The sequence below is a fragment of the Salvelinus fontinalis genome, chromosome 27 (genome assembly GCF_029448725.1).
Source record: "Salvelinus fontinalis isolate EN_2023a chromosome 27, ASM2944872v1, whole genome shotgun sequence".
In the NCBI taxonomy this organism is placed as follows: Eukaryota; Metazoa; Chordata; class Actinopteri; order Salmoniformes; family Salmonidae; genus Salvelinus; species Salvelinus fontinalis.
Window position 1 is genome coordinate 22,752,628 of NC_074691.1, and position 72,089 is coordinate 22,824,716.

Sequence of the window (72,089 nt, forward strand, 5' to 3'; positions counted from 1 at the left end):
ACAGTATCAAAAATACATTTTTGATTGTTCTTATTTTCCTCAATTAAGTTGGAAAAGTAGGATGATCGAGCAGCAGTGAGGGCTCTTTGATACTGCACAGTACTGTCTTTCCAAGCTAGTCGGAAGACTTCCAGTTTGGTGTGGCGCGATTTCCGTTCCAATTTTCTGGAAGCTTGCTTCAGAGCTCGGGTATTTTCTGTATACCAGGGAGCTAGTTTCTTATGACAAATGTTTTTCGTTTTTAGGGGTGCAACTGCATCTAGGGTATTGCGCAAGGTTAAATTGAGTTCCTCAGTTAGGTGGTTAACTGATTTTTGTCCTCTGACGTCCTTGGGTAGGCAGAAGGAGTCTGGAAGGGCATCAAGGAATTTTTGTGTTGTCTGAGAATTTATAGCACGACTTTTGATGCTTCTTGGTTGGGGTCTGAGCAGATTATTTGTTGCGATTGCAAACATAATAAAATGGTGGTCCGATAGTCCAGGATTATGAGGAAAAACATTAAGATCTACAACATTTATTCCATGGGACAAAACTAGGTCCAGAGTATGACTGTGGCAGTGAGTAGGTCCAGAGACATGTTGGACAAAACCCACTGAGTCGATGATGGCGCCGAAAGCCTTTTGGAGTGGGTCTGTGGACTTCTCCATATGAATATTAAAATCACCAAAAATTAGAATATGATCTGCTATGACTACAAGGTCCGATAGGAATTCAGGGAACTCAGAGAGGAACGCTGTATATGGCCCAGGAGGCCTGTAAACAGTAGCTATAAAAAGTGATTGAGTAGGCTCCATAGATTTCATGACTAGAAGCTCAAAAGACGAAATCGTCATTTTATTTTTTGTAAATTGAAATTTGCTATCGTAAATGTTAGCAACACCTCCGCCTTTGCGGGATGCACGGGGGATGTGGTCACTAGTGTAACCAGGAGGAGAGGCCTCATTTAACACAGTAAATTCATCAGGCTTAAGCCATGTTTCAGTCAGGCCAATCACATCAAGATTATGATCAGTGATTAGTTCATTGACTATAACTGCATTTGAAGTGAGGGATCTAACATTAAGTAACCCTATTTTGAGATGTGAGGTATCACGATCTCTTTCAATAATGGCAGGAATGGAGGAGGTCTTTATCCTAATGAGATTGCTAAGGCGAACACCGAACACCGGTGTTCGCCCAGTGCAGTCAAAAACATGATTTTTCTCTCTTTTATATATACAGTATTTCCACACTATGAGGTTGGAATAATACTGTGAAATTATGACAATGCCATTTTAGTGTAATTGCTGTTTGAAAAGACCGTCTGAAATTTAATCTTCTTTTGGTGGGAGTTTCAAGAAAGACCAATAAGAAAGAAAGTTCCAAACCTCTTTGCCAATAACATATAATTTTCAGTTTTTCCCTCCCCACTCAAAACCACTCCCTGACAGTCCAATAAAAAGTATTGCTTGAGAAATTGCTCTGCTAAGAAGCTATTTTGGTTTATTTTTGAACATTTTAATTGAGAAATAAAAATCACAGTAAGGTACTTAATTGTTACCCAAAAGTTATTTAATATTGAGATAAAAATGGCTGCATTAGACCTTTAAATGGAGGCCGAAAGGCCTAATATACAGTATGTGCATTGAAAGTAGCCCATGCATATGTAACGGATGTGAAATGGATAGCTAATTAGCGGTGGTGCGCGCTAATAGCATTTCAATCGGTTACGTCACTCGCTTTGAGACCTTGAAGTAGTGGTTCCCCTTGCTCTGCAAGAGCCGCGGCTTTTGTGGAGCGATGGGTAACGACGCTTCGTGGGTGTCAGCTGTTGATGTGTGCAGAAGGTCCCTGGTTCGCGCCCGGGTCGGGGCGAGGCGAGGGGACGGACTAGAGTTAAACTGTTACACATATGATGACTCAGTAAGATCATATCCTGAGGCCATTATTAATGTTAATGCACCTCTCCTCCTCTTCACAGACCTTATACCACATTCACCCTCCTCCTCTACTCAGACACATCCTTTCTTCTACTTGTCCTTCAACCAACCTTCTCTCTCCCTCTTTGCACTGACTCTCCCTCACCTCCATCAAAAGTCATTTTCCCCTCTCTCCATCTTATATCTATCCCTACTGCGAAACATTATCATTGCTGAGTCTCTCTCCCTCTCTGTTCCAGGTGGATGTTCTGAAGGCAGACATGGAGAGTGCGGAGTGGAAGATTCTAGAGAACCTGGTTCTAGAAGGGGTTCTGAGCTCTGTGGGTCAGCTACTACTAGAAATCCACCTCCACTGGGCGGGCTTCGAGGTGGGCGGGGACGACCCATCCGTGGTGCGCTATTGGTTCAGCCTACTGAAGGAGCTGGAGCGTGCTCACTTCCGCCTCTTCCATTACCACAGCGACCCAGCAAAGCCCCGCCTCTTCCTGCACCGGAACGTTTTGAACGCCACCAGTGCCTATACACTGGGCTGGGTCAATACCCAGTGGAGGCCCTGAGAGCTGACTGACTGATGGACAGGGCTCTGGTCAATGAGAAGGGGAGATCTGGGAAATATAGTTCAGCTACGATGGGAAAGTCAATCCCATGGGATGTTTCACTTTGGATATTTATTCCTGACCAATACCAGATTCATCACGCTAACCAAAGTACTGTATGCCAGAAAAGGATTGTCTCAATCTATGGAGGTTAATGTAACATTTTGTGAGCTATACTGTACTCCTAACAAGCTCCTATCATTTCAAATTTTGAATCACTACTCCCCTACCCTTCCCTGATATGACCTTAGACATGGTGAGGTAATTGCCTCGAGGGTCCAAAGTCCATCTGTCGGTCAGAGCTGCTTTAAAGTGGCTGTGTTGGCTGGAGGTCAGCCGGCAAGCATTGCGGCAGCCATCTCTGTCATCATGGCCTCATTTGGGCTTGGCCCTGAGCCAGCCACCCCTAACAGATACATCCACCCCCTCCTGGAGAATTATCCTCAGAGGCATGGGTAATGAATAGTGAGGTAAGACCACAGCCCAAACTAATAGCCTCAATTTGTCCTCAGGATCTTCTGCATTAAAAAGAGTACATAGGGCTGGGAGAGTAGCTGTCAGACTGAGGCTGAGCACGCATCATTTAGCCCAGGGATGAGTTTCTGTGGAGATAGTTAAGGTAAAGGCTCAAACGTTTGCCTGGGAGGACAGACAATATGCCTCCTGAAGAGAGACAAAGACATGACCGTCTACCCAGAGAATGACCCTACCTGGGTTTCAACGGACACACCTACTCATTCAAGGGTTTATCTTTATTTTTTACTATTTTATACATTGTAGAATAATAGTGAAGACATCAAAACTATGAAATAACATGAAATCATGTAGTAACCAAAAAAGTGTTAAACAAATCAAATGTATTTTATATTTTTCAAAGTAGCCACCCGTTTGCCTTGATGACAGCTTTGCACACTCTCGGCATTCTCTCAACCAGCTTCAGTAAATCAAATCAAATCAAATCGTATTTGTCACATACACATGGTTAGCAGATGTTAATGCGAGTGTAGCGAAACGCTTGTGCTTCTAGTTCCGACAATGCAGTAATAACCAACAAGTAATCTACCCTAACAATTCCACAACTACTACCTTATACACACAAGTGTAAAGGGATAAAGAATATGTACATAAAGATATATGAATGAGTGATGGTACAGAACGGCATAGGCAAGATGCAGTAGATGGTATAGAGTACAGTATATACATATGAGATGAGTAATGTAGGGTATGTAAACATAAAGTGGCATAGTTTAAAGTGGCTAGTGATACATGTATTACATAAAGATGGCAAGATGCAGTAGATGATATAGAGTACAGTATATACATATACATATGAGATGAGTAATGTAGGGTATGTAAACATTATATTAAGTGGCATTGTTTAAAGTGGCTAGTGGTACATTTTTACATAATTTCCATCAATTCCCATTATTAAAGTGGCTGGAGTTGAGTCAGTATGTTGGCAGCGGCCGCTAAATGTTAGTGGTGGCTGTTTAACAGTCTGATGGCCTTGAGATAGAAGCTGTTTTTCAGTCTCTCGGTCCCTGCTTTGATGCACCTGTACTGACCTCGCCTTCTGGATGATAGCGGGGTGAACAGGCAGTGGCTCGGGTGGTTGTTGTCCTTGATGATCTTTATGGCCTTCCTGTGACATCGGGTGGTGTAGGTGTCCTGGAGGGCAGGTAGTTTGCCCCCGATGATGCGTTGTGCAGACCTCACTACCCTCTGGAGAGCCTTACGGTTGTGGGCGGAGCAGTTGCCGTACCAGGCGGTGATACAGCCCGACAGGATGCTCTCGATTGTGCATCTGTAGAAGTTTGTGAGTGCTTTTGGTGACAAGCCGAATTTCTTCAGCCTCCTGAGGTTGAAGAGGCGCTGCTGCGCCTTCTTCACAACGCTGTCTGTGTGGGTGGACCAATTCAGTTTGTCCGTGATGTGTACACCGAGGAACTTAAATCTTTCCACCTTCTTCACTACTGACCCGTCGATGTGGATAGGGGGGTGCTCCCGCTGCTGTTTCCTGAAGTCCACAATCATCTCCATTGTTTTGTTGACGTTGAGTGTTAGGTTATTTTCCTGACACCACACTCCGAGGGCCCTCACCTCCTCCCTGTAGGCCGTCTCGTCGTTGTTGGTAATCAAGCCTACCACTGTAGTGTCATCCGCAAACTTGATAATTGAGTTGGCGGCGTGCATGGCCACGCAGTCGTGGGTGAACAGGGAGTACAGGAGAGGGCTCAGAACGCACCCTTGTGGGGCCCCAGTGTTGAGGATCAGCGGGGTGGAGATGTTGTTACCTACCCTCACCACCTGGGGGTGGCCCGTCAGGAAGTCCAGGACCCAGCTGCACAGGGCGGGGTCGAGACCCAGTGTCTCGAGCTTGATGACGAGTTTGGAGGGTACTATGGTGTTAAATGCTGAGCTGTAGTCGATGAACAGCATTCTCACATAGGTATTCCTCTTGTCCAGATGGGTTAGGGCAGTGTGCAGTGTGGTTGCGATTGCGTCGTCTGTGGACCTATTGGGTCGGTAAGCAAATTGGAGTGGGTCTAGGGTGTCCGGTAGGGTAGAGGTGATATGACTAGTCTCTCAAAGCACTTCATGATGACGGAAGTGAGTGCTACGGGGCGATAGTCGTTTAGCTCAGTTACCTTAGTTTTCTTGGGAACAGGAACAATGCATGTGGGAACAGCAGACTGGGATAAGGGTTGATTGAATATGTCCGTAAACACACCAGCCAGCTGGTCTGCGCATGCTCTGAGGACGCGGCTGGGAATGCCGTCTGGGCCTGCAGCCTTGCAAGGGTTAACACGTTTAAATGTTTTACTCACCTCGGCTGCAGTGAAGGAGAGCCCGCAGGTTTTGGTAGCGGGCCGTGTCAGTGGCACTGTATTGTCCTCAAAGCGAGCAAAAAAGTTATTAAGCCTGTCTGGGAGCAAGACATCCTGGTCCGCGACGGGGCTGGTTTTCTTTTTGTAATCCGTGATTGACTGTAGACCCTGCCACATACCTCTTGTGTCTGAGCTGTTGAATTGCGACTCTATTTTGTCTCTGTACTGGGACTTAGCTTGTTTGATTGCCTTGCGGAGAGAATAGCTACACTGTTTGTATTCGGTCATGTTTCCGGTCACCTTGCCCTGGGTAAAGCAGTGGTTCGCGCTTTCAGTTTCACGCGAATGCTGCCGTCAATCCACGGTTTCTGGTTTGGGAATGTTTTAATCGTTGCTGTGGGTACGACATCGTCAATGCACTTTCTAATGAACTCGCTCACCGAATCAGCATATTCGTCAATGTTGTTGTTTGACGCAATGAGGAACATATCCAATCCACGTGATCGAAGCAGTCTTGAAGCGTGGAATCAGATTGGTCGGACCAGCGTTGAACAGACCTGAGCGAGGGAGCTTGTTGTTTTAGTTTCTGTTTGTAGGCTGGAAGCAACAAAATGGAGTCGTGGTCAGCTTTTCCGAAAAGAGGGCGGGGGAGGGCCTTATATGCGTCGCGGAAGTTAGTATAACAATGATCCAAGGTTTTACCAGCCCTGGTAGCACAATCGATATGCTGATAGAATTTAGGGAGTTTTGTTTTCAGATTAGCCTTGTTAAAATCCCCAGCTACGATGAATGCAGCCTCAGGGTGTGTGGTTTCCAGTTTACAAAGAGTCAGATAAAGTTCGTTCAGGGCCATCGATGTGTCTGCTTGGGGGGGAATATATACGGCTGTGATTATAATCGAAGAGAATTCCCTTGGTAGATAATGCTGTCGACATTTGATTGTGAGGAGTTCTAGATCAGGTGAACAGAATGACTTGAGTTCCTGTATGTTGTTATGATCACACCACGTCTCGTTAATCATAAGGTATACACCCCCGCCCCTCTTCTTACCAGAAAGATGTATGTTTCTGTCGGCGCGATGCGTGAAGAAACCAGCTGGCTGCACCGACTCCGTTAGCATCTCTTGAGTTAGCCATGTTTCCGTGAAGCAGAGAACGTTACAATCTCTGATGTCTCTCTGGAATGTTACCCTTGCTCGGATTTCATCAACCTTATTGTCAAGAGACTGGACATTGGCGAGTAGTATGCTAGGGAGTGGAGCGCGATGTGCCCGTCCCCGAAGCCTGACCAGGAGACCGCTACGTTTGCCCCTTTTACGGCGTCGCATAGGGTCGCCGGCTGGGATCAGATCCATTGTATTGGGTGGAAGGCAAAACACTGGATCCGTTTCGGGAAAGTCATATTCCTGGTTGGAACGATGGTGAGTTGACGTTGCTCTTATATTCAGTAGTTCCTCCCGACTGTATGTAATGAAACCTAAGATTACCTGGGGTACCAATGTAAGGAATAACACATAAAAAAACAAAATACTGCATATTTTCCAAGGAACGCGAAGCGAGGCAGCCATCTCGGTCAGCGCCGGAAGTGTATTTTCAGTACTCAACTGAAAAGCGTTTCCGTCTTGAAGGAGCTCCCACATATGCTGAGCACTTGTTGGTTGCTTTTCCTTCACTCCGCGGTCCAATTCATCCCTAACCATCTCAATTGGGTTGAGGTTGGGTGATTGTGGAGGCCAGGTCATCTGATGCAGCACTCCATCCATCACGCTCCTTCTTGGTCAAATAGCCCTTACACAGCCTGGAGGTGTGTTGTCGTGTTGAAAAACTAATGATCGTGCTACTAGGCGCAAACCAGATGGGATGGCGTATCGCTGCAGAATGCTTTGGTAGCCATGCTGGTTAAGTGTGCCTTGAATTCTAAATAAATCACTGACAGTGTCACCAGCAAAGCACCCCCAAACCATCACACTTCCTTCTCCATGCTTCAGTGGGAACCACACATACACGATCATCCGTTCACCTACTCTGCGTCTCACAAAGACAGTGATTGGAACCAATAATCTCACATTTGGACTCATCAGACTGCCTGAAATTTTCCGGATTGACTGATCATGTCTTAAAGTAATGGACAGTCGTTTCTCTTTGCTTATTTGAGCTGCTCTTGCCATAATATGGACTTGGTCTTTTAACAAATAGGACTATCTTCTGTATACCAACCCTACCTCGTCACAACACAACTGCTTGGCTCAAAACTCCTCAAATTACATTTTAAAAGGCACACCTTAATTTTAATGCATTCCAGGTGAAGCTCATGAACCTCATGAATCTGGTTGAATGCCAAGAGTGTGCAAAGCTGTGAAGGTAAAAGGTGGCTAATTTAAAGAATCTCAAATCTATTTTGATGAAACACTTTTTGGGTTACTACATGATTCCATGTGTTATTTCATAGTTTTGATGTCTTCACTAATAATTTTACAATGCAGAAAAGTTTTTTTTTTATAGGTGTGTCCAAACTTTTGACTAGTACTGTAGGAAAAACAACTATCAAGGACGTGAAGAACCGCCTCACTCAGTCTTGTCTATGGTCAATACACATTTAACATGTATGACATTTCACATTAAACTGGGACTTTGAAAATACTTAAGAAAACAATGTACGCCAAGTTGTAAGGAGATCGAGTTTTCCTGAGCAAATGTTGAATCAGGATGAGTAGGATAGCGAATACCAAAGATGGTGAAATTTGTGTTAGTGTGTAACCTTATCTGCAGCTATAATGAGCAGATTCCGAGAGAATAGTATGGTCTCTCCCTCTTCACAATTTGAATAATAGAAAATGTCAATCCAGCCGCCACAACTTCTGCTGTTTGTTTTCCCACTTTCTCAAACCCTTTTCCCTTTTCCATTTATTCTCTTTAGTAACGGTTCCCTTCTCACCATTAAATCCACACCAACCCCCTCTGAAAAGAGTAGTGTTGCCAAGTCGCTATTACCCTAAGTGCCTTCATAGCAGCATCAAAAGATCAGGGGTATTAATTTTTAATTGAAAGTTTTCAGAATGTATTAATCCTTAAAATGTAAGCCTGAACCGAGCTTAGAATTGTGTAATAAATTTGGTGACAAAGTAGTTGGAGAACTGCAGAGAGAAGGGAGACAGAACGATTGAGTCAGAAAGATTGAGATTGACTCAATCTCTGTCTCCCTTTACTTCTCGCCGTCTCCCTTTACTTCTCGCCGTCTCCCTTTACTTCTCGCCGTCTCCCTTTACTTCTCGCCGTCTCCCTTTACTTCTCGCCGTCTCCCTTTACTTCTCGCCGTCTCCCTTTACTTCTCGCCGTCTCCCTTTACTTCTCGCCGTCTCCCTTTACTTCTCGCCGTCTCCCTTTACTTCTCGCCGTCTCCCTTTACTTCTCGCCGTCTCCCTTTACTTCTCGCCGTCTCCCTTTACTTCTCGCCGTCTCCCTTTACTTCTCGCCGTCTCCCTTTACTTCTCGCCGTCTTTCTCGCCGTCTCCCTTTACTTCTCGCCGTCTCCCTTTACTTCTCGCCGTCTCCCTTTACTTCTCGCCGTCTCCCTTTACTTCTCGCCGTCTCCCTTTACTTCTCGCCGTCTCCCTTTACTTCTCGCCGTCTCCCTTTACTTCTCGCCGTCTCCCTTTACTTCTCGCCGTCTCCCTTTACTTCTCGCCGTCTCCCTTTACTTCTCGCCGTCTCCCTTTACTTCTCGCCGTCTCCCTTTACTTCTCGCCGTCTCCCTTTACTTCTCGCCGTCTCCCTTTACTTCTCGCCGTCTCCCTTTACTTCTCGCCGTCTCCCTTTACTTCTCGCCGTCTCCCTTTACTTCTCGCCGTCTCCCTTTACTTCTCGCCGTCTCCCTTTACTTCTCGCCGTCTCCCTTTACTTCTCGCCGTCTCCCTTTACTTCTCGCCGTCTCCCTTTACTTCTCGCCGTCTCCCTTTACTTCTCGCCGTCTCCCTTTACTTCTCGCCGTCTCCCTTTACTTCTCGCCGTCTCCCTTTACTTCTCGCCGTCTCCCTTTACTTCTCGCCGTCTCCCTTTACTTCTCGCCGTCTTTCTCGCCGTCTCCCTTTACTTCTCGCCGTCTCCCTTTACTTCTCGCCGTCTCCCTTTACTTCTCGCCGTCTCCCTTTACTTCTCGCCGTCTCCCTTTACTTCTCGCCGTCTCCCTTTACTTCTCGCCGTCTCCCTTTACTTCTCGCCGTCTCCCTTTACTTCTCGCCGTCTCCCTTTACTTCTCGCCGTCTCCCTTTACTTCTCGCCGTCTCCCTTTACTTCTCGCCGTCTCCCTTTACTTCTCGCCGTCTCCCTTTACTTCTCGCCGTCTCCCTTTACTTCTCGCCGTCTCCCTTTACTTCTCGCCGTCTCCCTTTACTTCTCGCCGTCTCCCTTTACTTCTCGCCGTCTCCCTTTACTTCTCGCCGTCTCCCTTTACTTCTCGCCGTCTCCCTTTACTTCTCGCCGTCTCCCTTTACTTCTCGCCGTCTCCCTTTACTTCTCGCCGTCTCCCTTTACTTCTCGCCGTCTCCCTTTACTTCTCGCTGCAGCTCTCCAACTACTTTGTCACCAAATTTATTACACAATTCTAGACTCAGTTCAGGCTTACATTTTAAGGATTAATACGTTCTGAAAACTCTTGAAATTAAAAATGTATGCCCCTGATCTTTTGATAAGTCTATAAAGACACTAAGGGAAGTAGCAACTTGGCTACACTTCTCTCTTCAGAGGGGTTTGTGTGGATTTAATGGTGAGAAGGGAACTGTTACTAAAAAGAAGAAATCCTAATAAACTTAACGAAATATCTGACCAACGGCAAAAGATGGAAGTATAAGACAACTTGACCAAAGGAAAGCAATTTCTTGACAGGCAAAATGTATAAAATGTTTAATTTCACAAAGGGACATACATTGGAAAACAGAATATTTTCCAGGATAAAAAAATCTTGTGTGAATGATCCGGACATCACTGATTAAAACAGAAACCAGAAAACATGAAATTAAGAGAGAGCATGTGAGGGCTGAGAAACCCTCTAAACACAACTAACAAATGGAGAAATGTTTTATCTTTATGTATACATCGCTGTCCTCTCTTCAGATGGGGTAGAAATATACACGGTTACAAAAGGACTAGATACCAGCCCAATGGCTTTTAGCCTGCCACTAAATTAGGGAAAGTACATGACAGAAAGACCACCTCTCCCCCTAAAAAGAGGGAGTCCCTTTGCAGCCCCCACCCCCATGTCTCTAGTCCCAGAGTTTGATCAGTCCGTCCCAGCCACAGGTGATGACCTTGGAGGTCTCGTGGGGGTGCCACAAGGCACTGATGCACACCTTATCGTGGGCCTTGATCCGGTGGTACAGCTTGGTGGTCTTCCAGTCCCAGATATTCAGCTTCCCATCCGCATCGCCAGACACCACATAGCTACAGGAGAGAGAGAGGGATGGAGAGATGGGAGGAGAGAGAGAGGTTAAGCTCCCTGCTAAAAATGACTCATGTTCCATTTCACATGAGGTGGTGTGAATTTGGGTCTCTGCTCAAAGGAGGGGTTACTTGCTGTTGCCATGGTTACTAAGAGAGGAGAGAAGTGAAGGCACCTGCTGATAGGGGTGAGTGGGTTCTTAATTGGGGTATGCGCTAAAATTAGTGCCCGTAAATGGCCTGGTTAGCGCTCTAGTGTCTTCAGAAACACTAACTGACTGAAGGACTGGTTTCAGAAGGAAGTAGAGATGAGTTAGTTTGTAGATATACACAATATTGCCTGCTAGGGGGATGCTACTTCTCGCTCCCCCTGAAGTTTCCAAAATGTCTTCCTCAAAACACTTTGCTAACATAAACCCCTGGGTTGAATCCAGTAGGTACATTTTAAATTGCAAAACTAAAGAAAGGGTGCATCTTCTGTTTGAAAGGCTTGTACCATTACTGTATCATACATCCTATTCAGACAAATACCAGGTGAACCCCTAGGGGGTCATGTCCCTGAGAAACCGATCCCTGAAGCCCTAGGTCGTATTCACTAGAAACCAAATAGAAGAAAACGGGGAGGGACTACCTGTATTTGTCCAATAAGAACATCTTGTTTGCTTTTCTATTCAAAACCTTGGAAGCATTCAACTTTCCAGCTGAAATAATACATCTCATAAAAATATTATATAAATATCCTAAAGCAAAAATATACACAAATAATATATCTGATGAAATTGCATTAGAAATGGGCACAAGACAGGGACATCTTCCCTCCCCCCTCCAGTTTGCTCTGGCAATTGAACCTACTGCAGAAAGAATTAGACAGGACCAAAACTTATCAGGTATCAGTATTGGTAAACATGAATATTAAAAAACGTATTTGCCGACGATCTCCTGATCGTTCCTTCAGAAAGTATTCACACCCCAGAACATTTTCCACATTTTGTTGTGTTACAAGGTGGTATTAAAATTGATTTGTCGTTTTTTCGTCAACGATCTACATAAAATACTGTGAAAAGGCAAAGTGGAAGAAAAATTTGAACATTTTTATATATATTCATATATATTCATATATATATATATATACACACACACACATACAAGGTGGGATATATATATATATACATGAAAAACTAAACACTAAAATATCTTGATTACATAAGTAGACAGGCATTTTCTTGCCATAGATTTTCAAGCCCATTTAAGTCAAAACTAACTGGGACACTCAGGAACATTCGGTCATTTTGGTAAGCAACTCCAGTGTATATTTGGCCTTGTGATTTAGGTTATTGTTCTGCTGAAAGGTGAATTTGTCTCTGTTGGAAAGCAGACTGAACCAGGTTTTCCTCTAGGATTTTGCCTGTGCTTCGCTTTATGCCGTTTCTTTTTATCCTAAAAAACTCCCTAGTCCTTGAAGATGACAAGCATACCCATAACTTGATGTTACCACCTCCATGCTTAAAAATATGAAGAGTGGTACACAGTGATGTGTTAGATTTGCCCCAAACATGATGCTTTGTACTCAGGACAAAGTTAATTTCTTTGCCACATGTTTTGCAATTTTACTTTAGTGCCTTATTGCACAACAGGATGCATATTTTGGAATATTTGTATTATTTTCACTCTGTCATTTAGGTTAGTATTGTGGATTAATTACAATGTTGTTGATCCACCCTCAGTTTTCTCCCATCACAGCCATTAAACTCAAACCGCCTGCTGGAGGTCATTTTGCAGGGCGCTGGCAGTGCACCTCCTTGCACAAAGTCGGAGGTAGCGGTCCTGCTGCTGGGTTGTTGCCCTCCTACGGCCTCCTCCACGTCTCCTGATGTACTGGCCTGTCTCCTGGTAGCGCCTCCATGCTCTGGACACTACGCTGACAGACACAGCAAACCTTTTTGCCACAGCTCGCATTGATGTGCCATCCTGGATGAACTGCACTACCTGAGCCACTTGTGTGGGTTGTAGACTCCGTCTCATGCTACCACTAGAGTGAGAGCACCGCCAGCATTCAAAAGTGACCAAAACATCAGCCAGGAAGCATAGGAACTGAGAAGTGGTCTGTGGTCACCACCTGCAGAATCACTCCTTTTTTGGGGGTGGCTTGCTAATTGCCTATAATTTCCACCTTATGTCTATTCCATTTGCACAACAGCATGTGAAATTTATTGTCAATCAGTGTTGCTTCCTAAGTGGACAGTTTGATTTCACAGAAGTGTGATTGACTTGGAGTTACATTGTGTTGTTTAAGTGTTTTTTGAGCAGTGTACTTTTTCACACAGGGGCATTGGGTGTTGCATAACTTTCTTTATGAAATAAGTATGTAATTGTTGTGTTATTTGTTCACTCGGGTTCCCTTTATCTAATATTAGGTTTTGATTAAAGATCTGATAACATTCAGTATCAAAAATATTCAAAAGTCTAGAAAATTTGAATGTGGGCAAATATTTTTTCGCAGCACTGAATAAACCTCTTCAGAATGGCAGGCCTCATAAGTTTTTACATGTATTCTCGGTAACACCAATTACCCCACCTAAGTCATTCTAAAAAAAAATATACTCATAAATGACTTTGTATGGGCAAATAAAACTCATCTCTAAGTCTGAGGGTGGTTTTAACCTTCCATACTTGGAATTGTATCAACTTGCCACCCAAGGCTTTTACTTGAGACATATTGTTAAATGCACTAAAGAGGAACAATGGGTTCATATTGAAGATGCGCATGCTCACCCCGAAAATCTTTTCACGTGTCTATATTCTAAGGATAAATCTAAGAACATTAACAACTTCTTAGTTAAGAACACTATAACAATATGGAAGAAAATCTAAGGGATTCTACAAGAACAAATATCACTCCCCAAAAACACATCCCTATGGAACAATCCATGGGTAGCTTTTCCGAATTCACCAATAAATTGGTCCACATGGGAAACTAAAGTAATAAAAAAACGGAATTGACTTGGTAATAGAAAATATAATTTCCATGACAGAATTAAAAAGCGATTTACCAATTTAGATATTTTCAAATACATGCAACTTAAGTTTCATATCATGAAATGTATATTTGAAATCTTCTTTGACATCAGAGCAATGTTGAGGGAAGTTGGCTGTCAGAAGTTTTACAATTTAAGATGACTTTTAATCCATCTATTTGCATATTTCAAGACATGGCATATGAGGGTACAGATACCCAATGGGTTGGACCATACTTTTCTCATCAATCAGTTTTTAAAACTTCTACTTAAATACTGGAAATCAAATGATCCTCTATCGTTAAGACAGTGGATGAATCAAAGGCATTATTATCTAAATATTGAACAAATTTGGGCTACAGAGAGAAATAGAATAGCACAATTTGAGGCCATATGACAAAGTGTTACATGCACTGGAAACGCCCAAGGTATGAAGAATGAGAGGAAATGTTGGAGTGAGAAACGCAACAGGTATGGATGTGGTGGGAACGTGAGTTTGAGCAGGTGTGATGTCATTGATGTTTGTTGGAATTTGTGTGCGTCTATCTATTGCATTCTGTCTATGTATGGTTTCTGTGGTAATTAAAAAAAAATGAATAATAAAAAACACCTTGTTTCCGTTGCAAACCATTTTGCTACCGTTTGTACTAATGTATAGGATGGATTTGTCTTACCTCATGTCTGGGGAGAAGTCCACCTGGCAGGCGTAGCCAGCCACCATGTGGCCCTTGAAGATCTTCTTCTTGTTCAGACGGAAACGGTTCTGGGCTCCAAATATCAGGATCTGATTGTCCATGGACTGGCAGGCCAGCCACTTACCTACAGTGGGAGAAAATACAATATATATATTTTTTTTAAAGTAATTTATTTTTGTTATTTTGAGTTCTGAGTTTTAGTTAGAGCATGCTGATGTTAGGGGTTGACCCCCCAGGTCAGGACTTCTCCAGTGAGCAGTGTGCCTGGACCAAGTTATTTCAAAACAACAGTTTTCTGATCAACCTTTTTCACAATGTGAAAAGCTGCCAATGCATCATCAAGGGGCTCGGGATAAAACTAGAAATAAATTCAAAAAATGTCTCGTAAAACAGATTGAGCGTGTGAAACAAGACGGGTTGGTTGAGCTAAACGGAAAGCTAGGTATTATGGTCTGTGTTATTCAGGCCCGTATTATTCTGTCCCGTCTCATTCAGGCCCGTAGGAGTGGACCACCCCAGTAGACATTAGCAGCTCTTCTCTGTAACCGCCTGAGAGAGAAAGATGAAGCCAATCACTTTGGAAAGAATGAAAATACTTTTGATGACCGAATGCTGACTTGGGTTACGTCCCAAGTGGCACCCTTTCCTCTATATATAGTGCACTACTTTGGGCCCTGTTCAATAGGGTGCAATTTGGGACGCAACTTTGATGTCAGCTTCACAGACATTCTGTTAGCTAGCAAGTCTCCTGTCTCTCTACGCAGACACTAGGACTCAGTAACAGTGTGTGCTCCACTGTGTGTGTGCATGTGTGTCCTCCCTTTCCGAGTGCCTCCCAAACAAACCCACAAAGGGATGCCATTATCTCAAAATGCCAACCGCTGTAGGTGGACGAGAAACGGATAAATACAACTGGGCTCTCTTTTGTTAAACTGGAGCGAAAATCAGGAGTGGAGCGGAAGAAAGGCTCCGTACGCAGCAGTCCCAGCTAGGGCTGCAGTGTGGCTACCCTTTAGGAGTGGAGCTGTGGGGGACAGAGTGGAGTGGGCTGCTCTCCCAGTGAGAGTTCATCTGTTATTTAGACAAATGACAAACAATCCATGTCAGGACAAATATATGAATACAGCTCAGAGGGAGATATGGGGGAGATGGAGGGGAAGGGTATGAAGGAGGGGAATGGGTCAAATAAAAAGCTGTGTGTGTATCCACTCACCATTGGGTGAAAGCGTTACAGCAGGCATAGAGTGCATACTGGGCTCTGCGATGTATTTGAAGTCCACGGGAATGTCCCTGTAAAACACAAACGCAGCACGGTCACAAAACGGTTAGAGTACGGTCGAGAATAGTCCACAGGTCAGCCAAGACACTACTGGCATCAGTATTGCCAACTAGCATTAATGCTCTCACGTTGGAAACATTGAAAGTCATGCAATGCAGCTGGCGCTTGGAAAGACGTGATTCTAGCTGAGGATCAAAGCTATACTGTTGACCGAACAGTTAAGATCCAGACACTGTTGGCATTACAGATACAATGCCTTCAGAAAGTATTCACACCGCCAGACTTTTTCCACATTGTGTTACAGCCTGAATTTCAAATGGGTTAAATGTAGATATTTTTGTCACTGATCTACACACAACACCCAATAATGTCAAAGTGGAATAGGGTTTAGAAATTAATTACAAATGAAACACTGAAATGTCTTGCGTCAGTAAGTATTACAGCCCTTTGTTAGACAGCCATTTTCTAAATAAGTTCAGGAGTAAAAATGTGCTCAACACGTCACATAAATAAGTTGCATGGACTCACACTGTGTGCAATAAGTGTTAAACATGATTTTTGAATGACTCTCTCTGTACCCCACACATACAATTGTCTGTAAGATCCCGCAGGCAAACATTGAATGTCAAACACAGATTCAACCACAAAGACCAGGAAGGTTGTCCAATGCCTCACAAAGAAGGGCACCGATTGGTAGATGGGGAAAACAAAAGTAGACATTGAATATCTCTTTGAGCATGGTGGTTATTAATTACACTTTGGATGGTGTATCAATACACCCAGTCACGACAAAAATACAGGTGTCCTTCCTAACTCAGTAGCCAGAGAGGAAGGAAACCGCACAGGGATTTCACCATGAGGCCAATGGTGACTTTAAAACTGAGGATGGATCAACATTGTAGTTACTCCACTAACCTAAATGACAGATGTGAAAAGAAGGAAGCCTGTACAGAATAAAAATATTCCAAAACATGGAATATTTTTGTTTGCAATAAGACACTAAAGTAAGAAATTAACTTTGTATTTTTGGGATGAAAAGAAACAGAACAGAGATAAGTACATGCAAAAACGTAGAGGTACACCTGGTTCAGTTCACTTTCCACCAGACACTGGAAGATGAATTCACCTTTCAGCAGGACAATAACCTAAAAGGCCAAATATATACTGGAGTTGCTTACCAAGACGACGTTGAATGTTCCTGAGTGGCCTAGTTACAGTTGACTAGATTTTAAAGTCAAGGGGTCTGAATACTTTCTGAAGGCACAGTATATGTAAATGGTATGGTATGAATTTCCATACCATGTTTGCTTAAACACTGTGCCAAGAGCATCCAATTAAATCCACTCTCTCCCTTTCTGCTCTCCCTCTCTGCGTTCTCTTTTTCCCCTCTCCCTACTTTCTCAACCCTGCCCTCTCTGAGTTTGAGAGTGAAATGGAGGTCAATCATGCATTTTGTTCTAGGGTCTTCATGGCGTCATCCAACTCTATGGTCTTCTCACACACACTGTCGTGAACAGAGCAGCTGGCAGATCTAACAGGATGAGTGTTCGTGACAGAGACACCAGCGACAGGCTGCAGATTGTGTATGAATGTGAATAATGTTGTTGTGTTGAACGCATAAGAGTTGATCCTCCTCGCTCTCAGTGGGAGGCTATCTATCTGGACTGAGGCCATCTTTCCCTCCTCTCTTCCTTTCTCAGATAGCACACAGCTGGACTGGTTTAGAGCCACGGCGCTACACAGCTCTATCCCATAAACACCAGCTAGACTTCTACCTAACCAGGGCCAGAAGGAAAAGGACACCCTAAACCAGAGTGAATTACAAGAAACAACTAACTTACAATGCATGAAGCATGAGTCAACTACTGTACCTGAAGACAGTCATAGGATTAAACACACACACACACACCAAAAGGGCCCCCCGAGCAAGCCTCAGCTACTGACAGCCAGCCACCTAGAGAGCTCTTCACTCGGTGTGTGTGTGTGCGCACAAAAAGTACACAAAGGAGTGTTTGTGTGTGACTAACAAGGAGTCCGTCTGTAGTTCCAAATCCCTCAGTTTACCCTCCCTCTCCATCTCTGTGTCAGTGATGTGACTTCATGTTTATTTCTGCCTAATTCAGCTGAGATTGGTGGTTGAGCTCTCCCTAATCCTACCATCTGAGCTGTCACAGGGGGAGGACGGGGAGGACAGTAAAGCCTCTCATTGGCCCAGCGTCTTCTCTCCACCATAACAAACCCCTCTAGCTCTCACATTACACTCCTAAAGCCACTGGGAGGACTCCTAATGAGTGTGCAATCCACTCAAATACTCAACATTCTCAAAGCCAAAAGAGTGTCCTAGTTCTCCTCTACTCTAACTAGTAATGTACAGTATTCCAAAACTTCTGTACTTTTTATACCCCCCAAACCAAAGTTCTGGTACCAAACTTTTTATGTTCGATAGTTCTGTCAAAAGTGTCTCACATGATAGAGAGGATCAACTCTGTCTATCAGCGCAGCCACTTCATAGCCCTAAGAGCAAAATGCTTTCCCTGCGTCACTTACACTGGAAATCCATTGAGCACGTTGCGAAGATTAAACAACGGAGCCCCATTCATTTTCAATGTGAGCACGGGCGAGGGAGCATGAACAGGGCGGTACAAAAGTTGGGGAAAGCTGAACTTTTGTCGCGTACACCATGGGATCGAGTTGCTATTGACCAATCGATGCTCACTATAGTTTCCAGCCCCAACTGGATTGGCTGTTGATACCTAGCACTATATAGACTGCTTGTTAACACCAACATAAGGGCGAAGCAAGTGCGGATTTCAAAATGTACGCATTAAAAGGATCTCGGCCATCACTCATTCATTACTAGAGCTGTCTGGGCAGCATTGTTAGCTCTCCACTCATTCATTACTAGAGCTGTCTGGGCAGCATTGTTAGCTCTGAAATCTGTTCGAAAGTATTCCCGCGTATAAAGGGGAGATATATGTGATCATATACAAGTGTAAGCAAGGTTTGAAATGATTATGTTTTAGTCAAACGTTATCTGTTTGGGCTTCTTGGGATCAATTTGGAATGTACCAGTGGAGGCTGCTCAGGAGAGGACGGCTCACAATAATGGCTGGAACAGAGCGAATGAAAAGGCATCAAACACATAGTATTTGATACTATACCACCTGTTCCGCTCCAGCCATTACCACGAGCCTGCCTGTTCTCCCCAATGAATTAAGGTGCCACCAACCTCCTGTGCAGTCTACAAATTATTTGTAATTATTTTCTGGCCCCCTGGTCATTCCCGCAAGAAGAAAAAAATAATCCCGCCGGCTGAATCTAGTTGATGATCCCTGATCTAGAGGGATAATCCAGGAGGAATAACATTGTCGTGGATGGCATACCAGAGTCTCCTCATGAGACCTGGACAGAGTCTGAGGAGAAAGTGGGAAAAATGATCAGCGAAAAGCTGCAGATGGATCATTGAGGTGGAGCGCACTCACAGGACTGGAAAACATGTAACCAGCCCAGGTGGCAGACCCAGGCTGACAGTGGTTAAGTTTAAGGTTCAAGGACAAGATGGCTGTTCTGGAGACAGCCAAGAACTTGAGCAACCAAAACCTTCCTCAACGAGAACTTCGCTGAAGCTGTGCGCAAGAGGTGGAAAGAACTTATCCCAGCTATGAAAGCTGCCAGATAGCGTGGGGGCTTTGTTAACCTCCGCTATGACAAGCCTCCGTTACGACAAGCTCATTTGCCCACCCTCCCTCCCAAAAGCCTGGGAGGAGTGAAAGAGCCAAGATTCCAGGTCAGTAGCTTCAGACCAACATCACACACATAAACCAACTGACAATCACTGCCTGATATAAACAATATTTTTTATTTTACTTCTTTCTTTCTACATATTATGTCTGTCTCCGATAAGCTACCCGGGAAAGGGCTAAGAATAGCCCATATTAATATATCCTGAGTATAACGAACATTAGGAACACCTTCCTAATATTAAGTTGCACCCCCCCTCCCTTTTGCCCCCAGAAAAGCCTCAATTCATCGGGGCATGGACTCTACAAGGTGTTAAAAGCGTTCCACAGGGATGCTGGCCCATGTTGACGCCAATGCTTCCCACAGTTGTGTCAAGTTGGCTGAATGTCCTTTGGCCAGTGGACCATTCTTGATACACACGGGAAACTGTTAAGCATGAAAAACCCAACAGTGTTGCAGTTCTTGACACAAACCGGTGCGCCTGCCACCTAATACCATACCCCTTCAAGGGCACTTAAATCTTTTGTCTTGGCCATTCACCCTCTGAATAGCAAAGCATGTCTCAATTGTCTCAAGACTTAAAAATCATTCTTTAACTCCTTCCCTTCATCTACGTGGATTTAACAAGTGACATCAATAAGGGATCATAGCTTTCACCTGGTCGGTCTCATGGAAAGAGCAGGAGTCCTTAATGTTTTGTACACTCAGTGTATTTAGCCTTAGAAATAAGGTTCATTAAATCAATAACTTGCCAACATCAGATAACATTCATATACAGCCCATCTCTGAAACTCACTTTGATAATTCAGCAGTAGCAATAATAATGATTCAGTAGTAGCAATACAAGGATATAACATCTACAGAAAAGACAGGAATGCCTATGGGGGAGGTGTTACTGTATATGTTCAGAGCCATATTCCTATAAAGCTTGTTAAGCTATTAAGCATGTTAAGTGTTGTTGAAGTGTTAGGGTTGCAAGTTCACCTGCCTCATCTAAAGCCTCTTCTAATGGAGATCTGCTATAGGCTACCAAGTGCTAACAGTCAGTATTTATATTATGTCTGTGACATCCACTTGTATTGATCATATCTTCACTAATGCTGCAGAGCTTTGCTCAAAGTAATATCAGTTCCCATTGGTTGTAGTCACCATAACATTGTGGCAGTAAGAAGGAAAGCCAAAGTGCCAAAGGTTGGGCCTAAAGTAATTTATTAGAGATTATACAAAAAATGCTCAGGACTCTTTTGTTGAAGATGTGAAAAAAAGTATTGCGGTCTGATGTGTATGAGGCAGCACTGGAAGTATTTGTATAATGATTCATGCCATTTGTTGCCAAGCGTGCACCTGTTAAGAAATTAACTGGGAGACCTGTTAGAACCCCTGGATTGATGAAGAATTGAAACATTTTATGGCTCAAAGAAATTATGCAAAAGAGATGGCAAACAAGTCAGGCCACTCAGCTGATTGGTTGACATACTATAAATTGAGACATTTTATGACTAAACTTAAAAATAATAAATTATATTACCAAACCAAGATAAATTATAAAACACAATGGAAAAAGACTTGAGTACCTTAACTCATAAGAGTCCAAGTCCTGTCTAAACCAGGGGGAGGGGCTCTACTAAGCTATATGGAACTATTTTAAGGTCATAATCAAGGATCATTTAGCTATTTGGGAAGCATTTTAAGACCCTTGGCGTATCAAATAATATTTGATGAAAAAATGGCCTTTACTGCTATTTCCCCATACAACACACATTGCATAACAGATTCACTACATAGTCCCCACCAAAAAATCTAAAGGAAGTTTGTTCTGAAGTGTCTGTCCTATATCTGAGAGATAAGAAAGATCAGTGAAATGACAACATTGAACAGTAAACATATATTTTTGTATAAAAGATCTAATAATGAAAGAGATCAGTTTTGAATTTGTTCATTAGTGTGGGAGAGATGGAAAAACTTTTGTTATCCATCAATAATGATAACCTACCAGATATAGACAACCTTAATAGGAAACTATTGAGAATGGTAGCAGACTGTATTGCCACCCCTATTTGCTATATATTTAACCAAAGCCTAAAGGAGTGTGTCCACAGGCATGGAAGGAAGCTCAAGTAATTCCACTGCCTAAAAATAGTAAAGCCCTCTCTGCTGGCTCTTTGAGCCGCCCAATCAGTTAGCTGCCTGTTCTTAGTAAAAACGATGGAGAATTGAATTTGACCAAATATAATGCTATTGTGCAGAGAACAAGTTAACTACTGACGTTCACCATGCACATAGAGAAGGGCACTCAGCACTGACTTCGATGACAAATTATTGGTTAAATGAAATGGATAAGATGATAGTTGGAGCTGTATTGTTAGATTTTAGTGGAGCCTTTGATGTCATTGATCATAAATTGTTATTGAAGAAACTCACTTGCTATGGCTTTACATCACCTGCCATCAATCACATGGTGGGAAAGTTATTTATCCAAAAAAAAACAGTGTTCTTCAACGGAAGCTTCTTGAACATCAGATGCAGTGCCTTCAGAAAGTATTCACACTCCTTGACTTTTTCTACATTTTGTTGCATTACAAAGTGGGATTAAAATTTATCTAATTGTATTTTTTTGTCAACAATCTACACAAAATACTCTAACATCAAAGTGGAGGAAAAATTTTAACTTTTTTCTTCAAATTGAAAAAAAACCTCACTAACATATCTTGATTAGATAAGTATTTAACCCCCAACTTTTGGGAGCAATTACAGCTGTGAGTCTTTCTGGGTAAGTCTAAGAGCTTTGCACATTTGGATAGTACAATATTTGTCCATTCTATTTAAAATGATTCAAGCTCTGTCAAGTTGATTGTTGATCACTGCTAGACAGCCATTTCTAAGTCAGCCATATATTTTCAAGACGATTTAAGTCAAAACTGAAACTAGGCCACTCAGGAACATGTATATTTAGCCTTGCTATTTAGGTGATTGTCCTGCTGAAAGGTGTTGGAAAGCAGACAACCAAGTTTTCCTCTAAGATTTTGCCTGAGCTTAGCTCTATTATGTATTTTTTTTAATACATTTTTATTTTTTATCCTAGTCTCGTGTGGCTCACTTGGTAGTGCATGGCACTTGCAACGCCAGGGTTGTGGGTTCGATTCCCACAGGGGACCAGAATGAAAATGTATGCACTCTGGATAAGAGCGACTGCTAAATGACTACAGTGTAAAATGTAAATCCCCCAAAAAACTCCCTAGCCCTTGCCGATGACAAGCATACCCATAACATGATGCAGCCACCGCCATCCTTGAAAATATGAAGAGTGGTACTCAATGATGTGTTGTGATCGATTTGAACCAAACATAATGCTTTGTATTCAGGACAAAAATATAATTTCTTTGCCACATTGCAACAGCGTGATTTAAGACTAACCCATTTTACATTTTAGTCATTGAGCAGACGCAACTGGGGTTAAGTGCTTTGCTCATGGGAACATTGACATATTTTTTACCTAGTCGGCTCAGAGATTCGAACCAGCAACCTTTCGGTTACTAGCCCAAACGCGTGGCAACCTGCCGCATTTTAAACATTGTGTGTTTGAGCTACAGACTTCTGGGTTGTACCATTGGATTAATCTATTTCTTCTGCATCCACTAGTCTGTGTGATTAACGGAGGCTGAGCTAAAGAGGTGTTAGTGAGACGGATTCAGAAGGGCCGGGGTCTTTTTTTACATAAACATCTGTAGAGCTACAAATGATTGAAAGCTATCTATGAAAAGCTGAGACTCTCACAAACACGCACAGGTAACATGTTTTGCTCTATGACCCTCACAAGCTACACAAGAGTCGTTAGAAGTTTTTTTTTTAAACAGTTTGTCAATCAGTGTTGTGTTCTACTTGTAGCCCTGGTTGTCCTGAAAAGAACACGGTGAACTACTTCACTGTGAGGCTAAATATAAGGGCTGGAATTGCAGATAAATTACAGTCGGATAAATGAAAAGCCCATTTTTGCTGAGGGCTTGGGACTGATAGGGTTAACACACTTGAATAATGCAACATGGCATGTAGAAATATTGAAACTGTTCCTTACTGTTTACAAAACAACATCCAGACAGGCTAGAACACTTTTACAATGCAAGACAATACCGGTAGCTTCCAGCTTTAATTGTAGGCTAACTTTCCTTGCCAGCTTACAGCTGAAGCAAACATCAATTAACTACCGTAGTACTTTGTTTGTGATAATATGCTAAATATAACGCAAAAAATGCTGATTTCAAAGCTGATTGTCACCCAAAACTTTATTAATTAACTTAGTCTCCCTCGCCACCAAAAACAAATTCACTTCTTTGTCTCCCTCGCCTCCAGTCTGGTTTCCACTAGATTTCATAACCAAAGTCAGATTACACCGCCATGTTCTGCCTCAGTGAATGACATCATTACTTTCTTAGAGACAGCACACAACTTTATAAAATAAGAGATTGCTTCTTCTATGCAAATGTTGTTCATCAGTACAATAAAATAATCCTAGCAGTTGCCAGTAAAATAAGTCCAAAATGGGAGGGATTGATTGTCATCTGTAGCCCCATGAAACCAACTAAAACAAGCTCAATAACTCAATGCATGCACACACCCCTATTGAATAATATGCATTCACCTGTATAGTGAATAGACCTACACATTGTTTATCATAAAGATTCACCATTCAAATAAATTATTACCATTGTTGTTTTGTAGTTAGATTGTTTTTACCAAAGTCAAATTGCTTGTATGATGGTATAATTAATTATTGCATACATGGCGGTCTCAAAAGAAATGTAAATACACATTTTCAAATGTAATGACATTGAACTCAAAAGATGGCCAACGACTGAACAGAGCAGCAGCTGAGTTTATATGTCTGGATCCAGTGAACAGAGCAGCAGCTGAGTTTATATGTCTGGATCCAGTGAACAGAGCAGTAGCTGAGTTTATATGTCTGGATCCAGTGAACAGAGCAGTAGCTGAGTTTATATGTCCGGATCCAGTGAACACAGCAGTAGCTGAGTTTATATGTCTGGATCCGGTGAACACAGCAGTAGCTGAGTTTATATGTCTGGATCCAGTGAACAGAGCAGTAGCTGAGTTTATATGTCTGGATCCAGTGAACAGAGCAGTAGCTGAGTTTATATGTCTGGATCCAGTGAACACAGCAGTAGCTGAGTTTATATGTCTGGATCCAGTGAACACAGCAGTAGCTGAGTTTATATGTCTGGATCCAGTGAACAGAGCAGTAGCTGAGTTTATATGTCCGGATCCAGTGAACACAGCAGTAGCTGAGTTTATATGTCTGGATCCAGTGAACAGAGCAGTAGCTGAGTTTATATGTCCGGATCCAGTGAACAGAGCAGTAGCTGAGTTTATATGTCTGGATCCAGTGAACAGAGCAGTAGCTGAGTTTATATGTCTGGATCCAGTGAACACAGCAGTAGCTGAGTTTATATGTCCGGATCCAGTGCCATTCTGGGACTTTGGCTAATAGGCCTTTGTTTTTGATGTGGTATCGTTTTGGTATCGAGTCTCGTGATACTAAACCTGGCATTGAAGTAAAAATTCTGGTATTGTGACAGCACTAACAAGCACATTCTATCGTAAAAGCTAACAAGTACAGTGTCTCTAATAAACTGTAAAAACCGAAACAGAGACCTAACTGATGGAGGTGCATTTAACCCCTTCACTCACATATAGCCATATTAGGCATACTAGCAAGAATGCATAACGCTCCCTTCTCACCGACCAAGCCCACTCCCTCTCCAGACTACACTACTAAAACCACAGCTGGCATCCCTGGCACCCACTCCTTACCAGTCAATCCTACTGCTTAAACACACACCAACCGGATATTACAGAAAGGAACACAAATGATGGGAAAAGGAGGGAATTTAATTTAATATGTGTTCTTCTAATAAAACAGTCCCTCGAAGAATCCCTGTGAAACTTCTGTCCTTAGTCACTGGGTCTTAAATATTTAGCAAGTTAGCGAGGTAAACAACAGCATTTGTTAATCGCCATGGGAACCAAACTAATTTGCAAGTCATTCTCGCCGGGCTTGGTGATTGAAAATACTTATTTTTCCTAACAAAATAATCTAGCTAAACAAGTCATAAGCGAATAAATAAATGTGACAGAGGAATAAGAGCTGGTAGGGAAGACCCTGAAATGACAAGCTAGAAGACGAGAGGACTTTACATCGAAATCAATGGTACTCAAACTTCCCATGACCTGCCCACCCCAACCCAGTCAAACAAACACATTCCTCCACCTCTCATTTGCACTTCATCACTTGTTAAACACTCTTTGGCAATGAGTTCAGTTTGCAGAGGTATCTAGAAGACTGTCAGGACAAGCTGTTGGCTCTAATGTACATGCCAGAGATACAGTATATTATGGAAATGAAGCATAATACCAGGAGTGATGCTTGATGCTACTCACCAACAATGTTGTTGAATCCTCCTCATTTCATAACTGTGCTGATTCAGCACAACACAGTGTTAGGGTGCAGGTAAAAAGCTCAGCAGTCTCTGTCACTCACCACTCCCACACGCGGAGGGACTTGTCATCTGACGTGCTGACGAAACGGCGGTTCTCATCCACGAACGTGATGGTGTTGACCGCGCCCAGGTGACGGTCATACTCCTGAACCACCTCCCCTGTCCTTGCGTCCCACTGGGAGAGAGGGGGGGTGAGAGAGAGAGAAAATAAGTAAATTAATACAAATTGAAACAGGTTACACACACACACACACACACACACACACAGGTAGATTAGCTATGGGAATAATAATTACACAACACACACTCCTGTCACAGACAAACACTAGAACACACACACAACAAAATGTACAGTGTAATGTATGCAATGTAATTAGGGGGCAGACAATTGCCCGTTTACAGACTCATTCATTTATTCCAGGAGCAGTTTTTAATTGCTTTTCCAGAGAAGGGACTGGTCTCAGTGGGTTGTTGTCTTTCACAGATCTCTCTTTTTGTCTTTCTCTGCCCTGTCCTCGCTCTCTACATTTCCCAAGATTAATAACTTGCGCTAGTCCTGTTGCTCCGGTCTCACACACGCTCCACTGGAGCACACGGAGCATGAAATACACTCCTGTCTCATATTGATCAGCCTCTAGGTAGTGTGTGTGTGTGTGTAATGACAGTACCTGAACGATCTTCTTATCAGACATGCCAGCCACGAAAAGGTTCTGCTTGTCCTCATCTGGGTTGAACTTGACGCAGTACGGCACCTTCCGGTTTGTGAAGCGGGAAATGCACTGGCCTGTGGAGGGAGAGTTTACATGTTTCAGAACAACCCACACTGACTGTCTCCAACACACAATGTCTTCATTATAGTACAGAAACCATAGAATGACATTCATGAATAGAATCTCTGTGGCAGGACCACCACCAGCAGCCAGCCATAACTTGCCGGTGTGCCATTCTGTCAATCCAATCAGATTTGTTGAATCCAACTCCGTCAATGCAATTGACGATATCAAGAATCCTCATTACAATAGGTCAATACAAGTTGACTACATGTAATTGGAATGGGCCCTAACTCTACAGCTCAGTGACTAGTAAACAAGGTGCTATGACAAGTCAGTGGTCCTGCAGAGCAACAAGTAGAGAATTAGTTTCTGTACTGCCCTCTGCTGGGGGGGATGAGACCCTCCCTGCTCCTTGTGGTAGAACCAACATATACAAGTGGAGGCTGCTAAGGGGAGTACGGCTCATAATAATGTCTGGAATGGAGTCAATGAAATGGTATCAAACACATCACATTTGTGCTTTCCACTGACTCCATTCCAGCCATTTTGATGAGCCGTCCTCCCCTTAGCAGCCTCCACTGACATCCACAACACATTTCTATCTCCTGGGGGAGCAGAGACCCTCCATGGTCCTTATGGTAGAACCAACATCTACACAACACATTTCTATCTCCTGGGGGAGCAGAGACCCTCCATGGTCCTTATGGTAGAACCACATCTACACAACACATTTCTATCTCCTGGGGGGGCAGAGACCCTCCATGGTCCTTATGGAAGAACCAACATCTACACAACACATTTCTATCTCCTGGGGGAGCAGAGACCCTCCATGGTCCTTATGGTAGAACCAACATCTACACAACACATTTCTATCTCCTGGGGGAGCAGAGACCCTCCATGGTCCTTATGGTAGAACCACATCTACACAACACATTTCTATCTCCTGGGGGGGCAGAGACCCTCCATGGTCCTTATGGAAGAACCAACATCTACACAACACATTTCTATCTCCTGGGGGAGCAGAGACCATCCATGGTCCTTATGGTAGAACCACATCTACACAACACATTTCTATCTGAATGTCCCACAACGCTGGCCACCTTTAGTAAGGCACAACAACTGACATGCTTCTCTGAGCAAGTAATCGGCTCTATTTCTGGCATTTCTATCATGGCCATGACTGTGCTGTTCAGTGACAGTCCCCAGGCCTGGGCTACGGTCAGATGGCCGCAACGTTATGCAACGTTCGTGGCATTTCTATCCTTGTCACCACAACCGTGGCTGGACCGACCTGTCTCTGTGTCCCAAAGTTTGAGGTAGCGGTCGTAGGCTGCACTCATGTACTGAGTCCCAGTGTTGTTGAAGCAGATATCCCGCACTGCTTTACTGTGGCCTGAAGGGAGAGAGACAAGAGAGAAACACTTACACATTACATATGCACATATTCTTCCTGTTCTGTTATTCTGTCATAGCCCCCTGATCCCACTGCCTGTCATATCACATTAATTGTTGGAATATCAAAATCACAGATGGAAAAAAATTAAGGGTAAGAAAGAGAGAGAAAGCCAAAGTGGCAAAGAGGGGAAGAGAGGGAGGATGAAGGAAGATGATGATACAGGCCCCTCTATCCTCTCCATAACTACTCTCTTCCCCGTGGTCTCCACCTATTTCTACCTCTGTCCCTCTCTCTCATTCCCTCCCCTTCGTGTGTTCGAGATGTCCCTTTAAGACCGCCTTTTATCAGCGCTACACTGTTACCGTGGCGATAACAGGGTCTGTCGAGGCTAGTCTGCCTGTCCACCAGCCAGCTCTACCCAGGCCTTTCCATGGCTCAAGCTGCCTGGCTCGAGCTGCCGAGCACACACACCTCCCTCCTATCTCGCTCTCAAGAGTTTGTGACTGTGGCACAAATCCCAACGATGTTAAAACGCTGTGTTTTTCATTATGCTGCTTTATTGAGATCACAATGAGTAAGATAAGTCAAGGGCAGGCACAGTGAACTGGGTTTCGATTTGCAATAAAGGGCAACATTAAAAATGTCCCCCCTTGAAATCAATGAGAAAAAAAGAGGGAAAGGGAGAAGTGATGGAATGAAAGAGAGAGAAAGAGCATAGTCCCTTGTTGATGTATTAAATAAGTAAAGAGTATATTGGGCAGCATGTTGATAACGGGCCTGATTCAATACCGTGACAGCAGACTCCTAGTCTAAACCCCACAGGCACTGTACAGACCTGTCACTGTACAGGCTCCATTCCTAAAACACATGCACTCTCCACACCTCTATTTCAACTCTTTCTCACCCTCTATTCCCTCCCTCTACATCACAAAGCTGTTGAATTATACATGGGGTTTGAGGGAACTGACAGGCAGAACCCCGACTGAGGGAAAACAATCTCCTCTGACAGCTCATCCTGGAGGGAGGCTCCCAACACCCAGCCTGGAGGGAGGAAGGCTCCCAACACCCAGCCTGAAGGGGAGGGGGGGGGAAGGCTCCCAACACCCAGCCTGGAGGGAAGGGGGGAAGAAGGCTCCCAATACCCAGCCTGGAGGGAGGGAGGCTCCCAATACCCAGCCTGGAGGGAGGGAGGGAGGCTCCCAATACCCAGCCTAGAGGGAGGGGGGGAGGCTCCCAATACCCAGCCTAGAGGGAGGGAGGGAGGCTCCCAATACCCAGCCTAGAGGGAGGGAGGGAGGCTCCCAATACCCAGCCTAGAGGGAGGGAGGGAGGCTCCCAATACCCAGCCTGGAGGGAGGGAGGCAGGCTCCCAATACCCAGCCTGGAGGGAGGGAGGAAGGCTCCCAACACCCAGCCTGGAGGGAGGGAGGAAGGCTCCCAACACCCAGCCTGGAGGGAGGGAGGAAGGCTCCCAACACCCAGCCTGGAGGGAGGGAGGAAGGCTCCCAACACCCAGCCTGGAGGGAGGGAGGAAGGCTCCCAACACCCAGCCTGGAGGAAGGCTCCCAACACCCAGCCTGGAGGGAGGGAGGAAGGCTCCCAACACCCAGCCTGGAGGGAGGGAGGAAGGCTCCCAACACCCAGCCTGGAGGGAGGGAGGAAGGCTCCCAACACCCAGCCTGGAGGGAGGGAGGAAGGCTCCCAACACCCAGCCTGGAGGGAGGGAGGAAGGCTCCCAACACCCAGCCTGGAGGGAGGGAGGAAGGCTCCAAATACCCAGCCTGGTTGCAATTTCAGTTTAATCCACCTGAAAGGACGGAACAAATAGTACAACAAATCTTGTGGTTAAATTCAAATATAGTAATTGATAAAAAAAACTGTATTTATCGAAGAAATGTTTAAAAAAGGTATAATTTTTGTGAATGATATCATAAATAGGACTGGTGGAGTAATGTCACACATGCAGCTAACACAGACATATGGAAATGTCTGCTCTACCCAAAATTACAACCAATTAATTGCAGCATTACCACAAAAATGGAAGAGGCAGGTGGAAGGGGATAAAAGTAAGGAACTTGTATGTCGGCCTTATATTAAAGAACATAAACGGTTAAAGAAAAGTGTGATAAATAAAAACATATACCAATTTCATTTAAGGACCAAAAAACTTACAGCTGTGCCATATAAATTGCAAAATAGTTGGGAAGAGATTTTCGATGGACCCATTCCATGGCACATGGTTTATGAATTGATACGCAAAACAACGCCGGATTCAAAACTTCAAATTTTTAAATTTAAATTATTGTACAAAATTCTTGCAACTAATAGAATGTTATATATATGGGGGATACAATCTTCCCAGCTCTGTAGATTCTGCTGTGAGGAGGCAGAGTCATTAGACCATTTATTTTGGTATTGTCCGCATGTAGCTCGTTTTTGGTCACAGGTCCAGGAATGGTTGAAGAATTGCAACATTTGCGTAGAACTAACGCTACAGATAGCAATACTGGGGGATTTGAAAAGCCATAGTCAATCAATCAATAATATAATAATTATTTTAGCAAAAAAAAATATTTTTAATTTACAATCCGTGGAAGCTATGAGAATAGGAAGATTCAAATCTTTTGTGAAGCATCACAGCACAGTTGAAAAATATATGGCAAATAAAAATCCGAAATGGATGATGTTGGAAGATAGATGGGAAAGGTTGAGTGGAGCTGAAGGGTGGGACTAATAACAAGATAAACAATGTAGGGCATACGGGATCTGTGAAATGTGTATAGGTGCGGAGCTATTGTGAAATAGCACAGTTACAAGTGGAAATCAAACTGGATGGACAACAGAAATAGAGGAAGGACTAAGAACAAACAAGAGAGAACTATTATAAAGTAGACTGTGTCTGTAAAATGTGTATAAGATGTATAAATTGAAGGTAAAAACAGAAATGTTTATCAGTTTACTCCAATTGGGGGATCGGTGGTAGGGTTTGCGGGGAATAATAATAAAGGTATACTCTTTAAAAAAAGTATGTATGTCTATGTAGGTATGTGTATGTATATATGTGTATATGTATGCATACGTGAATGGATATATATATTTACCCCAAAAAATATGGGGGATTGGAAATGATGCAGACAATTACATTGGAAACAACATTCTTTCCGCAATACTAAGCTGATCCACCCCCCCCCCCCCCCAAAAAAAAATAATAATAATAAAAATAAAAAAAAATACCCAGCCTGGAGGGAGGGAGGAAGGCTCCCAATACCCAGCCTGGAGGGAGGGAGGAAGGCTCCCAATACCCAGCCTGGAGGGGAGGAGGCTCCCAATACCCAGCCTGGAGGGAGGGAGGATCCCAATACCCAGCCTGGAGGAAGGGAGGCTCCCAATACCCAGCCTGGAGGGAGGGAGGGAGGCTCCCAATACCCAGCCTGGAGGGAGGGAGGGAGGCTCCCAATACCCAGCCTGGAGGGAGGGAGGGAGGCTCCCAATACCCAGCCTGGAGGGAGGGAGGGAGGGAGGCTCCCAATACCCAGCCTGGAGAGAGGGAGGGAGGGAGGCTCCCAATAACCAGCCTGGAGGGAGGGAGGGAGGCTCCCAATACCCAGCCTGGAGGGAGGGAGGGAGGCTCCCAATACCCAGCCTGGAGGGAAAGAGGCTCCCAACACCCAGCCTGGAGGGAGGGAGGGTCCCAACACCCAGCCTGGAGGGAGGGAGGGTCCCAATACCCAGCCTGGAGGGAGTGGGGGTCCCAACACCCAGCCTGGAGTGAGGGAGGGTCCCAACACCCAGCCTGGAGGGAGGGAGGGTCCCAACACCCAGCCTGGAGGGAGGGAGGGTCCCAACACCCAGCTGCATGCCACTGTCTAGTGTAATCCTATACTCAACACTCAGCGGAACCTTCAGATTCCATGAACATAGCATTAAATTAAAAGGGATACTTCAGGATTTTGAGGCCCTTTATCTACATGCTATTAGATACCCGTAGACTTACAGTCATTGTGCTAATGCTAGTTAGCATTGGCCCGCAAAACTACCTCCAACTTCCTTCACACTGGACACAGAGATATACAAATGGTATCTATGAGTGAATCTGGCTATGGGGAAGTAGATAAAGGGCTTCATCGCCAAAATCCGGAAGTATCCCATTAACGTTCCATTTCCATTCAGAACATTTCCCAGAAGTCTGATGCCATTTTAAATCTACTCCATGTCTTAAACCCCCCTCCACCCCAAACAGTGTCAGTTCACGTTCCATAAATGTTCTATTAATGCTGAATTAATGTTCTGACTCAACATCAAGAGTTGAGGAATAGTTGGAAACAGGGTAATGAGATGTCCAGCGCAAACTCTGACACCATCTTACAGCTACCCTATGTTCCGTTCCCCCACACAATGTTCCGTTCCCCCACACAATGTTCCGTTCCCCCACACAATGTTCCGTTCCCCCACACAATGTTCCGTTCCCCCACACAATGTTCCGTTCCCCCACACAATGTTCCGTTCCCCCACACAATGTTCCGTTCCCCCACACAATGTTCCGTTCCCCCACACAATGTTCCGTTCCCCCACACAATGTTCCGTTCCCCCACACAATGTTCCGTTCCCCCACACAATGTTCCGTTCCCCCACACACTGTTCCGTTCCCCCACACAATGTTCCGTTCCCCCACACAATGTTCCGTTCCCCCACACAATGTTCCGTTCCGCCACACAATGTTCCGTTCCCCCACACAATGTTCCGTTCCCCCACACAATGTTCCGTTCCCCCACACAATGTTCCGTTCCCCCACACAATGTTCCGTTCCCCCACACAATGTTCCGTTCCCCCACACAATGTTCCGTTCCCCCACACAATGTTCCGCCTCACAATGTTCCGCCTCACAATGTTCCGCCTCACAATGTTCCGCCTCACAATGTTCCGCCTCACAATGTTCAGCCTCACAATGTTCAGCCTCACAATGTTCAGCCTCACAATGTTCAGCCTCACAATGTTCAGCCTCACAATGTTCAGCCTCACAATGTTCAGCCTCACAATGTTCAGCCTCACGTTCACTCAGCGTTGAATTAGTGTTCAATCTTCATTTAGAGAACGCAGCTATAGGCAGAAACAGTGTAATCAGATCTGCCAAGGGAGAGGAGTATGACAGATTGCAATCTAACTAAGTTGTACTAGTGGATAGATTGAATATTGAAGTCATGTGCTTGATTGATTAAGAAACACAATTGGTTTTGTATACCCTTAAGAGATGACAGCACTTAGACTTGTTAGTGGTTTCAGCTAAGGTCTTATCCTCTTAATCCAATGGGCATTGGAATCCTTGTAGCACAACATGAATAACAGAAACAGAGTGCGAAACAGGAAACAGACTTAGTCCACTTACCGATAAACGTCCGTACGCACCTCCTCTCATTATACACCTCCCACAACTGAGGAGAGAGGAATGAGAGAAGATTAATACAGATTCTGCCAAAAACACAGTGACCCTTTGACAAGCGTTGACCAGGACGGGTCAGTGTCTCAAGCACCAGTCCCACTGGTAAACAGTGAGGGTCTCATCAGAAACCAGCACAGGGCTCATCTGAGACAGTTAAGTCCTAATTAAAAACCAATAGGCCCCTGGTTCTACCAGGAACACGCAGAGAGGAAGAGAGACCAAAGACATGCTTCTTTCTAAGTCCACAGGATAGAATCACTCTCAGCTAAGCCAAGGAGAGAGAAATGGAAAGATAAAGAGAAGGAACAGAGGGAAAGAGAAGAGGCTCCTTCTTCAAAACACAAGTTAGTTTGTCTCAGTCAAGGCGGGAGAAAAGACAGAGAGCAGAGTGAGATTGTTTAACTTAATATGAAAAAAATATCATGCTGAGGAAAGGGGAAATGGGAAGAGCTACAGCAGAAGATATAAATAACCCAGTACTAAATCCCCGCCTCAGTGAGGACTTAATGGTGTGTCAGGTGTGTCAGGAGCGTGTCAGCGTGGCAGGAGCATCAGGAGCGTGGCAGGAGCGTGGCAGCGTGGCAGGAGCGTCAGGAGCGTGGCAGGACCTGCCAACCCTGTCCAACTTTTTAGAGTACCAGACGCTCACGGCAAATTGGAGATTAAACTTGCGCAAATAGCACATGCCTAATTGGGGTTCTTTCCCCCGTACGCACGCTGTTGGAGTCTGATCGCAATTATAGAATTGTACCAAATCAAATCAATTCCATTACATGGACAGTGTAGAATGGAAATAATTATCTATAACGTTTTTCTTTGCAAATGGCCCCAAGTTTAGTCTCTATAGTAGAACGCTTGTCACCTCTCAAACAGGGCCAATCACCAGGGCCAGCTCACAAGTATTGGCTTTTTAAACACAGTTCCTAATCAACACTTAAAGCAAAATCATTTTGAAAACATAAAAACAAATGATCGCATCGACAGACCCCAAACTGGTTACACAAACCTTAAGTAGGCTACCGCAAAGGGAATCTGACCGCTGTTCAGTAGGCTACCGCAAAGGGAATCTGACCACTGTTCAGTAGGCTACCGCAAAGGGAATCTGACCACTGTTCAGTAGGCTACCGCAAAGGGAATCTGACCGCTGTTCAGTAGGCTACCGCAAAGGGAATCTGACCACTGTTCAGTAGGCTACCGCAAAGGGAATCTGACCACTGTTCAGTAGGCTACCGCAAAGGGAATCTGACCACTGTTCAGTAGGCTACCGTAAAGGGAATCTGACCACTGTTCAGTAGGCTACCGTAAAGGGAATCTGAACGCTGTTCAGTAGGTTACCGCAAAGGGAATCTGACCACTGTTCAGTAGGCTACCGCAAAGGGAATCTGACCGCTGTTCAGTAGGCTACCGCAAAGGGAATCTGACCGCTGTTCAATAGGCTACCGCAAAGGGAATCTGACCGCTGTTCAGTAGGCTACCGCAAAGGGAATCTGCCCACTGTTCAGTAGGCTACCTCAAAGGGAATCTGAACGCTGTTCAGTAGAGTACCGCAAAGGGAATCTGAACGCTGTTCAGTAGGCTACCGCAAAGGGAATCTGACCGCTGTTCAGTAGTCTACCGCAAAGGGAATCTGACCGCTGTTCAGTAGGCTACCGCAAAGGGAATCTGACCGCTGTTCAGTAGGACTACCGCAAAGGGAATCTGAACGCTGTTGAGTAGACTACCGCAAAGGGAATCTGAACGCTGTTCAGTAGGCTACCGCAAAGGGAATCTGACCGCTGTTCAGTAGGCTACCGCAAAGGGAATCTGACCGCTGTTCAGTAGACTACCGCAAAGGGAATCTGAACGCTGTTCAGTAGGCTACCGCAAAGGGAATCTGAACACTGTTCAGTAGGCTACCGCAAAGGGAATCTGAACGCTGTTCGCTAGAAGAGTCTGCTGTTTCAGCCTACATAATGTACCCATTGGATTTCTTTGCAGCGCATACATCACTTCAGATTTTAGAATTGATAAAATCTCAAATCTAGTGCCACGGCATTTTAGAAGCATTGCCTCTAGAGCTAATACCGGACACTCATTCATTATTCATCGCACAGTCTTCAAAACTCCCCACTCCATTTAATGCAAAGATGTATATATATATATTTGAGATTATACTTCTGTAATGCTTTTTGTGACGTGGATCATAATTACAGTTACAGTCTCAGGTTGCGTGATCCTCGTAATGTTACGTGGAAAATACAACTAATGGGAGGCAGAATTAAATGTATATCACACTCGCACAAATGCGACCAGTTATTTTTCAGATTTGCGTTTAATATCTTTCACTAGCAAATGCGAGTGAACTGCTGGCACTTTAGTGCCCACTGAATGTCCAGCTTATGTTCGCTAATGTTAGCTTGAATCAATTAGTGTTCACCTTTCCACAACATACGAGAAGGGATTTGTCCATGTGTTTACAAAAGTTTTTTATTTTAATTATATATATTTTAAAAAATCAGGCCCTATTCATTTCTGCGTACTTTTAACTCGGATCTCGTACCTGCGTACATGGACAGAGAATTGCGTAGTTGATACCCAAAATGCGTGCATGCTGGCAGGTCTGGTGTCAGCGTGGCGGGAGTGTGTCCGCGTGGCAGGAGCGTTCCTTACCTTGATCTTACAGTCCATAGAGCAGGAGAGCAGCAGGTGACCTGATACAGGAAACAGACGGATAGCACTGACCCCCTGCAGAGAGTGAGAGAGGGGTTAATGAGTGGACATAATATAATAATCTGCCTGTCTATGAGCACAGAGGTATGTATGGTATTGCTATAAATCCTCTTATATAGAAGGTTAATTGTCTGAAGGAATTAGATAATGAGAGATGAGAGCAAGGTAAGGAGCATTCAGCACAGCAGTAGTATTATACAATAGTAACATAACCCTATACCATCTTATAGAACTCTTAAAGTGGAACTGAAAGCATTTTAGCAAAATGAAATCTGTATAAATCTGTTCATATACACCCCCAGAAAGAATGTGACACCTTTAAAAAAAAAAAAAAACCTGACAAGCGAGCACTTAGATATGGTAATTGTCAGGTTTTCATAAATTCTTAGAATGTTTTGGAAATACGTATACTAAGGCATTTGTGAACATTTCATAGCAATATAGAAAGTGGCGGTGCATTCGTACATTTAATAGACACTGCAGTGAATAAAACATCTGTCTCGTCCAGGACCAGGCTACACCGACCAGTGCGCTATAGCAAATCAGAGATAAAGTAGGCCTTTATACAAACAAGTAATTTGCCACACGGGCCTGCCATCATTCACTTTGAACCTTACTGTGTGTTTACAGGCAGTAGCAACAGCACAACTTTAGACCATTGGAAACCATTCACCGAAAGACACAAAATTCATCTAAATGATTTCTGCAAATATCTGAAGACCACGGGAGTCCTCTTACATTTGGGAACTTTACAGTCCTATTGATCAAACAATCATGGTAAGGTAGGCTCTCTTTCCCTCAGTTATGCACATCAACAAGAACAGCAACTAATGCTAGCCAGCAAATTTTCAGCTAGTTGGCCATCAAAATTGCGCTGATAAACGATGGGGAGTTGTAGCCTATTCGGGCTTTCTGCAACTTGCCTGCCAATGCATGCTTGTTCCAACCAAGCACCCGAGCTAACTGGCTAAAGTGTCCGATCGTACAAAATATTGAGTAATTGAAACTGAAACAGTGCATGCCGAATGGAGGCAGCAAACAATGTAGCAGGCCAGCTGTGGTTTACAACCTGATAGTAATATTTTTTGGACTCCAAAGAAATGTATTGGTGAATTATATTAATCATGCATTGAACTGCATCCATCTATTTAGACAACAATGTCTTAGTGTACGTCATGGAACGTTGAGTCAAATAGAAACTATTTTTAAAACCTCTTATAAAGTTGGTTTTGTAGCATAAACTGTGAATTTGATCTTTTGGGCTGATGTGATGATTGTTTGTTTCATATCTGCAAGGTAGTTAACGCTGTCAGTTCCACTTTAACAGCACAGGTGTCAAACTCATTCCACGGAGGGCCGAATGGCTGAGGGTTTTCACTCCTTCCGTGTACTTGATTGGCGAATTAAGGTCACTGATTAGTAAAGAACTCCCCTCACCTGATTGTCTAGGTCTTAATTGAAAAGAAAAAAGAAAAACCTTCAGACACTAGGCCCTCCATGGAATGAGTACGACACCCCTGCTTAACATGGTGTCTTATCTATTGTCTGTATTCCCACAGAGCCAGAACAATCCTTATTATTATCCATTTTCAGAAACAGCAGGTGTTGTGGTACAGTGCAGTTCGACACCACTTAATGAGCAGTAGACCGCTGTGTGTGTGTGTCTTTAATATTTGCCTCTGGTCATAATTATCCCTTGGTCTTCGGGAGTTTGTTAACGTTTCATCAAGGGCACAATCACCCCTCTGGCAACATCAACACCACACTGACACACTGCGTGTGCGCGCACGTGATAATACCCACCAACAACTTGTCTTGGACAGCACTGATCCCCTACCCATCGACAGTTCAGAGAGTGTGTGTGTGAGAGAGATTACACTTAGCCTGCCCTATGGCTAGCAGCGCAGCAGTAAGAGGACATCCTGTTTGAATGCTAATTCTATAGAGGCAGATATCAGGCTTTCATGCCTTGCTGCACACTCATTTGTACCAAGACATTGCTCATGGCGTCCACCGCGCAGGATATTTCTCAAATCCCAATGATGTTAACAGAACAAGTCGCTAAACTATCAAACCATCTATCAGCCTCTCCATCCACTATCTTTCCACCACAAACCCACTAGCATGCTTCTTTTTTTAATCATCCCTCCAGCTTTTCAATTAGGCTCTTGGTATGCAACTGTTCCAGTATGAGTGGGATGGAAGCCCTGTTCATTTAAGGCCTTTGCGATTCCCCCCTCTCTCGCTACTGCAGACAGACAGAACCAAAGGCCTGATCACATATTCTCCACACTCCGTCTGCTGAACCAGCACTTTCTTCCTCTCCATCTGTCGCTCATACACATTTCCCCCATGTAAGGATGACGGACACTGTAAAGTGTGTATCAGTCATCCAATAGCTAACCCAACGTGACCGAAGATGAGTGTTCCCTCACTCACCTGAATCCAGTGTTACCCCTATATGCATTTGCTAAATTGCGGCTGCCACTGCATTATGTAGACGTATAGATATATGACCCAGGAAGATCCCACCACAACCCCCGCAAGAAGACCCCCCACTTACAGTTGAAGTCGGAAGTTTACATACACCTCAGCCAAATACATTTAAACTCAGTTTTCACAATTCCTGACGTTTAATCCTAGGAAAAATTCCCTGTCTTAGGTCAGTTAGGATCACCACTTTATTTTAAGAATGTGAAATGTCAGAATAATAGTAGAGAGATTTATATATTTGAGCTTTTATTTCTTTCATCACATTCCCAGAGGGTCAGAAGTTTACATACACTTAATTAGTATTTGGTAGCATTGCCTTTAAATTTTTAACTTGGGTCAAACGTTTCAGGTAGCCTTCCACAAGCTTCCCACAATAAGTTGGGTGAATTTTGGCCCATTCCTCCTGACAGAGCTGGTGTAACTGAGTCAGATTTGTAGGCCTCCTTGCACACACATGCTTTTTCAGTTCTGCCCACACATTTTCTATAGGATTGAGGTCAGATTTTTGTGATGGCCACTCAATACCTTGACTTTGTTGTCCTTTAGCCATTTTTCCACAACTTTGGAAGTATGCTTGGGGTCATTGTCCATTTGGAAGACCCATTTGCGACCAAGCTTTAACTTCCTGACTGATGTCTTGAGATGTTGTTTCAATATATCCACATAATTTTCCTGCCTCATGATGCCATCTATTTTGTGAAGTGCACCAGTCCCCCATGCAGCAAAGCACCCCCACAACATGATGCTGCCACCCCCGGGCTTCACGGTTGGGATGGTGTTCTTCGGCTTGCAAGCCTCCCCCTTTTTCCTCCAAACATAACAATGGTAATTATGGCCAAAAGGTTCTATTTTTGTTTCATCAGACCAGAGGACATTTCTCCAAAAAGTACAATCTTTGTCCCCATGTGCAGTTGCAAACCGTAGTCTGGCTTTTTTATGGCGGTTTTGGAGCAGTGGCTTCTTCCTTGCTGAACGGCCTTTCAGGTAATGTCAACATAGGACTCGTTTTACTGTGGATATAGATACTATTGTACCTGTTTCCGCCAGGAATCTTCACAAGGTTCTTTGCTGTTGTTCTGGGATTGATTTGCACTTTTCGCACCAAAGTACGTTCATCTCTAGGAGACAGAATGCGTCTCCTTCCTGAGTGGTACGACGGCTGCGTGGTCCCATGGTGTTTAAACTTGTGTACTATTGTTTGTACAGATGAACGTGGTACCTTCAGGCGTTTGGAAATTGCTCCCAAGGGTGAAACAGACTTGTGGAGGACTACAATTTTTTTTCTGAGGTCTTGGCTGATTTCTTTTGATTTTCCCATGATGTCAAGCAAAGAGGCATTGAATTTGAAGGTAGGCTTTAAAATACATCCACAGGTACACCTCCAATTGACTCAAATTATGTCAATTAGTTATCAGAAGCTTCTAAAGCCATGACATAATTTTCTGGAATTTTCCAAGCTGTTAAAAGGCACAGTCAACTTAGTGTATGTAAACTTCTGACCCACTGGAATTGTGATACAGTGAATTATAAGTGAAATAATCTGTCTGTAAACAATTGTTGGAAAAATTACTTGTGTCATGCACAAAGTAGATGTCCTAACCGACTCGCCAAAACTATAGTTTGTTAACAAGAAATTTGTGGAGTGGTTGAAAAACTAGTTTTAATGACTCCAACCTAAGTGTATGTAAACTTCCGACTTCAACTGTAACTCTTAGGGCAAATCCTAGGGCAAACACTGGAGTCCGAAGGTGTCCACTGACAACTCACCTTGGTGTGTCCAGTCCAGACGTGGATCTGTTTCTTGGGCAGGTAACACTTGTCTGGTATGTCTGCAGTACGCAGGTTAATACCCACATCTTGGGGTACGTGGAGGTAAGACCTCCCTTGGTAGTCATACGCGTCTTTAACTGGAGACACAGAGGAGATAGTGTATACAGTGAAGACTTCCTACATACAGGGTTGCAGCAAATGTTCTTCTCATCTGAGTGAATGCTGAACAGTTCAGTTATGTAATTAGTAACGGTTGAGATGAGTGTGTTAGTTACCATGGAGAATGGTCTTCTCCTCCGCCGGAGCCTCTTCCTCGTTCCTTCCCTTCTTCTGCCTCTTGGCTGTGATCTCATCCAGCTCCTTCTGTTCCTCCTACAGACCAAATCAGCAGACAACAATCAGAACCATCTCTTTACAGGAGGAAGAACGGTTAAGTCTAAAACACGCTTCTATATAATACAAGCATCCATATTGCTTTGAGGAACTTCAATTATTGATTGATTACCTCTGATGGTTTGGCGCCGTCCTTTTCGTCCACGTATTTCGCCCAGGGCCCAAGGTAATTGTCAATGTCATCCGATTCACCTCCTTGCACCTTTTTCCTCTTGTCATGTTTTTTTGGGCCAACCTCAAACACAGTCAATCCTACGAGAGGAGAAACACAAGAGAAACTGTTACACTATGCTCTTTCTTTCACAAGGTTTTGTGGAGAACAATGACTACAACAGCTTTCCATTAAATTTCAAAACATCCCTCTTACCGGCTAGCAATGCACCCCAAGCAAAACACAAATAGTAGGAAATGAAGCATTACCTTTCTTTTTCTCTGCCTCATCCACTGCACCAATGTAGCTATTGGAGGAATTCTGGCTTGTTGTGTCCACAGATGGATCCAGAGCATAGCCTGAAAGCAAAAGCGAATGACAAGTGAATAAAATAACCAAGATGCTAAATTACCTTAAAGCCCCAAAACGTTAGATTCAAGGTGAAAGGAAGGTTAACCTCTTCACTAGACCTTATTCACAGTTGAATATTCTATCATTGACAATGGCCGTGGTGTGAATAAGGTCTATACTGGTCACATAGGCTACAGTCCCAGACACTCCTACACTAACTTACCAAAGGTGGAGAAGGTCCTCCTCTGCTGTTCAAACATGAAGTCATTGACGTGAGCAGGCTCTGCATAGCCAGACAGCATATTCCTGGGAGCAGCCATCTGTTGACTTCTATATGGATTGACAGGACCAAACTTGGAGAAAAGAAACATGTAAGAGTGCAAAATAGATGTTATGTGGGTACAGTTAGGTAGGTACATTCATTCAAATTATGTACGGCAGTTTGAGTAAAATGTTCCTATGAAACATTTTACCTCTGGTGCAAACAGGGTTTCATATGTGGGGTTGTAGGTGACCTCTTTGAGAGAGGGGTCCAGATGCACACCAGTCTCCACAGCCTCCTGTTGGGGAGAAGAAACTTGACAGGTTTTCTACTGCTCATCATTTTGGTCAGTCATCAGGCTATGAAGGCACTTGAGTTAAAGGGGCTTGATGTTAGTTGTCACACCTATCCTGGGGTGCGTTCTGTTCATTAAAAACTTCTTAGGGATAGGGGGCAGTATTTGGAAGTTTGGATGACTGAGGTGCCCAAAGTAAACTGCCTGTTACTCAGGCCCAGAAGCTAGGATATGCATATGCATGGTAGTATTGGATAGAAAAGAATCTAACGTTTCTAAAACTGTTAAAATAACATCTGTGAGTATAACAGAAATTATTTAGCAGGCGAAACCCCGAGGACAATCCATCCAGGAAAAATATTTTTTGAGGTCATTGGATTTTTCAATGCTTTTCTATGGGGAAGCCGAATTATTAGGACCCAGATTGCAGTTCCTATGGCTTCCACTAGATGTCAACAGTCTGAAGAAATTGTTCGATGTTTTGTTTTTTGAAAAATTAAGAAGTAGTCATAGTCTTTCTAAGTGTCACTCAGTTGGACTCTAGTCTTTTGGTGCGTGTGAATGAGAGCGTGCTCCTCGTTTTTCTCCGGTTTTGGAAACAGTTTATTCCATCTTAAATTTAATCGATTATTTACATTTTAGGGTACCTGAGGTTGGATTAGAAACGTTGTTTGAAATGTTTGGACCAAGTTTACAGGTAACTTATTAGATCCTTTGTAGGCATGTTGGGCGAGTTGGAACCGGTGTGTTTCTGAATCAAACACGCCAAATAAACTGACATTTTTGGGATATAAAGAAGGACTTTATCGAACAAAACGACCATTCCTTGTGTAACTGAGACCTTTGGGATTGCAAAAAGATGAAGATCTTCAAAGGTAAGCGATTTAATTTATCGCTATTTCTGACTTTCGTGATGCATCTGTTTGGTTGGAAAATGTTTTTCATGCTTTTGTATGCGGGGCGCTGTCCTCAGATAATCGCATGGTATGCTTTTGCCGTAAAGCTTTTTGAAATCTGCGGCTGGATTAACAAGAAGTTCATCTTTAAGCCGATGTATAACACTTGTATTTTTTATGAATGTTTATTATGACTATTTCTGTATTTTGAATTTGGCACATTGCAATTACACCGGATGTTGTCGAGGTGGGTCGCTAGCGGAACGCCTGCGCCAGAAAGGTTAAACGTTTTGCTAAGTTGCGTGATGGCTGTGTACTGAACAACATGTTTCCTCCAAACATAGCGCACTGTTCTTTACCAGTCTGAGATGTGTTTGCTTCCGTTTGGTGGGTGTAGCCTGATCAATATGGGTGTGAGCATTTATTGGTGAGCATTTATTTAAAAAAAATATATATACATATAAAAAAGGCAAAATCTCATGCAGCCCACCATAGACAATTGCCCCCTGGGCCGCGATAGTCACAATGTTCTTCAACTTGTCGTTCAGAACAGTACTGTTTCCAATGAATCAAACTTTACATACCATTGTGTTCTGTTAAGGGCGGCCCTGTTTGATTTTAAATATAAACTCATTACCTACCTTGCTAAGAAATCAGCCAGCTTGATCCAATATACACTGCTCAAAAAAATAAAGGGAACACTAAAATAACACATCCTAGATCTGAATGAATGAAATATTCTTATTAAATACTTTTTTCTTTACATAGTTGAATGTGCTGACAACAAAATCACACAAAACTTATCAATGGAAATCAAATTTATCAACCCATGGAGGTCTGGATTTGGAGTCACACTCAAAATTAAAGTGGAAAACCACACTACAGGATGATCCAACTTTGATGTAATGTCCTTAAAACAAGTCAAAATGAGGCTCAGTAGTGTGTGTGGCCTCTACGTGCCTGTATGACCTCCCTACAATGCCTGGGCATGCTCCTGATAAGGTGGCGGCTGGTCTCCTGAGGGATCTCCTCCCAGACCTGGACTAAAGCATCCGCCAACTCCTGGACAGTCTGTGGTGCAACGTGGCGTTAGTGAATGGAGCGAGACATGATGTCCCAGATGTGCTCAATTGGATTCAGGTCTGGGGAACGGGCGGGCCACTCCATAGCATCAATGCCTTCCTCTTGCAGGAACTGCTGACACACTCCAGCCACATGAGGTCTAGCATTGTCTTGCATTAGGAGGAAACCAGGGCCAACCGCACCAGCATATGGTCTCACAAGGGGTCTGAGGATCTCATCTCGGTACCTAATGGCAGTCAGGCTAACTCTGGCGAGCACATGGAGGGCTGTGCGGCCCCCCAAAGAAATGCCACCCCACACCATGACTGACCCACCGCCAAACCGGTCATGCTGGAGGATGTTGCAGGCGGCAGAACGTTCTCCACGGCGGCTCCAGACTCTGTCACGTCTGTCACATGTGCTCAGTGTGAACCTGCTTTCATCTGTGAAGAGCACAGGGCGCCAGTGGCGAATTTGCCAATCTTGGTGTTCTCTGGCAAATGCCAAACGTCCTGCACGGTGTTGGGCTGTAAGCACAACCCCCACCTGTGGACGTCAGGCCCTCATACCACCCTCATGGAGTCTGTTTCTGACCGTTTGAGCAGACACATGCACATTTGTGACCTGCTGGAGGATATTTTGCAGGGCTCTGGCAGTGCTCCTCCTTGCACAAAGGCGGAGGTAGCGGTCCTGCTGCTGGGTTGTTGCCCTCCTACGGCCTCCTCCACGTCTCCTGATGTACTGGCCTGTCTCCTGGTAGCGCCTCCATGCTCTGGACACTACGCTGACAGACACAGCAATTAGGGTTCAGGGCTTTGCTGAAAGGGCACCGCCAAATTTTTCACCTAGTCGGCTCAGGGATTTGAACCAGCAACTTTTCGGTTACTGACCCGACGCTCTTAACCGCTAGGCTACCTGCCGCCTAGTCGTCAAACTTTAGCCTATAGAGTACATGTAGGCTATCGTGCTGTTGTGTGTAAATTGAATTGGAAAGCAATATTTATAATAGATTAGGCCGTATAGGCTATCCTATAACTATAACATGAGCGGCTGTAATTCACCTCAAGCATCTTCATATGCCGCGCGGTCTCATTTCATTTGTTGTCCAGCTGAAATGCTGATAAACGCATTGAAGGCCACTATTCAGCTCTCTACACCAAATCCGCAGGACATGTAGCAGATTGAGGTAAGACAGCTATCTATTTTGATACGTGACATAGCATGATACGTAGAATTTTCAGATTGATGTATGCTTTCATATTCAATGTTAAATTGAATTTTTGATGATTTCCCACCAAAAGTGTAGTTTTGTGACATCTCAACTAGGGTTACAAAGGGCTGAACATTTTCCATGGGAAATTAAGCCCAGGAATTTTGCTTAAATTCATAAATTAAGTTAGCTTATAACATTGAACTTTATTTTTTATTTTTTATACTTTGTTTTTATTGAAGGAGCACAAATAAAGTACAAATAAAGTAAAATAAAAGAACAACAAAAAAGATCTGGCAGTTACAGTGCACTTCATACCTTCATCATCATATCATCATATTAGTTACGTACATTGGCATCTTTGAATTAGACCTTTTCCAAGTACAAAACCCATTTTTCCCAGTATTCCTGACCTCTCTCCTGTTGAGTTCTTAAAGCAAAAGGTCATATGCTCCATGTGGTATATTTCTTCTACAATGTCTATCCATTGTGTCACTGTGGGAGGTTCTTTTTGTAGCCATTTCCTAGTGATAGCCTTTTTACTGGCTGCCAGTAGGACCTTCAAGAGGTACTTTTCTCTATTGTGTAAGTTATCAGGTATTTCACCCAAGTACAAAGAAATGAATGTTTGTTCTATGTCAAATCCAATTATTTTTCCAATGTTAGATCTTATTTCTCCCCAGTAAGTTTCGATTGCGGGGCAGGACCAAAAGATATGAGAGTGGTCCGCCCTCAATAGACCGCATTCTCTTCAACAAGGGTGTGGTGAGCCAGTCTGTTTTGATTTCAGTTTAGGTGTTATGAAGAAACATAACATTCTTCCAACAGAATTCTCTCCATGACCTTGAGTTGGTGGAGCTTTGTTGAGTCTCTAATATGTTCAACCATGTTTCATCACTTATTTCAATGTTAAGTTCCTCCTCCCATTTATTTTTAATATAGTTTGTAGAATGTTTCTTTGAGGATTGAATACCCAAGTAGAGATTTGAAATCGTTTTTTTTGTTACCCCAAGTTGTATGCGTTAGTGAATACTTGGATTAATTTTGGAGGTGCTCGAGGGTCAGTCACTTTTATCTCCCTTAAGAAATAGTGTCGGACTTGTAGGTATCTGTAAAAATCTTGTTTATCCAAGCCATGTTTTTTTACTTAGGTCCTGGAAGTTATCTAGGTTCCCATTCCTTATAATTGTACTGAATGATGTGATGCCCTTCTGCGTCCATTGTTTAAATCTGCTGTCCTGAGTTGCAGGGATGAAGCTGGGGTCGTATGCGGGCCAACTCAGCAGTTTGATCTCTCTGTCTAAATTATTTTGCTTAACTACCCTAAACCATGTCTTCAGAGAGAAATGAATCCACTGATTTTGTCTATTGTACATTTCTTTTACCATGTCCTTATTTCCCAAAACTGACTGTATGGGTGTCTCTGTCAAAGTAGTCTCGATGTCTTGCCATTTGGATTCATATTCTGAATTGCACCAACAAACCAGAGGTCTCAATTAGGCTGACACATAATCTTTTAGGTTTGGTAAGGCCATACCCCCACAGTTTTTTGGTAATTGTAATGTTGTATATCTAGTTCTTGGTCTCTTACTGTTCCAGATAAACCTTGATATCCGTTTATCCCATTCCCTAAACTGTTTAGGTGGGATTTCTATGGGCAGTGATTGGAACAAATACAGTAACCTCGGCAGGATTTTCATTTTGATTGTTTCAATTCTACTACTAAGATCTAAGGGAAGTGAGTTCCAGCTGTCTAGGTCATCATATATTTCTTGTTGATGTGATCGTAATTCATGCAATAAAGTTTGGGTGTATCTTTTGGTAGGTATACTCCAAGATATTTAATGGATGAAGAGGTCCAGGTGAAGTTATACCTGCTCTTCAGCTCTTCCTGTGGGGTATAATTATATACTAGGGCTTGGGTCTTGTGTACGTTAAGCACATACCCTGAATATGTTCCAAATGTTTGTTGAACATCCATCAATCTAGGTACGCTTGAGCCTGGGTCTTTAAGGAATAACAGAACGTCATCAGTATACATGCATATCTTATGTTCACTGTCTCTTATTGTTATTCCCTCTAAGGTTGGGTCCTGTCTCATTGCCTGTGCTAATGGTTCGAGGTACAAGGAGAAGAGCGTGGGTGAAAGATTACAGCCTTGTCTTGCCCCTCGCTCTAATTTTATCGTTCGTGTCAAGTGTCCATTTAACTATATTCTAGCGGTCGGACATGAATACAGTGTTTTGATGCACTGTATCACTTCTTTGATGAAACCAAATCTTTCCAACACTTGGAATAGGTAATCCCATCTCACTGAATCAAATGCTTTTTCTGCATCTAGACTGATTAATATTGCACTTGTCTTATTCTGAGTAATGTGGTCCATGGCATGTAGTGTTCTCCTTATATTGTCCTGTGTCTGCCTATTTTGTATGAAACCAGTTTGATCTCCGTCAATCAATTCTGGGATTATGTTCTCCATTCTTTTGGCTATTATTGATGCATATAGTTTATAATCTGTGTTAAGAATTGCGATAGGTCTATATGAACTGCATTATTTCTTATCTTTACCCTCTTTTGGGATTACAGATATGATGGCCTCTCCATGACGGTGGGAGACCCCCCCCCTCCCTCAGAGTCCAGTTAAAACAGGCCTTAAGTAGAGGTGCTAATTGTTCTCTGAAGGTCTTGAACCATTCTGAAGGGAAGCCATCAGTGCCTGGAGACTTGTTGACTTTTTGATGAGATACTGCTTTATTCATTTCTTAGGTGGATATTTCTAAAGTTAGTCTATCATTTTGCTCTGTCCCAATTGAGGGGAGATCAAGTGAGTTCAAAAAGTGCTCTATTGTCTGTGCGTCTGCCTTCTCTGGTTGCTTGTACAGATGTGTGTAATATGATTCAAATGCATTCTGTATTTCATCTAATTTGCATGTGATCTTTTTGTTTTGGGGTCTTTTATTTTGAAAATTGTATTCTGTGTTTGTTGTTTCCTGAGTCTCCATGCTAGTAATTTGGTTGCCTTTGAGCCTGCTTCATAATATCGTTGTTTCAGGAACCTAAGCTTTTTCTCTACTTCTCTATAAAATCTGGCCAATTTCCTGTTTTACCTTTTGAATCTCTCGTAATATAAGAGGGTCTTTGTATTGACTATGAGATCGTTCTAAGATTCTTAGGGTTTCCTGTAATTTCAGCAGTTTCTGTGCTTTAATCTTTTTCTTGAGAGATGATGTGGCTATGATCTTTCCTCTAATAACCGCCTTAGCTGCATCCCACAATATAGCAGGAGATACTTCCCCATTATCATTATTCTCCAGATAGATGTTCAATTCTGTCTTTATTGATTCCTTGAATGCTGGATCATTCAGCATGCTTGTATTAAGTCTCCATGTAGTATTTCTTGGTTTGCTATCAAGGTGTAGAGTGAGGTAAACTCCATTATGATCTGATAAGTCGCTCTGCCCGATCCTACAATCCTTAAGCCTGTGTCTATCTGCACTGTACATAAAAAAGTAGTCTAACCTGGAGTATTCAGTGTGGCGGGCTGAGTAAAAAGTATATTCCTTATCGGTCTTGTGGGTGTCACGCCATACATCGAGCAGTCCTAGATCCTGCAGTATTGATCTTTTTGGCAACTAGGCTGATTTTCATATTTTGATTTGTGCTGTCCAATTTTGAGTTTAGAATTGTGTTAAAATCCCCTCCACAGATAAGAGTGCCAGTGGTTTCTGTGACAATTAAATCAAACACCTTCCCATAGAAGACCATGTCACTCCCTGGGGGTGCGTATACATTAAATAATGTAACTTCCTGTCACGTTCCTGACCTATTTCTGTTAGTTTGTTATATGTGTTAGTTGGTCAGGACGTGAGTTTGGGTGGGCATTCTATGTTTTCTGTTTCTATGTTGGTTTATGGGTTGCCTGGTATGGCTCTTAATTAGAGGCAGGTGTTTGGCGTTCCTCTAATTAAGAGTCATATTTAGGTAGGTGTTTTCACAGTGTTCGTTGTGGGTGATTGTCTCCTGTGTTTGTGTATGTCGTTGCGCCACACGGGACTGGTTTCGGTTTGTTTGTTCAGTGTCATTTATGTGTAGGCTATTTTCTCTATTCGTGCGTTCTTCATGTTTTATGTAAGTTCGTCGTCTAGGTCTGTCTACATTGTTTATTTGTTTTGTTAGTGTATTAGTCGAGTTCGTGTTTTTTCGTTAATAAATCATGTCTACAAACTCAGCTGCATTTTGGTTCGATCCCTGCTCCTCCTCTTCTAATGAAGAGGAGGAGGAAAGACGTTACTTCCTTGTTATCCAGTTTACATTTAACAAGTATAAATCTACCCTCCTTGTCTTTTATTTCTGACAAACTCAAAATTAACTGAATTTGGGATCAAGATTGCAACTCCCATTCTACCCATTTTGTATTTTTTTTATTTTTTTTTAAGTGTTCCTATATTCCATTTTCTTGAGTTTCTCGTGTTCAGGTGTGGATAAGTGAGTTTCCTGCCAGAATAGTATGTCACCTCTCTCCCGTTTCATCTTTGCTATTACCTTACTTCTCTTGATGGCACTCCCCAGTCCGTTTACATTGAGACTTATGGCCTTAAATTCCCGATGATGCATCGATATAAATAAAAAAAAACTGTGCACCATATCTGCCTGCTTATCATGAGCCTAAAAATGAACGAAAAATCAAGAACGATAATAAAGTAAACCAAAGTGGGAAAATACTTTGGTATTTGGACTCCCATGTCAGAGGACTGTCTCTTGCCTCTGTGGTTTGAGGGGATGAGCCTGTCCGCAGGATGGGCCCCTCGCTCAGATATGAAAATGCGTAACGTAGTCACAAACAAGACCTGGTAGAACCGAAAATACACACATCGGTTAATTACAAGTTACAAGTTAAAACTATATCGGTCATGCGTGCATATCGTGAATAGTCCCCTTGATATGCCCTTCTGTCACCCCGTTGTCAATGTGTCATTAATCCTTAGCTAATATATATGCTACTTAATGTGTTCATAAAGAACACATGCTTTTGGCTACTCACCCTTGTTCAGCATTGGGGGTAAAAAGGGGAGATATTTTATCTATTGCAATGTCAACCGTAACAACCCAAATTCTTAATAACTGCGGTAACTATTAATTCTGTTAAATCCGATTCAGTGTCTTACATCTTCCCGTTGGAAATGTCTGTGTCTCTCTTGGATGTGAACGTCCTCTTGCCGAGATGGTTTCCCTCTTTCTCCATGACCCTGCTTGTGGACAACGATCCATGGGGGAGCCTGCTCGAGTCTTTCCGCTGGTGATGTCGCCTTTCACCTGGCGGTATACTCCACTGGGCAGCCCTTGACTTCAGGTCCTCAGCCGCCTCGTCTGCATGCTCGTATGTAACCGGGCCATTTTCCAGAAATACCCGCATTTTTGCCGGGTATGGTGTTTGGAAGCGAATACCCTTCTCTTTAAGTACTTTCTTAATGGGGGTGTATTCTTCCCTTCTTTTCAGTATCTCTCCCGCGTAGTCATGATCAAAGAACACTCGTTGGCCTTGGAAGTTAACAGGCTTTTTCCAGGTAGCATGTAAGACTTTCTCTTTGACTGAGAATTTTAGGAACCGTACTACTATGGATCTTGGTGGGGCGCCGCTGGGGGGGGTTTGAGGCCAGAGCTCGGTGTGCTCTCTCAATTCCCAGGTCAGTGTCGTCTTCAAGTATGTCCTTGAATAGACCCTCCACGAAGTTGGGCACAGAGTCTTTTTCTGCGCCCTCTACTACGTTATAAAGTCTAATGTTTCGACGTGAGAAACCTTCGAGTTCTGTCACTTTTGCCTGTAGTGCGTGTTGGCTTTTCAGTGACTGTTCAAGTATTTCCTTGACTGCGAAGTTCCATGTGTCCGTTTCCCCAATGCGCTGATCTGCGTCCCCCCATTCTTGTAGATATGCTGTGAAGTTCTGATTTGTTTTCTTCCAGTTTCTGGTTAATGTCCTTCTTGAACTCATTTAGTTATTTTCTTACATCTTCTCGAAGTTCCTCTCGTAAGCCTGTGAGCGCCTCGCGCAATTCCTCCTTCATCACCTCACAAAATGAGGGTTCTTTTGCTGCTGCTATCTTATTTGCGCTAACATTAGCCATTTCGGGTTCATTGACAATTATATCTTCTGCTGTCTTGTTACGGGCTGTTGTAGCTCCGCCACCTTTTCCTATTTTCCCCTTTTCAATTTTTTGTAAGTTATTATAATGCTCAGAGTAAATACTTGAATTTGGGGGGGAAATACCCAACCAATGTGCAGTACGAAAAACTAGGTGGCCATTTCCTAAGTTGCGTCACCGGAAGCCCAACATTGAACCTTTTTTTGTGGGATACACAAGGCAATTCGAGGTCTTGTGGCATATTTTGTCGACAACGATGCCACAGGCACTTTGGGGTAGAGGTCAGGTCAGATGAAGTGAGGAAGAACAGATATCACCAAGGTTCTGTCTAGCAACATAAATGCATTGGCTGTTCAGAGGTGTAGGAGGAGACTCAGCCTAGGAGGAATGGTTCAATGTCAGTGCTTGTGTTAAATATCAGTGCTTGTGTGAAAATGTTTTTGTCTAATGCAGCTGTATTGATCCTCTGGGAAGAATTAAACTTGGTTAAACTTTCATAGTGTCCGTAGAGTTTTTACTCTGTGAACTAGAACCTAACAATCCCCAATTCAATGGAAATGCAACCCTCTGCATGCACAGGGATTTCTTCCATCACATGTGCAGCTGAATCTCAAGATCTTGCACACTAATGAGATGCTATTGAGCCCACATTACGACACTGTCTGAGCCAAGGACTACATGCTTTCTGGTAAGTTTTGATTACAATACTGGGTGGGGTGAATATATTTGTTAACTAGTAAATAGCAGCTTACAGCAAAGTGTGTCTTAATCATTTCTAACTTGTTAACAATTTCTGCTAGTTAGCTTTTGCTACCATGTGGGTTTTAGCTTGCTTGAGCCTGCTAACTGAGGAGTGTTATTTACCTGTTTCAATACATGTTTTATTTTAAAACATTTATCTTACAAATGAGTTGTTTAATCTAACTGCTTAACTATTTATCTGTACATGGAATTGTATTTGGTTTTTTTTTACTCATTTTTTCCTAATCTTTACAGGAAAATGCCACAGGCACAATCTGATGTGTGGAGACATTTCACTGCAGATAATATAGAAGGAAAAGCTGTGTACATTTGCAAATACTGTGCCAAATCATATGTGAAGAATGCAACAAATATGCGGAATCATCTGGCCAAGTGCACATTGTTCCCTCTGTGCTCACAACAAGCAACCTCTGACAAAAGTCCCTCTACTTCTATTTGAGGTGAAAATGATGAATCAGACACCTTATCGATAGAAACAGCTCATGGTCCTCCTGGAATCAGAAGTGTTTTTGACTCAATGGAGGAACATAGTCAGAGAAATGCTGATGAATGTCTTGCTAGAGCTGCGTATGCAACTGGTTCACCTCTGATGCTCACAGGCAATGTGTATTGGAAGAGATTTCTGAATGTTCTTCGCCCAGCATACACTCCTCCAACCAGACATGCTTTATCAACTCAATGCTGGATGCAGAGTTCAACAGAGTTCAACAGAGTTCAAGTGAAAGTCAAGCAAATCATAGAGAAGGCAGATTGTATTGCAATCATCTCTGATGGGTAGTCGAATGTTTGTTGGCAAGGAATAATTAACAACATCATCTCCACCCCTCAACCAGTATTCTACAAGAGCACAGACACAAGGGGCAACAGACACACTGTTCTCTACATTGCAGATGAGCTGAAGGCAGTCAATGACCTTGGACCACAGAAGTATTAGCACTGGTGACCGACAATGCTGCGAACATGAACGCTTCTTGGTCTAAAGTGGAGGAGTCCTACCCTCACATCACACCCATTGGCTGTGCTGCTCATGCATTGAATCTGCTCCTCAATGACATCATGGCACTGAAAACAATGGATACACTCCACAAGAGAGCCAAGGAAATGGTTAGTTATGTGAAGGGTCATTAGTTATAGCAGCAATCTACCTCACCAAGCAAAGTGAGAATAAGAGCACCACACTGAAGCTGCCCAGCAACACCCGTTGGTGTGGTGTTGTCATCATGTTTGACAGTCTCCTGGAGGGGAAGGAGTCTCTCCAATAAATGGCCATATTAGTCTGCCGATATGGACAGCCCCATCAAGAGTACCCTCCTGGATGATGTATTTTGGGAGAGTGGTAAGCAGCCGGAAACCAATAGCAGTAGCCATTGCACAGATTGAGGGAGACAATGCCATCCTGTCTGATGTTCAGACTCTGCTTGCAGATGTAAGAGAAGAAATACATACTGCCCTGACCACTTCACTGTTGCTCCAAGCAGAGGAAACTGCAGTTCTGAAATACATCAAAAAGCAGGAAGACTTCTGCCTGAAGCCCATACACACCACAGTGTTGACCCCAAGTATGCTGGCAATCCTGTCTGGTGCAGAGATCAACAAGGCCTATGGTGTCATCACTACTGTGTCTCGCCACCTTGGCCTGGATGAGGGCAAGGTTCTTGGCAGTCTGGTGAGGTACGCTTCCAAGCAAGGGCTTTGGGATGGAGATGCAATATGACAGTCATGCCAACCTATCTCATCAGGAAGGGGACTTTTGGATCTGAGGCTCTTTCCCCGTTGCCTCCATCCTTCAAATCTCACCAACATCAGCCGCCTCAGAGTGCAACTGGTCCTTGTTTGGGAACACACACACCAAAGCACACAACAGGATCGAGCCATCCTCAACAAGGTTGGAAAGTGACAGCGAAGATGAGGCCTCAGAGTCTGATGTTCAAGAGGTGGACATTGAGGAGGTCCAGGGAGAAGACATGGAAGCATGAGAGGAAGACAACCAAAGCTTTAGTTTCTAGACTATCATTTTACAGATGTATGTTAAAAACGTTTTTGGAAGATGCGATGGATCATTGGGGATCATTCAATATTCCCTTTCTTTTGTTGTTCAGTGAAATCATCCTATGTGAAGAGTCAGCTCATTTAATTAAATTCATTAATTAAATTCGTAAATAAATGTTTTTTTTTATTTCTATTGGAAGGATTTAATCATTTGCAATAATGTCTACTCATGATGAAGTAAAAGGTTTATGTTTCTGTCTCCATATGATATGGTAAATACATCCAATGCAAAAAACATCAGATTTAAATGGTATTAATATTAATTTGCGTATTTTTCCGTTAATTCCAATATATTCCTGTTAATTCTCATTTAGTCCCGTTAACTCCCACGGAAAGTTTCCACCTCTGAATATTCCCCAAAATGTGCAACGCTAACCTCAACAGAGCTTCAACATAGGCTCATGTTATCCTAATTGTACTATTGTGACCCGCATTGTTTTCTTTTTTTAAGCGGACGACTGCAACATAAAAGTTAATGTGAGGAAGCGGCACCGCTGCCAACAGTGCTCTGTGCTTTGTTGTAGGATGTATTGCGTTACAAAATCCGATTTTGGAAATTGGCTTAATGTTGATGATTTGTAAAAAAAAATATAATAATAATAATGTACTGAGCAACTAAGAAATTGAAGGGTCGTATTTATTTTATTACATAAGTTCTCACTATGAGCCTGTGCCTGGATGGACACCCTATAAAAATACATTGCAGGATCATTGTGTAATGGACAAACAAACATGGTTGTTTGAACCTGTCAAGACAGCGATGTGCACATTCCAATGATCCAATGTGACAGTCTAGACAGGATGAACGGGACAGTGGGAGAAATGTCTGATACTGGGCTTAGGAAACACTTTCTGTAGGCTATTCTTAGAATTACATCTTTGGAGCGTTGTTCACTACCACTTTCCCACTTTGTGACAGTGCCATTGTAAAAATTGCCCGACTAACTAAAATATATCCTAACCTGACAACATTGAGTTAAAGCAATGAAATCCAATGATTTGACCATCCGTAAGACGAGGTACCACTAGTTTTTAGGGTAATCTACAGTATAGCCTACAATGTTTAAGATATTCTCCTATTTAATCGTATACCCTTGCAAAGACGTGTATGGTTGTTGGATTTCATTAGTAATTGGCACAAAGCGGAGGCGAACGATGTATGCAACAATGGTCATTCGATGTTTTAGAGAATATCTTGCATGTTTACACAATTTAGTACGGTGAGAATACACTAGGCCGACTGCCACATATTTTTTAAGGATATGTAGACTACTGGTGGTATGAGTATTACATCCAAACAATGGTGTACCTCTTATGATCAAATAAGTGTCTATTTTCTATTTTATTATTGAACGTGGAATGGCTAATTTACCCACTCCCCTTGACAAGTGCTCCGAATACTCCAATTTACTGTTCCGCTATATATTGGTGCAAAGTTTCTGTTGGTCGGAGTAGACGTGCACTGTGAGATGACATCAAATTAGTAAAATGGTCTTTGGACATGTTTTTAGTGCTGCGCGCCAATGTTTAGCAGAAGCAAATTGGAGCCCAATGACATCCAGCTACATCATTTTCTATGGTGTGAGCTGTACTGTTAACTCCGTTTATGGACAAGTCGTCAAGCCTGCGTGTGTAGTTATGGTGACGCCAGGTGTGATAATAAGGCAGGTGTGTTCTAGGACGGTTAAACTCGTCACTAATCTTTTTAAGGTAAACATCCAAACACACTTTTTCTTACTTTAGTTACTTCAATGCAGCATTTTCTGCACTGTTAGACTATACTTTTTGAATGTTAACATTTAAAGTTGCATTAATCAACATTGGAACTTTGGTTTCAATGGTCACCAAATATATATTTTTCATTGGTCTTAATGGAAGTTCTCAAAGATAGTCTTAACTTCTCATTATGTAAACTTCTTCCACTGAAATTATTAATACTTTCAGCCTACTAAGCAAGAACAACACATTTCTATTGAAACTTCGTGTTTTAGCTACTTAGTTATACAAATATTTGGTGAAAGTAACTTAACTCATTGTTCTCTCCATATAATTAGGAATTTAATAGGATCTGTAATGGTTATATATCTGCTTTCACTATCCACCTAACGTTAGTGTAGTTAGATAAGTAAAATTAGCGATTACATTCCGAAGTTGCTTTCTAGGTGACAAGCCGACTCTGGCTGGATAGCACTAGTAGCTAGCTAGTGTTGCGTATATCCCTAGCTAGTTAGCTAGCTATCTAGCGTACATTAGCTAGCTACAATATCTAGCTTAATTAGCAACCAGCTAATCTGCCTCGCTAGCTCGCTTACCTTTACGGCGACCTCAGGAGCTGAATTAAGGAGAGCTAAAGACATTGTTTGCCCAGATTTCAACGGTTGGAGGTGTGCTAGGGCATCAGGGTCAACTTTTTCGGGACTAGCATTAGATTTTGTCTCATTATCTGAATCTGAATCGGTCCCGTATGAAACGAGGGACTCCACGGTGGCAGCCATCTTGGATGTTGTGAATGCCCAACCGGAAATGTCCTAAAAGTAGGTATTTACTTTAAAATCAAATCACATTTTATTTTTAACATGCGCCGAATACAATGGGTGTATGTATACTTTACAGTACCAGATCAATGTGCAGGGTACATGAAAGCAGGGTAAAATGTCTAGGCATCAGGATATGTAATAATAACAGTAAAATAAAGACCAAAGTAGCAGTGTGTGTGTAGTGTTGTGTCGGTTTGTTTGTTTGTGTGTGTAGTGTTGGCCTATGTAAATGTGTGTGGGTTTTGTGTGGTGTGTGAGTGTGTATTTTGTGTATATATAGTCTTGACATTAAAGTGAAAATAATTATAACAAAACATCAAAATTGAGAGAGATTAATCGTTTAGTTGAATTTTATATTGATACATTTTGGAATAACATAATGTAAGTCACTGTTATTTCAACAGATGAGTGATCAACGGATACAAATACATTTTATACACCTTTAAGGATATAATTCTCACTGGGCATACATGACTTCTAAAAATTGGATGTGCTCACATTTCGAGATTTCCTTGTCCCAAAATCTTTAATTCCGTCCATCCTCAACCCCAGGACGTGGGTGCTCATATTACACGATGATTCCCTAGTTGATACTGCCCTGCATTTCTTGGTTGTTATAGGGAAAATGTCATTATTATGTGCAGAATTTTTTTTTTTAAAGGGCGCAGAATATAGACTTAATATTAAATTATACATTTGGTTTCTGTCGTGTAATATTGGTGGAGTTCGTTTTGTATGCCAAGGTGCCCCTGGTGGGTGTAGATCTCATTTAAAGACCAATGGAATTGTATAAAATAATCAAACCCCATCCAACCGGGGCACCCGGCCATGTAAAACGAGCAAACCCATTGAAAAGGCCGCTTCTTTTCTCCAAAACTCCACCAATCTGTCTTCCATCACCCTGTACACACGTCGCGTGTTGTTGTTGCTTTCCTCTTCGCCATCATTGTTTTGGTCTCACATGCTGAATGCTCATTGGCTATTGGCTAATGGCGCAATCGCTACAATCATACTACAAGATGCATTACCAAAATGTCTGACATATCAGAAAATTATCTGGACATCCGACAGGGGTCAGGGTCTTCATTTATAAACCGTGCATACAAAGTATACCCCAAAATGTACCCGAGACAGATTTATAAACGTTTAACTTGACGTGAGAATATTCTCACCTCCCTGCAAACTTTAGACCATGCTTATGCACATCTGCTAGTGGTTGAAATAATTGCCAGCTGGCAAGTAATTAGTTTGTTTAGGGATATCATGAAAAGCTTATAAATACAAAACTAAAATCAGGAAAACATATTAACAAGAATGCAACCATTTGCCAATAGTGAGAAGAGTGAAAGTCTGTGTTTTATTTTTTCAATCTAAAATAATTAGACATAGGAATCATAATTAGACATAGGAATCATAATTAGACATAGGAATCATAATTAGACATAGGAATTATATAATTAGACACAGGAATCATATAATTAGACAAAGGAATCATAATTAGACATAGGAATCATAATTAGACATAGGAATCATATAATTAGACATATGAATCATATAATTAGACATAGGAATCATATACTTAGACATAGGAATCATATAATTAGACATAGGAATCATAATTAGACATAGGAATCATATAATTAGACATAGGAATCATATACTTAGACATAGGAATCATATAATTAGACATAGGAATCATAATTAGACATAGGAATCATAATTAGACATAGGAATTATACAATTAGACACAGGAATCATATAATTAGACAAAGGAATCATAATTAGACATAGGAATCATAATTAGACATAGGAATCATATAATTAGACATATGAATCATATAATTAGACATAGGAATCATATAATTAGACATAGGAATCATAATTAGACATAGGAATCATATAATTAGACATAGGAATCATATACTTAGACATAGGAATCATATAATTAGACATAGGAATCATAATTAGACATAGGAATCATATAATTAGACATAGGAATCATATAATTAGACATAGGAATCTTTTTCATATTTAATTTATTTTCCTAACCATTGCAGAATATATTCCTCACCTTTTCTAGCCTTGATGGGTTCATATTCTCGAAGGAGCAATATAACAAATGACCATGTGCATACCTCATTTAATTGGACTGAGTGGCCTGGTAAATAGACAGGTTATATGTATTTTAAGCTTTGCAATATCATACAGTCGAATTTAACAACTGATATTTTACATTGAAGTAGGTCTATGTATCAAGTTTCAAGTTTTTATTGTCATGTGCACAAGTACAGTGAAATGCCTTTCTTGCTTGCTCTATCCCAACTCAGCAATGAATAGTAGTAGTAGGCCTACTAAACAAAAAGCCAAGTAGAACAAAAACACCAGAGAAATAGAACTGTAACTACCGTAAGTACTATCATTGCATTTTTTTGAGTAGCCTGCTCTACAATGTTTCAGCAGGCAGTCCATATTTAGGTTGGGGGAAGAGTCTACATAAAACATTGTTGAATTCAAACGTTCTGCTGACAGGTCCACAACTACTTTCCATAGTTTTTTCGTTCAGAAACTGACACAGTCAATCCCCAGATAGAGCATAAATTACTGCTAACAATTAAAACGTTCTGCCAACACAGTAAAAAGACCGGTAGTTTATGTAAAATATTTGACAGTATGGGTAAGCTACTGTATTGCTGTGCGTGCGATAGGAGCACAACATCATTGCCTATTTGATCTCAGAGCTAATACCAAGGCAAGACATCTAAATCCAATAATCTATTGATAAACTAAATATTGAACAATTCGTCTTTTGCATGCCATGGCCTAATAATGCCAATAGTTCCAATTTATGCGGCAATAAAATGGTGTTATTTTCACCATAAAAGGTGAATGGAGGAGTTTTCCATGCAGTTTCAAAGCTTGGGCTAGCGCGTGCATAGTTTTATGACAGGTCTGGTTTATAATGGGAAATGTACAGTACCAGTCAAAAGTTTGAACACACCTACTCATTCAAGGGTTTTTCTTTATTTTTACTATTTTCTATATTGTAGAATAATAGTGAAGACATCCAAACTATGAAATAACACATATGGAATCATGTAGTAACCAAAAAGTGTTAAACAAATCCATAATATATTTGATATTTGAGATTCGTCAAAGTAGCCACCCTTTGCCTTGATGACAGGTTTGCACACTCTTGGCATTCTCTCAACCAGCTTCATGAAGTAGTCACCTGGAATGAATTTCAATTAACAGGTGTGCCTTGTTAAAAGTTAATTTGTGGAATTTATTTCTTTAATGCATTAAAGACAATCAGTTGTGTTGTGACAAGGTAGGGTTGGTATACAGAAGATAGCCAGATTTGGTAAAAGATCAAGTCCATATTATGGCAAGAACATCTCAAATAAGCAAAGAGAAACGAACAGTCCATCATTACTTTAAGATATGAAGGTCAGTCAATCTGGAAAATGTCAAGAACTTTGAAAGTTTTTTAATGTCACAAAACCATCAAGCGATATGATGAAACTGGCTCTCATGAGGACCGCCACAGGAAAGGAAGAACCAGAGTTACCTCTGCTGCAGAGGATAAGTTCATTAGAGTTACCAGCCTCAGAAATTGCAGCCCAAATAAATGCTTCACAGAGTTCAAGTAACAGACACATCTCAACATCAACTGTTCAGAGGAGACTGTGTGAATCAGGCCTTCATGGTTGAATTCCTGCAAAGAAACCACTACTAAAGGACACCAATAATAAGAAGAGACTTGCTTGGACCAAGAAACACAAGCAAGGGACATTAGACCAGTGGAAATCTGTCCTTTGGTCTGATGAGTCCAAATTTGAGATTTTTGGTTCCAACCGTCGTGTCTTTGTGAGACGCAGAGTAGGTGAACGGATGATCTCTGCTTGTGTGGTTCCCACCGTGAAGCACGGAGGAGGAGGTGTCATGGTGTGGGGATGCTCTGCTGGTGACACTGTCTGTGATTTATTTAGAATTCAAGGCACACGTAACCAGCATGGCTGCCACAGCATTCTGCAGCGATACGCCATCCCATCTGGTTTGCGCTTAGTTGGACTGTCATTTGTTTTTCAACAGGACAATGACCCAAAACAAACCCCCAGGCTGTGTAAGGGCTATTTGACCAAGAATGAGAGTGATGGAGTGCTGCATCAGATGACCTGGCCTCCATAATCACCCCTGATTGAAATGGTTTGGGATGGTTTGGGATGAGTTGGACCGCAGAGTGAAGGAAAAGCAGCCAACAAGTGCTCAGCATATGTGGGAACTCCTTCAAGACTATTGGAAAAGCATTCCAGGTGAAGCTGGTTGAGAGAATGCCATCCAAATATTTTGATTTGTTAAACACTTTTTTGGTTACTTCATGCTTCCATATGTGTTATTTCATAGTTTTGATGTCTTCACTATTGTTCTACAATGTAAAAAATAGTAAAATAAAGAAAACCCCTTGAATGAGTAGGTGTGTCCAAACTTTGACTGGTACTGTATGTCAGTATTTGTTGTACATGCGCAGAGTTTTCAGAAATGGCGGAGTCAGAAATGTATTGTGACAATGCAACAGTTACATGGAACCCAAACCGGCTGCGCACATGCGCCATCGTGTGCTATCGTGCATACATTTATTCCCCCCCCCCCACACCAAACGCGATCACGACTTGCAGGTTAAAATATCAAAACAAACTCTGAACCAATTACATTAATTTGGGGACACGTCGAAAAGCATTAAACATGTATGGCAATTTAGCTAGCTAGCTTGCACTTGCTAGCTAACGTTAATTTGTCCTATTTAGCTAGCTTGCTGTTGGTAGCTAATTTGTCCTGGGATATAAACACTGAGTTGTTATTTTACCTGAAATGCACAAGGACCTCTACTCCGACAATTAATCCACACATAAAACGGCCAACCGAATCGTTTCTAGTCATCTCTCCTCCTTCCAGGCTTTTTCATCTTTGAACTTATATGGTGATCGGCATCTACACTTTCATTTTATTACCACGACAACCGGCAACAAAGTTCGTCTTTCAGTCACCCACGTGGGTATAACCAATGAGGAGATGGCACGTGGGTACCTGCTTCTATAAACCAATGAGGAGATGAATTTCAGCGCGATCTGCGTCAGAAATAGGAACGACTTCTATTTTAGCCCAATCATCGTCCTTGACGCTCGTTGGCGCGCGCAAGCAGTGTGTGTGCAATAATTGAATAACATGGATTTCTAAATTTATTTTGCGACGCTCGCGCATGCGACGTGTCCGGTCTGGTCAGCATGTTAGGCTATAATTAAGGTGCGCCCCTGGAGAACGCAACAGCAATCATCGTCCTTGACCCGCTCAAACAACGTCCCGACGTACTGATCCTAGCACAAGTTCATAGGCATTCACCCCTATCATGAACATTCTCTTGGACGGCAAAAACCTGGCGAATTCGTTGCAAAATCGTGTAGTGTATGCCTGGCATTAATGTCTATGAATTCTCACTATGATCGGTTGTGCAAGACCATGATTGGCCAACATTCTTTGGGATTTAAATCAATTAGCCAATAAGACTAGCTTGTGTTGAGTGCGTGAAAATCAATCGGATGAGCAATATGATTATAACCCACAGGCATTAAAGACCTTCTAAATGAATTACATTGGTTACCTATATCAATCAGCTGATTTTGAACAGCGAAATAAATCAATCATCAAATCAAGTCAAATGTTATTAATCACATGTGTGGAATACAACATTACCATGAAATGCTTACATACAAGCCCTTAACCAACAATGCAGTTCAATAAATAGTTAAGGAAATATTGAATAAATAAACTAAAGTAAAAAACAAAAACAAAAATCAACAAAAAAAGTAACACAAGAAAAGTACATAACAATAACGAGGCTATTTACAGGCAGTACCGAGTCAATGTGCGGGGGTACAGGTTATTCGAGGTAGTTTGTAAAGTGACTATGCATAGACAATCAACAGGGAGTAGCAGCAGTGTAAATTGTCCGGGTGGCCATTTGATTAATTGTTCAGCAGTCTCATTGCTTGGGGGTAGAAGCTGTTATTAAGTAGCCTTTTGGTCCTAGACTTGCGGTAGCAGAGAGAACAGTCAATGACTTAGGTGAATGTTCTCTCTGCTACCGCACGGCAAATGCTACCGGAGCGCCAAGTCTAGGACCAAAAGACCCCTTAAGAGCTGCATGTGTAACTGTGATACAGGTATGTAATAACTAGATAATAAGCATGTAATAAATAAAATGAATACATTTAAACACTACAGTAGGGGCAGACAGACTAATCAAATTGTTACCCACCTCCTTGCTATCGATTGGCCATTACAGTCAAGACCGGGAGTGGTTTGGAGGAAATGGGCCAATCAGGTAATCCGATTTTGTCCGGGTCTGTTTTGTGGCTCCTCGCTCTGATGCGTGGGTTGGCTCTCAAACAATAGAAAGTGGTATGTACCATCATGGTCTCTACGATAGGTACATTTCCCTACGAAGTCAAAGATGATCATTTTTACTTTGCATTTATGAAACACAGTTTCTTTGAGTGTGGATCAATATGTGTGGATGAATTCATCTGAAAATCTGTCGTCAACTCAACTTCGCCCGTTGTACTGTCCGTTGCATTAGATTGTGCCCCCGGGATCCCTTTTTGAAGGGGAATTGTGCCTTGATCCTTCTCTGCTACCTTTCTAACGGGATTCATTTTGCCCCGGCTATGATAACCACAGCATGGAATGAAGCTGGATATTTGAATTGATTGAAACAGCGAATTGCACTGTACTGCAGTAGAGATGACAAGAACATAGGAGGAATTGAACAAACATTTAAGGTATGACATTTTCTCATGACTGAATTGTTTCATTCTAAACTTATACCTAACAACAAGAACATTTGAGGATTCTGAAATGTAGTAAAGTTGCTACCATTTACTTTACACAATTAACTGTTAAAATAAGCACCAGTCCATGCGCAACGGCTGGTCAACGACTATCTTTCTGTGTGGTAATACTAATTGATTACTGGTTAGCCATGATAAGCCATCAATGTCTGTGCTAACTAACATTTGTAACCATCTAGCCAGGTGACAGGTGTGAGGAAAATATCATTCAGTGTTTTTAACTTGTCAGTTTGTTGTACAAATGGGGTTTTATTGGTTACATTATGCATACTGTATACTCCGGGGGAAAGAACACCTAGCTAGCTAACGTTACTTGTCAATGGTCGTGTTTTGAAATTAGACGGGGGTAAGGGATCAAGGTATCACATCTGCACGAACTCGCGTTGTAAATTAGGCGAAATGGTTAGCAAGCTGCATGCTAACTATCACACCACATTGTAATGTTGAAGGGTTGTTGTGAAAATATACATCGGGCATCTTGTCAATGCATTATCACAACCCTGTATTTACATCTGTATCATACCCAGGTTAACATTGTCGTTATTTATTAGCTAGATAGCTAATGGACAATTTAATGGACATTTTTTTTCAACAAGAGCACGATAACGGCTATAACACCGGTTGTGAGCGAGCAAGCACGGGCACGGCAGTGATTTAATTTCCCCACGAAGAATGCATTGACTTTTCGGTGAAGAAGGGTTAGGGTAGCCTTCGATCTAGCTTCAATTCGTTTCCAATGAAGTTGTCTATGGGGCATGGGGGAAGGGAAAGACACATTCAGGGAAATCATCTTGCAAGACGCTTTGTGAAATCGAAAATGTTTTTCTCGATCGTCTTGAGTTCATTTGGTGGCAAAAGCATCTTTATTTTACAGTGACTATACACGAACCTGAATCACAACTCGAGTTCTGAGAATGAGATAGCTGTGTTTTTTTCCTTTTTTTCTTTTCTTACCATTTTTAAAGACAACCTCCAGAGATTTTTTAACTTTTACTGTTGAAAAGCGATATCCCAAGTATAACTACAGTAAAGTACACCCTCTAAAGGGTAAACAACTTTTCAGCAAAATAGTGTTTTTTAGACACAACTGCAACTTAGGAGTAGGGCATTCGAGGAGTTGGTCTGAAGGGAATCGTGATGTCATCGGCCTTCCACCTTGCTTGAGGAACAATAGAGAACAAAAGAGGAAAGGCCCACCCCCCACTTGTGCTATGTCATGACTTACCTGGACCACCTATTGAGATGTGCCTTTTGTTAAGTAAATCAGTTGTTAAATGAGGTGAAAAGGAGCTGAAGTACCACTTTAAGTTATTATGACTTGCCTAGTTAAATACAGGGTAAATAATATATACAAATATGTATGATTTTTGGCAAGCTGTACATTTATAATAGCCTTTTTGTCACGTTCCTGACCTATTTATGTTAGTTGTTATGTGTGTTAGTTGGTCAGGACGTGAGGTTGGGTGGGCATTCTATGTTTTCTGTTTCTGTGTTGGTTTTGGGTTGCCTGGTATGGCTCTTAATTAGAGGCAGGTGTTTGGCGTTCCTCTAATTAAGAGTCATATTTAGGTAGGCGTTGTCACAGTGTTCGTTGTGGGTGATTGTCTTCCGTGTTTGTGTTATGTTTGCACCATACGGAACTGTATACGGTTTGTTCGGTTTATGTAGTCTGTTTCCTATTCGTGCGTTCTTCGTGTCTATGTAAGTTCTCATGTTTAGGTCAGTCTACGTCGTTTGTTATTTTGTATCATTTCAAGTGTAGTTCGTGTTCGTTTTTCGTCTTGTCATTAAATTCATTATGTATTCACAACCTGCTGCGCCTTGGCTCCCTCAATACACCTCCTTTTCCGAAGATGGAGAGGAGGAGGATCGCCGTTACAGAATCACCCACCATACCAGAGCCAAGCAGCGGAGTCAACGGAGTAAGGGACAGGAAAAGAAGGAGCAATGGACATGGGACGATGTATTGGACGGAAAGGGTTGCTACACTTGGGAGGAGATCCTGGCTGGTAGGGATCGCCTCCCATGGGAACAGCTGGAGGCACTGAGGAGAGCAGAGGCTACCGGGGAGAGGAACCGGAGCTATGAGGGAACGCGTCTGGCACGGAAGCCAAAAAAGCCCGTAAGTAACTCCCAAAAATTTCTTGGGGGGGGGCTAGGAGGTAGTGGGCCAAGGGCAGGTAGGAGACCTGCGCCCACTTCCCAGGCTTACCGTGGAGAGCGGGAGTACGGGCAGGCGCCGTGTTACGCAGTAGAGCGCACGGTGTCTCCTGTACGAGTGCATAGCCCAGTGCGGGTTATTCCACCTCCCCGCACTGGTAGGGCTAGATTGGGTATTGAGCCAGGTGTCATGAGGCCGGCTCAACGCGTCTGGTCTCCAGTGCGTCTCCTCGGGCCGGCATACATGGCACCTGCCTTACGCATGGTTTCCCCGGTTCGCCTACATAGCCCGGTGCGGGTTATTCCACCTCCCCGCACTGGTCGGGCAACCGGGAGTATTCAACCAGGTAAGGTTGGGCAGGCTCAATGCTCAAGAGTGCCAGTACGCCTCCACGGTCCGGTATTTCCGGCGCCACCTCCCCGCCCCAGCCTAGTACCTACAGTGCCTACACTACGCACTAGGCTATCAGTGCGTCTCCTGAGCCCAGTTCCTCCTCCACGCACTCTCTCTGTAGTGCGTGTATCCAGTTCGGTGCCTCCAGTTCCGGCACCACGCACAAAGCCTCCTGTGCGTCTCCAGAGCCCTGAACACACTGTATATTCTCCCCCTACTAATCCTGATGTGCTTGTCCTCAGCCCGGTGTCACCAGTGCCGGTACCTCGCATCGGGTATAGAGTGGGCTTTGAGAATACAGTGTGCCCTGTCCCTGCTCCCCGCACTAGTAGGAAGGTGCCTATCCTTAGCCCGGTGCCTCCAGTTCCGGCACCACGCACCAGGTCTACAGTGCGCCGTATCCGGCCAGAGCCATCCGTCTCCCCAGCGCCATCTGAGCCATCCGTCTCCCCAGCGCCATCTGAGCCATCCGTCTCCCCAGCGCCATCTGAGCCATCCGTCTACCCAGCGCCGTCTGAGCCATCCGTCTGCCATGAGCCTGCAAAGCCGCCCGTCTGCCATGAGCCTGCAAAGCCGCCCGTCTGCCATGAGCCTACAGAGCCGTCCGCCAGACAGGAGCCGCTAGAGCCGCCCGCCAGACAGGAGCCGCTAGAGCCGCCAGCCAGACAGGATCTGCCAGAGCCGCCAACCAGACAGGAGCGTCGAGAGCCGCCAGCCCGCCATGAGCGTCGAGAGCCGTCAGCCCGCCATGAGCGTCGAGAGCCGTCAGCCCGCCATGAGCGTCGAGAGCCGTCAGCCCGCCATGAGCGTCGAGAGCCGTCAGCCCGCCATGAGCGTCGAGAGCCGTCAGCCCGCCATGAGCGTCGAGAGCCGTCAGCCCGCCATGAGCGTCGAGAGCCGTCAGCCTGCCATGAGCGTCCAGTTTCGTCAGTCAGCCATGAGCTGCCCTTCAGCCTGAAACGGCTAGATACCCAGAACTGCCCATCAGTCCAGAGCTGTCTCTCTGTCCGGAGCTGCCTTTCAGTCCGGAGTTGCCCCTCTATCAGTATCTCCCTCTCTATCTTGATCTACCTCTATATTCTTATCTATCCCTCTTTCTTGATCTATCTCTCTGTCCCGGTGCTGTCCTTATCAGTGATGTTATTAAGAGGATTTTGTGGGGGTAAAAAGAGGGTGGACATTCTTAGAGGGAGGAAGCTAGGATGGATTATGGTGGGGTGGGGACCTCGCCCGGAGCCTGAGCCACCACCGTGGTTAGATGCCCACCCAGACCCTCCCCTAGACTTTGTGCTGGTGCGTCCGGAGTTCGCACCTTATGGGGGGGGTAATGTCACGTTCCTGACCTATTTATGTTAGTTGTTATGTGTGTTAGTTGGTCAGGACGTGAGGTTGGGTGGGCATTCTATGTTTTCTGTTTCTGTGTTGGTTTTGGGTTGCCTGGTATGGCTCTTAATTAGAGGCAGGTGTTTGGCGTTCCTCTAATTAAGAGTCATATTTAGGTAGGCGTTGTCACAGTGTTCGTTGTGGGTGATTGTCTTCCGTGTTTGTGTTATGTTTGCACCATACGGAACTGTATACGGTTTGTTCGGTTTATGTAGTCTGTTTCCTATTCGTGCGTTCTTCGTGTCTATGTAAGTTCTCATGTTTAGGTCAGTCTACGTCGTTTGTTATTTTGTATCATTTCAAGTGTAGTTCGTGTTCGTTTTTCGTCTTGTCATTAAATTCATTATGTATTCACAACCTGCTGCGCCTTGGCTCCCTCAATACACCTCCTTTTCCGAAGATGGAGAGGAGGAGGATCGCCGTTACACTTTTATTATGATAGATTGTAAGGTCATTTATTTATGTCTCTCGTACCATAATATCAGCCAAAATGACATGACAAAGAACGACAATCCTATTTGATGTCTGTTCTGTATCTGTGTGTGTATCCCAAGGTGGCGCGCCAGGACCTGCATTTGTCAGTGAGCACTTGCTTGTCATTTAAATCTGTCAATCAAATCTGTCAATGCTTAAAGGAAAAGCTTAGTCTAGTGCATATTATACAGTAAAAGGTTAGATTAGACTTGAACCCTCTATTTTCATGATATGCCATATTGCAAACGTTTCCACTGGTTTGCTTTTTGAAAAGAAGCCCCTGAAATTAAAAGTTTCCTTTGCTTACAGTGGGTTTTAAACAACAACAAATTCAGAAGGAGAAGTTCTTCCCCATTTATTTTAAATGCTCAGAAATGTGCAGGGGATTGTGGGAAGGTGAGCGTCGAGAACCCTCCTAGCAGAAGTATAGTCAAGAGGAGGCGCCTCTGATCAAAACCCACTGTTAGGTTCAGATAACCTCTAGATAACAGATCATGATAGCAATGGTTATCTAGTCTCGGAAACCCGAACCTAAGCTAGACAATTGGTACAATGGTACATTGCCGGAAGCAGACTAATGGTTATCTGATGAAAATGATCTGATAAAGTCTATCATATCTCTAGAAGCATGGATATGGATATGGATATGGATATGGATATGGATATGGATATGGATATGGATATGGATATGGATATGCCTTGTTGGTGTTGTTGCTGTTGTCATTATTGTTGTTTTCTATGAGTAGCAGTGTTGGTCAGGCAGGAAGCTCAGCTACTATAGCAGAGGTACTTCAACCGTTTCAGCCTGGGACCCAAGCTTATGAAAACATGCAACTATACATAAATAAAAACAATAACAATGAAATACCCATATAAATAGCAATTTATGTTTATTTTCCCCCATTAAAAACTCTTACACATCTGTCTAGGTTGTTGGTAAAATACAAAACATCATTTTCATTCTGAACTGGAATAAACTGATTGATCACATCACACAGACATTTAACAAAACACACACACACACACACACACACACACACACACACACACACACACACACACACACACACACACACACACACTGACTCAGTTTTTGATAGAGCAACCCTAAGTAACAGTACAGATGAAAAATGAGGCCTATTGTACATCTTACTGGATAAATTATTGTTGATAGAAGGTCTAGGTTAGAACTGTTGCTGTTAAAATACATATTTTTTTTCTGAACTGGAATAAACTGATTGATCACCTAACACAGATGTAGCCCAGAAAACACACACAAACAGTCCTAATGAGAGGTGTGTGGCTGGTTGAAGATTCAACAAGCAGGTCTGTTCTGGGATCAGTTTGACAGTGCAACACTGATGTCATTCTCAGCATTCAGTCTGTTTCTGTACTTGTTTTTAAGTACGCCAGAGTTGAAAACCCTGACTCACGTAGGTATGTGGTGCCAAACTGGATCAGAACATCTACTGCTTTCTCCGGCATGCAGGAGACTGCTTCCTGCTGTAGATGAGCAACCCAGAAGAGCAACTCAGTTTATTCCAGTTCAGAAAGAAATTGCTGCTTGTATTTTAACAGCAACAGTTCCAACCTAGACTTGTTTTCAACAATCATTTCTACAGTAAGATAGACAGTAGGCCTGATCATTTTTCATCCTCATATGTACTGTTACATAGGGTGGCATTATCAGTAGCTAGCTAGCGTGCTTTGGCTAACATTAGCTAGCTAGCTATTAGCTGTTTACAAGGGGATTGTTTGAAAGAGAAACTCACATCTACTTTTATGAGAGATAGTACTCCTTATTTCTGCTTATCATCATCACCTGTTCTAAAATGACAACTTACTTTTCCACTGTTGAAGCACTGTTTCCTGAAGCATTCTGCCCTGTTCTGAAAGAACTCCCTGACCCTGAGTTTACATGCTGTGGATGTTTGCTAGACATTTTTTCATTTTGAGAGACTCATCAGTAAGCACTTCTCCACACAAAACATATTGTGGGTGCTCCTCGTTATTTCTCAAAGTTTGTATGCAACCAAGAGAGAGAAACCCGTCGCTGTATTTGCATTTCATGACGATTGAGCTAAGTCAGAACTTGTGGCTAGCTTGAGTCGATTTGATGACAGCGGTGAGTGATGGCGAGGGGGTGAGTGATGGCAAGTGGGTGAGTGATGGCGAGTGGGTGAGTGATGGCGAGTGGGAATAACAAGTCAGTGGCTGTTGCCGTGTTCATAACAACTGGTGAAATTTGCTCCAACTCGGGAACTCTGGCCTCTTTCTAGAGCTCAGACTTTCCAACCTGAAGATCACTGACGTCATGATTTGACCTTGTATTTTTTCGAGTCCCCAGTTCTTTTGAACTCGGCATGACAGTGCATCATCTGCTGCTGAACGACAGCGCTGCAAAATTTGGGCCCCGCGGTGATCTTCAAGAAAACTGCAGAAAAAGGCCTGCATTTCCCTCCCACTCGTGCTGCTGCCATGAGCAGAGATGCCACTGTTTAACAGAGAGCGCACTGAACAGAGAGCGCACTGAACAGAGAGCGCACTGAACAGAGAGCGCACTGAACAGAGAGAGCACTGAACAGAGAGCGCACTGAACAGAGAGAGCACTGAACAGAGAGAGCACTGAACAGAGAGAGCACTGAACAGAGAGCGCACTGAACAGAGAGCGCACTGAACAGAGAGAGCACTGAACAGAGAGCGCACTGAACAGAGAGAGCACTGAACAGAGAGAGCACTGAACAGAGAGAGCACTGAACAGAGAGCACTGAACAGAGAGCGCACTGAACAGAGAGCACTGAACAGAGAGCACTGAACAGAGAGAGCACTGAACAGAGAGAGCACTGAACAGAGAGCACTGAACAGAGAGCACTGAACAGAGAGGCACTGAACAGAGAGGCACTGAACAGAGAGCACTGAACAGAGAGGCACTGAACAGAGAGGCACTGAACAGAGAGGCACTGAACAGAGAGCACTGAACAGAGAGAGCACTGAACAGAGATCGCACTGAACAGAGATCGCACTGAACAGAGAGAGCACTGAACAGAGAGAGCACTGAACAGAGAGCACTGAACAGAGAGCGCACTGAACAGAGAGGCACTGAACAGAGAGCACTGAACAGAGAGGCACTGAACAGAGAGGCACTGAACAGAGAGCACTGAACAGAGAGGCACTGAACAGAGAGGCACTGAACAGAGAGGCACTGAACAGAGAGCACTGAACAGAGAGAGCACTGAACAGAGATCGCACTGAACAGAGATCGCACTGAACAGAGAGCGCACTGAACAGAGAGCGCACTGAACAGAGAGCGCACTGAACAGAGAGCGCACTGAACAGAGAGCGCACTGAACAGATAGCGCACTGAACAGAGAGCGCACTGAACAGAGAGCGCACTGAACAGAGAGAGCACTGAACAGAGAGCGCACTGAACAGAGAGCGCACTGAACAGAGAGCGCACTGAACAGAGAGAGCACTGAACAGAGAGCGCACTGAACAGAGAGCGCACTGAACAGAGAGCGCACTGAACAGAGAGCGCACTGAACAGAGAGCGCACTGAACAGAGAGAGCACTGAACAGAGAGAGCACTGAACAGAGAGTGCACTGAACAGAGAGCGCACTGAACAGAGAGGCACTGAACAGAGAGAGCACTGAACAGAGAGCGCACTGAACAGAGAGCGCACTGAACAGAGAGCGCACTGAACAGAGAGCGCACTGAACAGAGAGCGCACTGAACAGAGAGCGCACTGAACAGAGAGAGCACTGAACAGAGAGAGCACTGAACAGAGAGTGCACTGAACAGAGAGTGCACTGAACAGAGAGCGCACTGAACAGAGAGGCACTGAACAGAGAGAGCACTGAACAGAGAGCGCACTGAACAGAGAGCGCACTGAACAGAGAGCGCACTGAACAGAGAGCGCACTGAACAGAGAGCGCACTGAACAGAGAGCGCACTGAACAGAGAGAGCACTGAACAGAGAGAGCACTGAACAGAGAGTGCACTGAACAGAGAGCGCACTGAACAGAGAGCGCACTGAACAGAGAGGCACTGAACAGAGAGAGCACTGAACAGA

At 43.2% G+C, this 72,089-nt stretch overlaps 3 protein-coding genes across 4 annotated transcripts in view; 2 read left to right on the plus strand and 1 right to left on the minus strand.

Moving 5' to 3' along the window:
- Positions 1 to 3,381, plus strand: part of LOC129825303 (probable methyltransferase-like protein 24) — a 158,842-nt gene extending 155,461 nt beyond the window's left edge. Inside the window, exon 5 of the mRNA XM_055885302.1 lies at positions 2,159 to 3,381. Coding sequence (XP_055741277.1) covers positions 2,159 to 2,476 — 318 coding nt within the window. The 3' untranslated portion in view covers positions 2,477 to 3,381. The remainder of the gene's footprint in view (positions 1 to 2,158) is intronic.
- Positions 3,382 to 10,226: 6,845 nt separating this feature from the next.
- Positions 10,227 to 56,674, minus strand: LOC129825304 (pre-mRNA-processing factor 17-like). The gene is made up of 15 exons (XM_055885303.1): positions 56,479 to 56,674; positions 41,960 to 42,046; positions 41,710 to 41,839; positions 41,405 to 41,494; positions 41,097 to 41,236; positions 40,867 to 40,963; positions 40,589 to 40,728; positions 36,269 to 36,343; positions 33,566 to 33,611; positions 28,078 to 28,179; positions 26,682 to 26,797; positions 26,055 to 26,188; positions 15,698 to 15,774; positions 14,464 to 14,608; positions 10,227 to 10,778 (listed from the first exon to the last, which is right to left on the minus strand). The coding sequence occupies exons 1-15, from the start codon at positions 56,659 to 56,661 to the stop codon at positions 10,601 to 10,603; spliced, it is 1,740 nt and encodes a 579-aa protein (XP_055741278.1). The 5' UTR covers positions 56,662 to 56,674; the 3' UTR covers positions 10,227 to 10,600.
- Positions 56,675 to 63,134: 6,460 nt separating this feature from the next.
- Positions 63,135 to 72,089, plus strand: part of wasf1 (WASP family member 1) — a 149,979-nt gene continuing 141,024 nt past the window's right edge. Inside the window, exon 1 of one of the 2 annotated variants that reach the window (XM_055885305.1) lies at positions 63,135 to 63,539. The gene's annotated coding sequence lies outside the window, so the exon portion shown is untranslated. The remainder of the gene's footprint in view (positions 63,540 to 72,089) is intronic. The other variant, XM_055885304.1, reaches the window with a different exon arrangement.

What these genes read in the sequence shown, in the direction of transcription:
- LOC129825304 (XM_055885303.1), bottom strand. Translation starts at nt 56,661, where the DNA reads ATGGCTGCCACCGTGGAGTCCCTCGTTTCATACGGGACCGATTCAGAT. An exon ending in GAGGACCTTCTCCACCTTTG is followed by an intron (nt 41,495 to 41,709) that starts GTAAGTTAGTGT and finishes TTTTGCTTTCAG; the next exon opens with GCTATGCTCTGGATCCATCT. An exon ending in ACGGCGCCAAACCATCAGAG is followed by an intron (nt 40,964 to 41,096) that starts GTAATCAATCAA and finishes TTTGGTCTGTAG; the next exon opens with GAGGAACAGAAGGAGCTGGA.